Consider the following 51,339-nt stretch of genomic DNA (forward strand, 5'->3'; position numbering starts at 1 on the left):
GGGGCGGCGTCCCGGCCGCCCTCTCCTTTGGCCTCGATTCTGCCCGCTCGTGTCACCGAGGGGTTCCTGCCGCTCTGGGACATGGAATCTGGTTGAAATCAGGTTTTCTCTGAGCCATTGCTTTTGGCTTCTCCCACCTCCTTTTTTTTTTTTTTTTTTTTTACCCTCACTTTCCGAGCCTTTTATTTTAGAGGAGCAGTGGCTCCTTTTGATGCTCTTGCAAACTGCTCACTTGTCACCCCTTGGCTGCCTCTAATTGTGTAGAAAAACAGCACCTTGCTTTGTATGTAAAATATCACTTTCCCTCATAACATGGACGTGTTGACCTTATTTCAATTGGTGTACAAAATAAGCAAGTTAGTGGTTGTTTAGTCAATTAATCTAAAATCTGATGCCTCTAGCCGGTGAAATAAGCCCTTGAGCTCTTGGTGATGAAAATACCGGCACCTTGTCCCTCTGTAATAACTTGGCATTGTTGGGAGGCTTGTGGTCTTTACGGGACACTTCAGTCCTCTGGATCGCATCACCAGGGTTAAATTCCAATATCAAGCAATTTGATCCGTTTCATCTTGATTTTTGGTGAAAGAATATCCTGGCACTTCTGCCTTTTGAGTCTCTGATAAAGGATTTTCATTCCTTTGGTGGGAACAGCCTCCAGGACAGGGCTAGTATTAGTGGAAATGTCCAGTATAGGAAGGAAAGAGGAGGCTTGAGCTCAGTCCTCCAGTGGAAACAGCTGGGTTGTTGAGAAGACCTTCCAGGGGAGATCATGACAACAAGGAGGGGGATGCTCACCTCTTGAATATTGGCTTTCAAAAAGCTGACAGCGCATCTCTGCTTACACCACCCTGTTAGTTGGAGGAAAATCTGAAATTTGTTAATTTTGTGCAAAGAAGGCAGATCTGTTCTGGTTTTGCCTGTAAAAAATTCAAGTGTTTAATGGCATGACTTTTATTAAAGTGATTTCTGAGGGCTGAATTGAAAAGTTACATGTTTGTAGTGACACTGTCTACCTTATGTTTACAAAGATGGTTCTTCTGGTTTAAAAAAGTCAGGTTTTATTTGTTACGTTTTTGTGCGGTTTTTTTGCTTCTGGAGAAATAGCCTGCCAATTTATTTTTAGTTTATTATGAGAATTTCTAAACTTCAGGAGGAAAAAACTGTGGACTCAACATGCATTTGTGCCGTAAATGTATTGATGAAGAAGTGCTTAAGTGACCTGCAACACTGAAGTCTGCACTATGTTCTTTGAAAAGTTTTAAATATCTTGCTGTTTTTAATGGGAAGAACAAGCTGCAGTGTACTGATCTTTCTGTTCTTTGCCATTGCTTCTTGTACTAACGTTGTAAATGGCTTTTGGAAAATATTTGTTTTGGTAAAACATTGTTCTTGTTAGGATGTGATATTACATCATGGAAATCCTTTTTGTTTTGTGAAGGAGGAGCTCAGAGAACTACGTGAAGAACCAACTGATCCTCAAGCTCAGCAAGAAATAATTAACAGCATTGAAGAAGTTTATTTTTCCAATGATTCCTTTGATATTGTGAAGTATGAGTTAGAGGTAAGTTGTCTTTGTAAAAGAAAAGACAGTAATATAACAAAAAATGAGGGTCAAAATTATGCTAGTTTCAAAGAGCTATTTTTCGTTTTGTTTCTTATATCTTGCATTAATGCCAAATGGTACCCTCCCGCCTCGTCTTGCGGTTGTGTGGAGCTTCTAGCATATAGTATTGGTATGGAGTCTCTTTTTTCAATGTAGTAGAGTTAATATCAGTTGTGCTAACAGGCACTTCATAACTTAAACTGTTGTGAAAAAGCCAAAATAGTTGGAGGGGGGAAAAAAAAAACCCATTCTATATTTTGGGTATTTTTTTAGCAAACTGGCTGAGGCATAATAATTTCAATGATTAGGGCGGTTGTGTGTATACGGTTGTGTGTATATGGCTTAAAATAAGGCAACTTAGAGGTAATTATATGATGTAATTATGATAATACATTGCTTATCTTAGCACTGATTTATTTCAGTGTCCATCATTTGGAATAATGGATTAATTCTGCAAATTAGATTGCAGAAACAATGAGAATGTTTCTTTAATGGAATTGATTGGTTAGTTAATACTACATGTGTATTTAACGTCCTTTAATTTCTCACTGAATTTAATTTATTGTTTACATGCAGAGGCTTCCTCCAGTACTTAGTCTTCAAGAACTGGAAGAGTACAGAGACAAGTTAAAACAACAGCAAGCTGCTGTAAGTAAAGTTGTTTCCTCTGTACCCTCAGGATAGCCAGAAGTGTAACTGAAAAAGTTTTGATTTCTTAAACACATTAGATATTAAGCATTTTTTCTTTTAATATTATCTTTGTGCTTTTATAGTGGACGATCATATCAGTAAATCATATAATTATATGAAATCATGGAAGTAAATCTTGGTCATATATTGTAACAAGGAGCAAATATGCTAACTACTTCTTTAGAAACTTGATTTTCTGAATGTTCAGCTTTTCCTACGTGTTGCAAGAAAACTCATGTTCAACACAGTGCTAAATAGTGCGGTAGTATCTCTTTTTTTGAGGGATTTCTGGCAACATAAACCGTAAAATGTTTTAAAGCAACTCTTTCCTTAGAGTTGCTATTTTCTCTTATTTTTCATTTGTTAATCATCCACAAGGATTTCTAGTGAATACTGGTACGGAATTATTATGTAATAAAACAAATGAAATGTAACAATGAGTAATAACTATAATTTATGGGGGGAAATTAGACTTGCAGCTTGTGAAAGGTACTTGTTACATTTCAGGCTTTTTTCATTTTCTATTCGTACGTTAATTATTGATTCATTGCTCTTTTAAAGATGAATAATATGGTACAGGAAATTAATGTATTCACTGTGGCATTTGGAGAGTATCTGCAAGTAAAATAACAGTAATAATCCTAATTCATGTCTTTAAATGAATGAAATGTACAGAAGGAGAATATTGGATTGTTAACAATACATAGAGAACAAGTTCCTTCTGCCTAAGATTGCTTTTGGCAGAATAAACCTATGAAATTTTGTAAAATATTAGTGAGAAGTTGAGCAAATGAATATGCCATGTTTCTCACCAAGAGGTATAAGGAAAGAAGTTGAAAGTGGGTGGTAGTTTTTGGTTTTGTGTTGTTTTTTTGTTGTTTTGTTTTTTAATGTTTAAGAGGGCATCTGGTGGTGACCTGGGTTTGCAAGGAAATACACTCAAGGCTGAGAGACAACTTCATTGAGATATGCTGTATAATCCTAATGCCTGTTATCAATGTCTTGGCCATTCTGCCTGCACGGTGGGAACCGGCTGCAGCTAGGGGAGTAGTTTCAGTACATAGCTGCTGCTGAAACGTGTGAACTGGAAACTGCATGCAGCTAATGAATAATAGGGATGGGAACTGAGCACGAGGTTTCCAGGAAATATGGCCCGGATGTGTCTTTCTTTTAGAAAAAAAACCCAAACAAAAACTATCAAAGCCAAAACTTTTGATGAGAAACGTGTGCCCAATTTGTCCCCGACCATCCCCCCGAGTCAGGATTGGGCCTTTCTTGTGTCTTCCTTAATATAGTCTAAATATGATTCCGCTATCGGAAGGAATTGTTGCTTGGGTTTGCTTTCATCCTTTGGCATGTCCCAAGTTGTTAAAATTTCTCTTATGCTGAATATTATGTCCTTGCGTCATATTTCCAGGTGGATCGTGAGAGACTGTTGCATGTTTTCTTCTCCTGTCTCAATTATTGTCCATTTATCTTGTGATATGTCATTTAGATTACTGTCTGTCTTAAAGGACTTCAGTGTCCTTCATGGAAGACAGTACTGCAGAATGTTGTATGTTGTTAGTTCAGTCCTAAAAATATTTTAATGCTGATTGTGAATAGATTATTAGATAGAGAACTCACGAAGTCTGTTGACAGATTACACAATACCTCTGCTTTTGAAGAAGAATAAATACTGCCTTTTTCACTTCAGTGCCTGTGTCTATACCTGACATAGGAATTTACAATAGTGGTTTAGAGATAATTCCAACTTCTAAATTTCCGTAACACAAAGCACTCAAATGAGTGTGAATTACAGGTAATAGAGCTCTGATCTTCCACTTCTGTAACCACCTACTTTTGCATAGATGATCTTGGTCATGCCTTTGTTTTCTGGGTCACTATAGACTCTGTATTTTCTACAGTTTTCCCATTACAGTTTTCCATTCCACTGGATAGATTCCAACTCATTCAAGACTTCCTTAATATGTCTATCATGACAGCTTTAATTTGTCTAATCATCTTGGTACAGACAACTTGAATTAGGAGGCTTTTTAGTTGTACGTCTGTTTGGCTTCATTTTAATTAATAGACTGATATCCTCAGCTTTTTTTCTTCAGGAGATGAAATATTTTTTCCTGATGTGATTAGGAAAGAGAAAATTGTTCTGGAGAAAATTATTTGGTCCCCTCAAAGAACATTGTTGTTTGCATGCATTGATAACTGTAGCCACATTCATTGCTTGCAATTGCAATTCTGGATTCTAAAAGTTAAGAATTAAAAAATAAACCAACACAATTTTGTGGAGGATGCCAAAAGGGGTGGGACAATTTGGAAATGAATGGAAGTAACCTGGGATAATATCGCTTATCCAAAAGAAAGGAAAGAGAATAGCTTGGAAGCTTAGAAAAGTAGTATCACTAAATTCAGGGAAAGAAGAAAAAAATGGCTGTGGCAGATGCTTGACAGTGTTGAGGTTGTTATTGGTCAAGAGTAACTGAGAACTTGCAAAACAAAAAAAAGCAGTGTAAAAGCTGAAAATGAAACATCTTTTATTCGTGTGTACTGCTTGATGAATCCCTTTAACAGTGAAGAATAAAACTGTTTGATTTGTAGTAGGGGAATGCTAAAGTTTTTACAGGTACAGGGCTAGTGGGAAAAACAGGGAGGTGAAAATTTCACAGCATGTAGACTGTGCAGTGAACAAAATTTCTTTAGAGCCCCAAGGTCACGTAGGCTTGTGTAGCTTTTGGCTGATAACATCCTTTCCTGCCCCCACCCTGCTCTGGACTGGTTCTTTTGCTGTCCTGCAGAAGAAAGATTTATTATTAATAGAACAACTAAGAGGTTTTAAAATAATTTTGTGATTCTGGCCATTTTTTGATATGGAAGGAGGAAAGCATAGCTAGATATATGCCCCTTGTTCAGATTGCCAGCTGATGATATCCGAGTACTTTGAAGTACATTTGTGTGCAGATACTCTTCCAGAGGATGGGAACTGGCCTGGTGGAGCCACTCTAAGTTTGTTACAGGAATGCTGATTGAAGATCCCAACTTCGTGCTATGTTTGACTAAGTCAAATATATAAAAACCTCCTCATCTCTCTTTCCCAGTAGTGCATTCTGGGCTGGCTGACTGTCATAGCCAGTTTTATTTTATTTTCATTTCTGGGAGTGTTGTTCCCCAAGGAGAATATAGAGCAATACCAATAATTTCTTTGTCATGTTTGAAACTGTTTCTTCTTAAATATTTGTAGTCCCTGCTGAAAAACAAAACAAAACATAATATTCTCAAGCTTGCATTTATATAACTGTGAGTATTGGATTTTTTTTTTAAGCATGTATGTTTGCTCACAAAAGGCTGGTCAAGATAGCAATGCCCATTTTTAAATTCAGTACAGACAGCAGCTCTCAGTAGCATTCCACTTACTGTTAGTTCAGAACAATGGAGAAAATTTTAAAATATGCATGTTCTCTGTGCTAAAGAAAGGGTACAATGTGCACAGGGTGAATATTTGTTTTGACACAGATTTTATTTAATACAGTATCAGTATGAAAGGTAGGTGTCCTTATGGCTTTCTTAGATCTCCATGGTAGATAGTTAACTTAAATTTGTACTCTAGCAGTAGCATAAGCAGAATGTAAACACTTGCAGTGTCCCACGTTACTTCTATTTTCTATTCTAGCGTGTTCCTTAACAAGCAGAGAGGTAAGGGATGAATTTAAAAATGCCCACTAATTCCTAGATGGAACTGTAAACACTTTTTTTATCTTGCTCCTAAGGAAAGCTGATTGTCTTTTTTAGGATTTTTTACTTGTTGTGGCGTATTTATTAATAGATTTGAAAACTACGGAACTAAATGATACAGAATCACAAGCTTGTTGTAGAACTTCAGTATAGGGATGGCCTACTTAACTGAAATTGCTATGTAGCACATGTAATATTCTTCTTTTTAAGGTATCTAAGAAAGTGGCAGACTTGATTCTTGAAAAACAGCCTGCATATGTTCAGGTAAGACACTAACGGTCACTTTTTAAGAGTAAACCGCTCCATTTTGTGCTATTATAATGCTGCACTTGTTTCATTGGGGATTAAATCTAGTAATTTGTTAGTAGAGATGCTAGTGCCTGGTTGGAACTAGCTGTCTATGTATGCTAAACCTGTGTGTGTAGAGGGAAAAGAAGCAAGGGTGTATTGAGCCAGAGGCCCTTAGCATGATAAAGGCTTTGGCATATGACCATTTTAAGAAAGCTTTCTGAAAACATGAATTCACAGGCTTGGCTAATACCTGTAATGGAATTAACAGGAGCTTCTTTAGTGCCTGTGTTTAGGAATGGTTTCACATCTTTTTCCGTAAAAGAAAACAGCAATGACCTTTCTTAAGAGCACTTAACCGGAAACCTGCCACTAGTTTCAGGCAGTCATGAGAAGAAAGCATCTAAGAAAAGACTGAGCTGGAAATAGAGCCTCAACATGTCAAAGATCTCTGAGAGCAAAACAAAGCAAAACTGCTTTAGCTGCTGGCAGTAGCATATTGGCATGACTTCTCTCCCTGCTCCCAAAACATAATCCCAAAACATAATCCCAAAACATAATCCCAAAACATAATTGGAATAGCTGTCATAATGATTCTCTAAAGAGAAGGTGCTTTTTTCCTACCCATTTATTTTTAATAACGCCCCTATATATTTAGTCAACTCTGCCTGATTTTATCTGGTCTTTCCAGGAAATGACAGTGAAAATTCTGCAAAGTGAAAATTTGGGATTGTTATCAAAGTAGTCTGAGAATTATTCTGTGGTTGATAATTCTGTGTATGAAGGACCTTGCGTAAGCATTGTCATACCAGTGATTATGGCAATTCTCATTTTGGTCAAGAAGCTGGAGAGCGTGTGGGAGGGCAATGATGGCTGCATTTGGTGGGGGAGGTCTCTTTTTTTTTTTTTTTTTTTTTTTTTTTCTTCTCTCCTCCCCTTTCTCCTCTCCTCTCTTTCCTCCTTAACCTTCTTCCTGTTACATCCCTCCCTTCCTAGCCTCCTGCTTCTCAGCTGATACGCTGTTGCTGCAGGCTAGGGCTTGTACCGCCTGAGTGTTAACCCACGGTAGATGTCATGGAGCTGGCATTATCCTCCTCTTTCATCCAGAGGGCATCCTGTTCTGCTGGCTTGCGCAGATGGCCCACACATCAGCCTTAGTGACCTTGCGAGTGTCCCGTCTGTGCTCTGGCATTTTGCTGGGTAGAAGGAGGAGTGCTGCTGTTTAAAGAAAAATGTGGGGGTGAGCATTGCTTGCGTCATTGCCTGCAATAGCTGGTGGAAAAAAAAAGCTGTAAGGGTAATATTATTTCAGTTTTAGTTAAAGGAGGGAGACTATTGCAGAAGGAGGCTGGGTAAGTGCCACAGTGGTCGATTCTTCATAAAATAGTGTAGAGGGGGGCAGAAAGGGTAATTGTTCAGTATCAAATCCTTCTGGTATAGTTTCGCTGTTGTGCATGTTCGGAATTGATGTTGTTGAGAGAGTGCTGCTTTTTCTGAATCCAGCAACTTCACTTTGAAAACCCCCTCTCGATGCATAATACTACTGTGGAGAATGTACTCCTTGCGTTTTGCTGTGTAATGTTAATATTCTTATCCCGGCATATTCTTTATACCAAGAATTTCTTTCAGATATTCTAAAAGGACAGTTAAAAGTCCATTGTGCCAGTAAGAATCTTTTAAAAACATTTCTCAAATGCATATTTGCCTGATTAAGTAAATAATCCTTCAGTGTTACTTATGGACACAGGCTTGCACAGAGTTATTCTTGTCAGTAGACTTACTTATCAAAGATTTCTGGTGGGCATCACAGGACTCATTTGCCCACTGATTCATGAAATGAACCTCCTGATGTGCTGTGAGTACTTTGTAATGGCAGCTCCAGTTCAGTGTCCAATTACAGTAACAGGTCATTAGAAGAAGCGAAAATGCAGTTGACTCTTTGTTTCCTGGACACATTGTTTCCACTGTGCAAAGGAAAATGTGGGGAAGTCATGGTTCGCACCCCATTCCTAGTATGAAGTACTGGTCTAACAGGCACTACTATGGGCTGAGAGAGGCATGGCATAGACACAAGGCCAAGGGATTTATAGTTTTCCCTTCTCCTTAGAAGGAAAGTCATGCTTTCGGAACAACCAATGGGTGGAAGATTGTCTTTGAGAAGAGAAAAAATGTATTCAGCCCTAAATGCTGGATGGAAGACTCCCCCTCTGGGGACCATTAGGTCGCACTTTCTCCCTGTGCCTCTCAATCCAGTCGCATTCAAAGGAGAGATTTTACAGAATCTTTGCAAGAGGCAAGGCTGGAATGGAGTCGCTCCTTATTGTATGCGTTTCCTCATGAAAAAGGAAGCAGTGGCCTTTTGAATAGCTCTGACATTTGCAAAGTATGTTTTTAGTGAGAAGTAGGTACGGAGGAAAATAATCTTTGAATTTGGTTTCTTAAGATATTATGTGTATCAGCAGCTAAGCTGTCATTTTTCCAAAAGCAATGTTGTTAACATAAAGGAAGAACTGTTTTCGGTGAAAGATGCAGCTCAGTGATTTGTCAGAATTACTTGTATCTTTAGAGGCTGACCAGAAGCTGATCTTAAATTGAACTAAACTTTAAACTTGTTTTTGCTTGTCATGTCTTTAGAATTAGTTTTCAAATTGAAAGTCTCCTTTCTCCCCATCGAAAGCACTTGATATGTTTTGAAATGATGAGCAGTATTTTAAAAAAAAAAAAAAAAAGTGGTTTTTCCTTTAGCGCGGGGAGAGCCTTCACTTTTCTGCAGTGCTGTTCCTTACAAAAGAAATCCTAACTGGTATATTTTTTTTAAAGGAGTTGAGATTATACTAGGTGCTTCACAAAGTCAATCAAGCTAAATTCAGGTCATCTGTGCTGAAGGGTTTTCAGCTGAAATTCAACAGGATACAATTAACGTTCATTATGAAGTGACATCTATTAAATTGGTAGAATACAAGTGCTTCTAAACAAGAAAATGCTGTGTGAAACATGGTTTTTTTTTTGTTTTGCCGCTCTCTGGCATATTAATGCAAATTAAACCCTGTGCTTCTGTCCCTGAAGCTTTGATCATTTTGCTGTGGGGCATTAATGGTATAGAGATCCTTAGGCTAAATGCACACTATATAAATGTAGAGGGTCCCACTGCAATGAAAATGGATTTCAAGTATTTTTCTTCAAAAGAGAATTGTATTTTCGAAGGTAGTTTGTATTAATGTTACATTCCAGTGCTTAGCATATATAAAATACATATACAAATAATATATAAAGTTACTCTACAAAGTCATTATAATATTTCAAGAGAAACCTACTAATCACTAGTCTTCGCTGGTGTGTAGCATGACTTTAACTTGTGTATTTATTTAACCTGTTGTCTCTCTGCAGGAACTTGAACGTGTTACATCATTGCAGACTGGCCTTCAGTTAGCAGCTGTTATTTGCACAAATGGAAGAAGGTATCTTGCTTAAATAATGGCAGAGATTGAAAGGGGGAAAGAAGTATTTAAGAAGAAATCTGTAAACAGCTTGCTTGCTGATGATATTTCCTATTTATGTGCTGAATGGAATTAGCAATAGTAGTTAAAGATACTGAAACAAATACCAGCTGCTTTCTCTCTTGCAGCTCTCACTTTTTCAATTGGGAGTTCTCTTTAAAACAGGAACCTTTTGAGATACACCATTGACCCACAGACAAGTTCTGCAGAAGGGAGAATGTATCTTCTTAGTAGTCTGTTGGTATCATCTCAATTTCTAGGTTTCCCTAACAATGCTGACAATCTTATTTTCTAGCATGTATTTTGATGGACATGTTAGAATTTGTTAGAAATAAGTTTTATTTTACATATCGTCAAAGATTATGTTCATTTTTAACTTTTGCAGACACCTGAATATAGCAAAGGAAGGCTTCACACAAACTAGTTTGGGGCTTCTTGCAAATCAAAGGAAACGACAGTTGCTTATTGGACTGCTAAAGTCTCTGAGAACAATAAAAACACTGGTATGTACAGTTGGTTTTTTTCAATGGCAAATTATTCTTCTTCCTTTCTGTGTAGTTATCACTGTTTTTTTTTTTATTTTTTAGCAAAGAACTGATGTGCGTTTGAGTGAGATGTTGGAGGTAAGTCCCTGCCAGACTATTATAATTTGAAGCTATTCTAAGTCTACTTTTGTCAGTCATCTTAATTTTGTCCCTTCTTCTCTTCCTCTTGCAAACAGGCTATGGGTGTGTGCATGTGGTGAAGTGATATTTTTATTCTTTTTTTAAATGTGAGAAATACATCATATCAAATTAGATAGCCCCGTGCCGCGGGAGAGTATTTTCTGTTAAAGACTCAATCCTGCCTTTAGGTCTGCACACTGAGGCTTGAGTTAGTTCAGTGAGAGCACTGTGGAATCTTACTCCCCTCCCTACCCCCAACTTATACTTCTTTTCAGGCCTTAGCTTGATATGTGAAAGAAAAAAGAAGGTGAGATTTAGCTGATTGTTAATATGCTGGGTCTGGATAAAGTACTTCTACTGGTATATTACTGTACAAATTTATATATGGGCTCCCTACTTAGTATTTTAAAGTGTAGTAGCTTCTCTCCTTATTCATTGGGTTGGCTTTTTAATAGTCAGTTGTAGAAAACATTGCAGCATGCAGGCCATGACTGAAAATTCTACTCATACAGTATATCTACTGCCTAAAAATGCAGTAGATACTGCACAGAGCAAAAATAAGATCTTGTCTTAAGGTGATGAAATTACATGAAAGACAGCTTCAGGATTTTATTGACAACTGTATTTTAATCATGTAATGTAAAAATTTTGACTTGCTAGTTTGCCAAATATTTACAGCTAATACTGGATGGAATGTCATTATGATAATCCCTAGTTACTAAATTTGGAAATTGAGTCTTAATAATTGTAACTCTTAAGATTCTTTGAGTTTAATTCCATCTTGGGTAATACACCTTGTCTCAGCACACTTTCTTATTCTTTACCAAGCAAGAATGTATTGATTTACAGGCTGCATAAACATTGCCTTCTCCTCAGTAAGCCCTGTACAATGATTAGCTTTTCATTTCTGTGCTGTATTTTGTTGCACAGGAAATCAGCTCTTTACTGTCTACTGGTAGTTGTCTTGAGATAGAGGTGTGGGTGTTGCATCCACAGACAGACCCTAATGTCCGATTATTGTGATTTGCCAGTGATTTTTAAACGTTAAGGGCTGGAACTACCCTTTCTGGCTAAGTGAGGTTTTAGAGCTGTGCCCAGTGTCTGCTCCCAAAAAGGTATCCCAGATATTGGCCAATTTACTGTCTTTACGCCCAGAAGAAGTTAGTAGCTTGGCATATGCATGAGAGCTATTAGTAGCCATTCACAGAGGAACATTTAGATAGGGTTCCCAATTAAAAAAAGACGAGACACAAAGCTATAATAACTTACAGGGGTGAGCTGCATCTGGAATATGTTAGTAATATATGTTATGCAAGCAGGCTTTCTGATTTGAGCTCTGTTAGAATTAATGGAGCAAGTACCAGGTTTCCAATGGAGAAAGATGCAAAGAGCTGTAAATGCAGCAATCTTTTTAGACCAATATAGGGTTCTGTTTTCATCTAATGGATAACGTGTGTGGGGGGGTTTGTGTTTTTAGCTAAACTTGATCTGCATTAGAATGCTGCTGTTTAAAACCAATTTCATTTCAGAAACTCCTTTATGATAATAGCCGAATATAAATTGCCCTTGCATTTTTACTCTTCAATCAATGACTTTGGTATTCCAGTAACAGCTTTGTATTTGAGCTCTCTGAAGCATGTAATATAACGGATGTAATTAGGACAAAAAAGGGAACCTCTTAGATACTAAAGAGGGTTTTCCTTCCTCCAAGAGCCTTTCTGGCCTCATATCTAATAGGATACAAAAATAGTAGTTATACCCACAGTAGTGCCCATGTTCTGGGCAAGATCCTGGGGTTTAATTTTTTGTGTGTACGTTTTTGTTTTGATTTTGTCCTGGCATCTTCATGTACTTCCTGATTGATCCATCTACCTACTGGATATTCTTCTTATAAATTAGGACAGTATTTCTATTTTTTTCTTCTAAAGTATGTTCTTTTTGTTCTGGGGCCTGGTGTGAGCCAGTTGTCTTTAAATTCATTTCTTATTAGCTATAGAATGTGTCAAATTAAATAGTGTTTATTTGGGCATAATGTTGGAGTGTCTCCCTTGTCTCTTTTTAGGTTTTGTAAACTATGGCAACAGCCTGCCAGTTCCTGAACTTACTTCTTTCCTTGCTCATGAATAGATTATATTGTATTAACAAAGGTTTGAAAGTTAACTGGGAAAATGTTAGTTGGTTTGTAATAAAAACTTTCTGATATGTTTTGTATGAATGCATAAGTAAACAAAACAGCAAGTAACTTGCATAAGGTAATGTAATACATAGTGTTTTCAGATGTTGCTACCATGTTGTCTGTTTTTAATTCTAAACTGCTTGCACATTAAGTTCTGCAGTCGACCATCCATCATTTCCTTTAACTTTACTGTATAGACGTAAGAGGCAAAATATTTTGTTCTTAATGTTTATACATAAGCATGCAAGCAAAAATGGGTGTTGCAGTGTTTGGTTCAAAAGCCAAATTAGCCTTCCATTGTATTTTATCCTAAGGAAGAGGACTATCCAGGAGCTATTCAGTTATGCTTGGAATGCCAGAAAGCTGCCAGCACTTTCAAACACTACAGTTGTATAAGGTAAGGTGACATTGTGCAGATTTCAGCTTCTGTATGATTTATTTGTAAATGGTATAAAACAGTGATCATTAATTCTCATTCTCTAAAACAGCTTTAATTGAAATTTAATTTTCTTTAAAATTGAGGCATTTATAAAAGGATAAGCATCCTCAGTATCTTCCCCCCTCCCTGTACCACTACTAACCAGTCTTCACAATCACAATGCCATATAATTTATGTTTGGATTATGTCATTGTTTTCTAACTGTTGTAGTATGTTGGCAGGTGAAGTTTCAACTAAGACTGAATTATAACTGTGCTACTACCTGCAGCGTAGAGATACCTGAGCTAATTTTTTAATAAGCAAGTTTATATTCTGGAATTAATTTACCTACAGCAAGATGGCTTGTGGAGGGTAACTTACCCTGATTCTTGGCAATGACATTAGCAAGTGCAGAGCTTCATGCTGTCATGGAGAAATTGCTTTCAGAACCAGAATTAATTTGAATATCTGCAGTTCCTAGCTTAGAAAGAGTTGATGTTTCCATTGCTTTTTAGAAAGAAAAAAAAAAAAAGAATTGGGTTAACATTAAGTTCAAAATCATAATAGATATGACAATAAAGGAGTAAAATGAAGTAAATTTTCATGTTTCATCCACTAAGAAGATCATTAGATTAATTAGATTTTCTTTTTTGTGTTATTTTTAATTAGAATTTTAAATTTGTGAGTTGATTGATCTGCTCTCAGAATGCTCTCTGACTTAGAAGGACCAAAATCTATGAAAACACATGCTTTGCCTCCCTCTGTCCTTTAAATGTATGCTTTGTTGCAACTTCAGAGTAATTACCCATAATCCTCGATTTCAGTTTAGGATCTGCTTTTGAGGTATAGTTCTTTCAGGATCTGAAGATGCACCAAAAAAGTGTATGAAGTTAGAAATTGTACCTGGAAATAAGCCCCTCTCTATTCTGAAGTCAGATTTCAAAGCTGCTTTTTGCTTTCTTTTTAGTTCCATAAAACTTGTGTGTGGGTATAAATTGTCTGGACAGCCAACATTTGCCTACATATATTAAAATTTTGAATCCCTTCCTTATATAGTAGCGAATGAAAACTATTCTTTATTTATTTGAATGAGGAAAAATGGCTGTGATTTCCCGCAGTCCTTGACAATTCAGTTGTTGAGAAGCAAGATGACTCCTGAACAACTTTTGCTCTGCTTGACTCTACCTTCTGTAGAGAGATAGGTCTTGCAGTCTTCCATGCCTGTGTCTCGTCTATACTGTTCAGTAAACTCTGCTTAGTATTTATTGCTCTTTCAGATGCTGTGTGGCTCCAAACATTAATCTGATTTATTCTGCATACCTCCTGCATCTTTTTCTTTTGGAGAAATTAGCAACATTTATTCAGCTTGAAAAGGCAGCTGGATTTCTTAGAATCTTAACAGTGCTTATCTGGAAAACCTTGCTCTTTTGAGATTTAGGTTAAATTACACAGTTTCTTTGACTTAAATTCTGTTTAGTGTAAATGATATGAAAGTTTCTGTTTAATATTGAATCGCTTCAAGCTTTTATTGCAGCTTCAAAGTTTATCTCCACTATGTCCAGTGTAGCAAAATTTGGAACTTAAACTAACAGTTCAAGTTTTTGCCATTTGGAATATTTAACTGCAAAAGTCGTACTATTTTAAATCTGACGGCATACTGACAAGATATGTGACAAATACCTGTGAGGATTTACTTTGTTGTTGCACTCAAAAGGATATCCTTGCATCCAAGAAGAGTTTCTTGAAAGAAAGGATGATGACAGAAAAAATCAGCACTGCTACTTTATTCTGAGAGAGTTTTTTGAGCTTGTTTTTGTTTGCATTGTGAGAGCAGAAGGACATTTTAGCTGTGAATCCCAGCCACAGTGCATACATTTCAGTCTCTGTGCACTGATCAATACTTGATCAAAGTTACTTTTATTATGAAATTTTGTGATCGCACCTTCTTTTCCTAAATTAATCAGCATAAATGTAGGCTGTATTCTTGCAAACATCTCCATATATCAGATCTTGGTTGAATAAATAACTTATGAATGTGTCTATTTAAAATTGGTGCTTGAGCCCTCGCTTGAATGGGAAATGTTGTGGTTTAACCCCAGCCAGAAACTAAGCCCCACACAGCCACTCGCTCACTCCCCCATGGTGGGATGGGAGAGAGAATCAGAAGGGTAAAAGTGAGAAAACTTGTGGGTTGAGATAAAGACAGTTAAATAGGGAAAGCAAAAGCCGCACACGCAAGCGAAGCAAAACAAGGAATTCATTCACTATTTCCCATCGGCAGGCAGGTGTTCAGCCATCTCCAGGAAAGCAGGGCTCCATCATGCCTAATGGTTACTTGGGAAGACAAACACCATCACTCCGAATGTCCTCCTCTTCCTCCTTTTTCCCCCAGCTTTGTATGCCAAGCATGACATCATATGGTATGGGATATCCCTTTGGTCAGTTGGGGTCAGCTGTCCCGGCTGTGTCCCCTCCCAACTTCTTGTGCACCCCCAGCCTGCTCACTGGTGGGGGGGGATGAGAAGCAGAAGAGGCCTTGACTCTGTGTAAGCCCTGCTCAGCAGTAACGAAAACATCCCTGAATTATCAACACTGTTTTCAGCACAAATCCAAAACATAGGCCCATACTAGCTACTGTGAAGAAAATTAACTGTCCCAGCCAAAACCAGCACAGGGAGACAGCACTGTCGTGGGAGTTGAATGGGTAAGAAACATGTGGCAGTTTTACCTTGGTTGTATTTCATTTCAAAGAAGATCTTTTGAATTCCTCCCAATCCTCCTCTCCTGAAAGGAAAGAAACGTACACCATTCCGGAATGGCTCTGATCTTGGGGCGTTTGCTGGGGATTGTGACATGAGGGCTCAGGTCCCTGCACTGCCCAAGCCTCCCATGTCACCAGGTGATTGCAAGCTGAGGCTTACCTGGCATTAAGAATAGTGGAAACAAGGAACTAGTTTTCATGAGGATCTATGCTGGTATACAGATGAAATTAGTCAAATGTGATCACCTGCAATAATCAGGAAATGGTTTCTGGAGCCCAGGACGTTTTTCAGCCCTGCATTCCAGTAGTTGAGCAAGTTTTTCATGTGTGTGAGCATGTGAATTGCCTGGCTGAGGTGAAAAATCCATGTGTATTTTTAATTTAATTAGAAAAGGTAAAGAAATGCTAGATTAGCAGCAGCATGTTCATGACATTTGTTTGAAAGGAATCATAGTCCTGTGTTTATATGGTACCTGCTACCATAGGGCCTTTGTGAATTTTCATAGGACTTACAGCAGTACAATTGCTCAATTTGTTCAGAGACTACCTGTGCGTTGCATCATTTTTTGCTAATGTCAGCAGTTTCTATATTTTAGACCAGTTAATTTTCACATGTAGACCAACCATATGTTTATAGACAGGGGGTGATGGTCTATGCTATATCTATTTCTAAAGATTGAAAGAAGGAGTGATTCTGTGCACAGAACAAGGTTCTTACTGTTCTAATGTCTTCTTGCTAGCTAAAAGAACTGAGCAACAGGAAGTGCTCATAAACTCCAGCAGGAGATGTAGTAACATGAAATTGTTGTGGAGGCTTTTCTGTTTGCAGGTTTGTCGTATGTGGAGAAACAACACAGAAATATTGGCTGCTTGATTTCGTGTTTAATGCCAGCTCTTTCTGATACAGTTTTTTCTATTTAAAGCTTTCTTTGGAGGGTGTTGTATCCAGGTTATCTAACAGAACTGAAAAAGGAGGGGTGATGGGCATATCATTTAAGTGGAGAGAACGAGGTAGGGAAGCTAGAATCTATCTTTTGATAGTTAACGTAGGCCCCTTAGGAGAAGATTCAAAGCACAGAATGGTACGGTGATTCTAAAATCAGGTACGGTGATTATCCCATGAAAACTCTGTGCTTTCCATGCTGAAGAGAATATCCTGCCTATTTCTTGGTTGCTTTGACCCTTCCAAACAAAAACATAGTAGTCATATTTTGTGTCTTATTTTTCTGGCTGGTGTTCTGAAATTTTTAAAGTTAATTGTTGGAAAGAAGCAGTTGTGCCTTTCTTTGTCCTAAATACTTTCTCTTATGGTAGCTATTTTTGTTAATCTTTCTATACCAAATATAGCTCAGAGAAGTGAAATTATGGTTTTAAAAAGATTTTCTGAGAGTTGTGTAAGCTTAAATTCTTTTTTTCCTATAGTGTTTCTGTAAGGGGTTCCTGAGTTACTATACCATAGTTTGCAAAGACTTGATAGCCCTGATCTTTCTGGTTATGTTCTGCTGTAGGCCAGAGTGCCAAATCAAAACATTTAGAGCATGAGTTTCTTGGGGGTTGGGAATGCCTTTGAGTGCTTGGCTAAATCCTAGCAGGATGGGGTCTTGTCTGGGCCCTCTTAACACTGTTGCATTTTAAACCTAGGATAATGTCCTGCTGCAACAGATATTTTAATTTGAAGTGTTAGGAATACTGCAAATGCCTGCAGTAAGTGCCTTTCAGTAGTAACAGTAGTGTGGTGATGCTAGTCTGACACAGAAACAGCAGGTTAATGATTTATGATAAATTGCTGTATTGTGGCTCGGTAGCAGGCAAATATGTTTTTTGGAAACAAGAAACTTGGTGTGAAATGTTAATACGATCAGTAGTTTGATTTCAAACTTTTTTTTCTTTCATTAATAGCGAGTTGAATTCAAAACTGCAAGACACCTTGGAACAAATAGAGGTAAGAATTAATATATTGATGTTCAGTGTAAGTTAACCTCTGGGTACTAGAGCTTTCTAATGCAGTGTTATTAGCAATTACAGAACATGCGCATTTCTTTTCAATACCGTCTTTGGAATGCTATAGTCATTGCTATTCATGTAGCCTTTTGTGCTGCAGCCAACTTAAATGCTCTATAATATTTATCAAAATTATGAGCCCAGCTCACTAATTGTGCCCACTGTAAGTGCTAAAGCAGTCACATAAAATAGGCACATAACATTTGAAGTACTGGAGCAAAGATATGCTCCCTGTATGGTGAAGATGCACGGTGGTTTTCAGTCCATGAACTGCTGTGAATTCTTTAGACTACTCCTGAATAGCTGTGGAAAGAAAATTAGCAGCATGCAAATAGGGTTGTATAAGCTACACAAGAGATCACAGTTTCACTGGAAATTTTAGAGGTCAGCAAACTGGAAACTGCTGGATAGAGCCAGTGCTAAACCATAGAAAGTAAGACTTGAATAGCTGGGAAAGATGAGACTAAGACAGAAGATTAGTTTAAGTTGGTAGATAGTATTGCAAAAGCAAATGAATATAAAATGGTAAGTGTCGTGCTGGCAAAAAAAAAATCATGAATGATAGGAATTCTTTTAACTCCGTTACCAGGTAATTTTGAGCTAGAACTTGGCAAGCTTTTTGTAAGAAGTCTAGTAAAGTAGATATGTATAATGTATATGTAGTGCATGTAATGCCTACACATGTAATGCATAGCAGGAAACTGAATTAGCTATCCCAGCAGCTCTCTATGCCTCCGGTCATGTGCTTTCTGGAAAGTCAGATTAGTGCATGTATTATTGTACCTTGTTATTTAATTCCCTGTACAATTAGAACTTTGTTAAATTTCCTTCATTTATGCTTTTGTACTTTCGCTTTCTTGCAAAGCTTTTCTTTGTTCTTTTACTCTTTTACTGATATATGCTTTATTCAGAGCATGGCTGGTTCAAAAGAGCTAATGACTGTTTTCTTCTCACTCTCACATAGGCCAGTCATTAAACTTTTTTTTTTTTTTAAGGCCACTCAGCTTTCATTCCTATTGCTTTCATTTATGTGCCATTTATTCTTTGTGAGCAAACACTGAAGTTACTTAAAAGGAGACATGCATCTTTACTTCCTTCCAGTAACATCTCTGCAGAGCAAATTCTGCTCGTACTAAAATCTGGTAAAATGTGCCATGTTGGTTGGTGATAGCAATTCACAGCCAGCCAAATAATCATACTCAAGATTTTTATTTATTATTTGTGAATTTATAGAAATATCTTGTTTCCCTCCCGTGAAAGTATCTTATTTTCTACTGGAATTCTGTCTATACATATGGGAGAGTGTAAGTCATCCTGGGGTTCATAGAGTGTTCCTGTGAAATACATGCACTAATTAATATAGAATAATATTCTGCTAATTAATATTTTAATAATGAGTCTTCTCAATAGTTGGGTGCCTCTGCTTATGTTCATTCCTTTTTTCTTTTTTTTTTTTTTTCTTCCTGTAATTTAGGTTTTAACATTGATCTTACTTTTATACTATGTTACAAATAAAATGCAAGGTGGCTGTAGTAGAAGGAACCACTGAAAAATGTAGCTGAAAAGATTAATGTGCTCTGTATTTAAGAGCTCTGTTCATAGGCAGATATCCCTGTTTCTCTCTTTGTACAGCTGTTCTGCGTGAAATAAGAGAAAGAAAAAATTTTTTTAAAATCAGTATATGGCTGAGACTCAAATTGCTGAGTAACCTTTAAAGAAGTTCTGAATCTTTAGGTTGCTTGTCCTTTTACCATTTTGCTTAGGAAAAAATGCAGTATTTGGTTGTATTCTGCTCTCCTTTTTTGTGCTTAAAGAAATATTGATCTGCTTTTAAAAACCCAACAAAATAAAACATTCCCGCCCCAAAACAAACAGTGACAACCCCCAAACCGCCCCACCCCCATCTCTAGGATTAAAATCCATAAATATTTTGTGGTTAATTAAGTAATTAATGAAAATTTTCCAGTGGAGTAAGTAAAAGTACATAGGGACTAAACAAACATCTCCTGTGGTTTTTATTTGCAAGAGCAAGACTACGTTGCAAGATCCTTAAATAATAAGAATTGAAATGGCTTTAATGACCAGGAAGGAGAGAAAATACCTGCTAGCTGCGTATGTTATCATATGTTATTGATTCCGGTTTTCTTTTCTTGCGTTGTCGATTGAAAATAACTAGAGTTACGCTGTGTATCTCTGAATATATTACAGCGTCTAAGTAAGAATTATTTTATTAAGCTACATGATCAAATTCTTGGAAGCCTTATTAGTTAGTCATTAAGTATATGATCCTATTTTAGTTTTTTTTCATTCAGCACACATAAGAGATGAACCTCATTTATTGCAAAGCTGTTCAATATGCTCAGACACAGCTCTGATGGCAGAGCTAGTAAGTGTGTGTGTGTGTGTCTGTGCTTTCTTTTCTTCTATGGTACTGATCATTGTGCTGGTATAGTACTCTGTAAATGACTTACTTCACAATGAACTTTTAAGTTAGGTAGTGTTAATTCCATTTAATAGATGGCGGTCAGAAGGGTAAGAAGTCTATAATTGAATTGCTTGAGCTGAAACACCTGTGGAGCATTTTCTTTTTTTTCCCCAGATCTAGATTTTTCTTAGGAGTGGGAGTAGACCAAGTTAGACATCCCAGCTCTCCCATATGGCGGTGCTTCTAAAAGTAAACATCACTTTGAATTTGACTTCAACTAAGTAGTGTGCTTTTTATTGTGCTTGTTCTTGGAAATGCTGGAACTGTTTGGCGGACAGAAATTTCAGACTGAAGTGCTGCAGCCTGCAACAAGTAACATTTAAGCACCTCAAAATAATCCAGTAACGTACAGTCTTGGCTATTGTACAAGCATAATTATTAGATTGCTTAAATAAGCATCTTTTTCGCACTTGCTATTGTTTGAGTAATGTATTACTTGGCCTGTTTTTATTAAGCGTTTAACACGTTTTTTCCTTCATTTATATAGGAACAATTGGACGTAGCGCTCTCCAAAATATGCAAGAACTTTGATATCAGTCATTATACAAAGGTTCAGCAACTTACAGGCTGCTTGGAAAAACACAGGTTAGTACTCATCTTCTGTATGTCGCAAAGAACAGTGGTGTAATAGCGTGAAGTGTTGAGTACTGTGATGCAGATTTATTTTCCTAATGCTGATGAATCTTGCTGAGTATACAAAGACTTTTATAATGCTCAGATAATTTAACAGTAATTGCTAAAGGTAAACTGTGTATTACTGTAAGATGTAGCTTTTTGGACATACTATAACTGTAACAGTTCCATATTTCAGCTCTATTTATAATGCTATTTGCATTATTAATTGTATTTGGGCATGTGAGTACTATTTTTCATAGCTGTTTTCATAGCTAACAGGTCCCTGTTACTGAGTTTGCACAACCTGTACCTTGTATTGTACTCAAATGCAACAGGAATGGAGATGTGAGATTTTTTTTTGGCCACAAAATATGACACAAGGCATGTCAAACCTATACTGTGGACACGTCCTAAAAGTTGTATCTCTGTATGCCTAGAGCCTTTTCTATGTAAATAGGAGTAGGTCTAAACTCTCCAATAGGATGTAGTTCTCTTCTGTTGGTGCACTGCCTTGAGGCTTAGGATGGTTTCTCTGGGAAGGCAGTGACCCTGTTTCCTTCTGAAGCATATAAAACGTGTGGGAACTAGTACCAAGCTCCTGTGAAGTAAAGGGGGGTAAGGAGAGGAGAAAGTCCTGGAGGCATCTTTCGTCAATGGTCAGTGTTCATAACATAGTGAGGCTAAACATGGTGGTGCCAGTGCAGCAATGATGTTTTGCTTAGAGAAGAGATTCCTCCAGAAAGCTTTAGCTGCTAAAGATCACGTCAAAGTGCCTGTCCCCTGATGAAGACAGGACAAGAACCCCATTTGTTCTTTATTATGCTTGCTTTTTTTTTTAATGTTGTTTCCCAGTATTCAGAAGCGTGGCTGACATCAGAATGCCTTTTTTGGGTTTGTTTTTAAATTTTTGTTTGATTTTTGTTTCTTTCTAATTAGAGCCTTCCTAGCAAAGTAGAGTTCTTTTTCCGTGGCTTGACTGTGGTAACAGTGTAGCTCTGCAATAGGATAGAAATGGATTTTTCTTCCCATACTTTGACAATGTGCGGAATTATTGGAGTGCCTAAAGACTGCAACGTAAAATCAGGGAAGAAGATAAATTAGACTTTTCCTTTATTAGTGCATTGTATGCAATTTCTTTATTTACTGAACAAAAGTAGATATAATGCATTCACTGCTCCGAAGTCTAGCGCATGATACGTTGAGAAAGGCAGAGTTTTTATTGGAGAGGAATGAAGTTTCTGAACAAAAGAAAAGTGTTATTTGTTACTGCATGGTTTTGCCTGCTCTGTTCTCATGATAGAGTGATTTGGTTTTGACGTTCTTTTTATTACTATTAAAGTATGTATTTTGAACTTGTCCTGAAAAGTTGCATCATTATTGAAATATCTCCCATTTTGACCCCTCCTCATTAAAAAAAATGTCAAGAACCTTCAGTGTCTTCAGTACTTTTCATGGTTTCATTTGTCATTCTGTTTTCTTTGACTAATTCAAGTTAGAACTAGCTGTAGAAGATTGGTTATTTGCGATAGGATTGAAGCAGCATTGCTTGTTCATTCCTTATGGGGGTAATTGAGTTCTCAGCTCTTCTCAGCAGCTAAGAATGTCCAATAGCAAGAAGCGAAACTGACCATTTTCAAATCTGCAGGATCTGATAACTTCATTCTGGCATATCAAATAATTTTTTTTATGAATTCTTATATACCATATATGCCGATTATTAGCATGTCTTGAAACAGTGAGAAAATTCAGTGTGTGAAATGGACTAATGTTATGTACAGTTTATTAACAAAGGATCAGGGAAACAGCCTAACCTGAAACTTGGGCATGATTATGACAAAACTTACATGTTATATAGATATCAGTGTTTAGTACATGTACTGATGTATTTTTTTTCTGAAAGAAGTAAGTTTTGTTAAACAAATGTCATATTTTGTTTTTATTGCAAAGAGGGTTTTTGTAAGAAATTTATTGGTGTGATGTGTGCATGCCTTTCTGTAACACTTAATCCTACTTTATATTCTTCAAGAAAGAACTTAGTTTGGCAAGTGGATGGATTGAAGACTTTGTAATTGTGGTTTGAGTTCTATAAATTGCAAGGGAAATATTTTTATTTTAGTTGGAAGTGTTTCCAGTAGGAAGAATAGCACTGATCTCAACCCATTTGTTTTTGACACGTTCATCAATGATTAGGAGGGTAAATGAATGAATGAGTAAATTCTGTAATTAAATATGTTATATACACATAAAATGAATATTTATGAGTGATAATGTCAAAAAACTGGTGACTTATAGAGGAAGGATGGCAGGGGAAACTGATTTTACTGTAATACCTGAACTCTTTTACGTTACCATATTGTAATATTGCAAAGTCCTATGTTACGTATTTTTGAAACAAAGATTGGAGGCCATGCTTACAATCTCCTGTGTTCAGTACTGAAAAAAACTTACATTAAAAGACTACGGTATATTACAAATTGAATTTTACTATTTGATTTTATGTTATTCCTTTTCTTTCAGACAGCAATGGACCAGTTACATATGCACTTCACTCAAGCCATTCACAACACTGTGTTTCAAGTAGTCCTTGGATATGTGGAGCTGTGTGCTGGAAACACAGACACCAAGTTTCAGAAGTTACAGTACAAAGACCTCTGTACAGTATGTAATTCTTGCATATATTTGTATTTTTTAATCTGAATTTTTCCACTATTGTAAGTGTACCTTATGTAAGTAGGGACTTAGTTATTAAAATAACCCTGCAGCTACTATAGTTTCTTAATACAACTCATAGGCTAATTGAGAGATTGGTTATTCATAACTTAATGCTGATTTTCATTGCACTGCATCTTAGCACTTTGGAGTTAGTGTACACACCCTTTAAATAAATTTAAACAAGTAAATCATAGGATACAAACAGGAGATTAAGATTTCAAAATTCCCATGTCTTTAGTGTAATATGCTAGTTACTGGACTCAGTATTAGCTTTGAGCTTTATTTCAGTGCGTTTCGGCTGTATTCACAATTTCTGTAATGTTGTATATCGGTAAGGATTCTTGTAAAGATATTAACTTAATTGGAGTCTTCCCATTACTCCTAATATTGTATCAGATTCATTGCACTTTTGGTGTCAAGATAAGGAACAGCTGTAATATTGAGATGCAAAAGCCTGATGATAGGCAGATCATAGACTGGGCATAACCCAGTATTTTCCTGTAGTATAGATTTTAGATGCAGTTTCTTGCATGTGTATATTTTGTTTATTTTTTTAAAATGTTATTGGAATGAATTACTGTATTTTGAGTAGTATTTTTAGTTCACTCTTTAATTCTTTCACTTGCGATCTTACTGTTAGACCCTGAGAAATTTTCTGAAACCTTGGTAGTGGGGAGAGAGAGTGCAAGATATTTTAGGTGGTTGTAACATTGATTTAAAACTTGAAATTATGTTTCTATCTTGAATGTTCTTCATTCATTTCAGTCACAGACTAAGCCCTCATCATACTTCATCATCTCGAGGACCCATCCCATCAGTTGCAATTTATTAAATCAAAGTACAGTCACAAGGAGATTAAAGAGATATTCTGATCCACTTTCTGCTCTTTCACTTCTCAAATCTCCTGGGACTCTGTAGCTTCAACTAGTAGGCAACACATCTGCATTGAAAACCATTTCATTGTGAAGAGGTGCCCCTTTGACTTAAAAGATTTACATAATCTAAGAGCCTTCATATGAGCGAAAGTGGATAATGAAAAATTAATTTATTGGGAGTAATTGTCATAAGTATTAATGAACAGAATGAGTAAGGTTCCAGATAGGTTGTATTTGCACTTCACTGAGATGATTTCTAGTTGAAGAAAGCCAACAAACCCTGATCTCTATTCTCCAGACTGCCGCCCTTTCGTTCTTCTGCTTTAAGTCTTCAGAGGGTGTTTTTGTTTTAATTTCTTAGTTTCTAATGCACTTTTCTTCTGAGATTTTTTTGCTTTATACTTCTGTATGCCCTTCAGTATTATTTCTCGTTCTTTGCTAATATTTATGATACTAAGCCCATTTATTTACATTTACAAACAGTACTACTGAGCTCCTCCTGGCATCTTCTAAAATACAGATTGTGTGCTCCTGTTAATCCTTACCCTTTACAGTGCAGAAGGATCTTTCAGATCACTGGAAATACCATGTTTTGTAATACACAGAAAAAGAGTGGCTTTAACTGTGTGGTTACAAAATTATGACCTCATTATTTCTATTTGGTTTTCCTACTGCATGAGATGCTGCTTTAGTTATGTGAGCCTGCAATAGCTGGAATCTGGCAGGCTGTATAAAGGAAGGTGCCCAAACTTTAAGACTATAATGTACTGTGAATAGCGCAGTAATTTCCTTGACATTTATTGAATTTTTAATTTTTCATTACTGTCTTGGTAACAATTAGGTATTTAGGGACAGGCTGCATGGGAAATTTTGGTCTCTGTTACAGACTGTGCTGTTCAAGTGTTGGTTGTTACCTGTTGCAGTGCATTTGTGAAAATCAGAGCACTGAATAAGCTGGACTATCATAGCAATTCCATTTCTAACTTCCCATAGAAAAAATACCAACAGATTTTCATCTCTGGCATTCAGTTGTCAGGGAATAAATTGTTTAAGACTAAAATATCAGCTTTCTTTCACTGTGTTTAGTTCCAGTGAGAACCCTCTTCAACCTGTCTACACTGTTAAGCCGGGATGCTCTTAATGTATAAGTGGTTACGGAGTGCTTATGCTAATTAAACAATGGAAGTCATGCAAAATTAAAGTCTTCCTTTTTGGGCAGATCTCCTGTTGCGTGTTTCTAAAAATCTTTAAAATCTTTCTAAATGAACTTACTTAGCTCATTTCCATTTTACATGGGTAGTGGGGGACTATGGTGGGTTTTTTTTCTTTGTTTTAATTTTTGTTGTTGTTGTGTCTTTTCTGGAAGTCAGATACTGGATTTTATAATAATGTGGGTTTTTTTAAAAGAATAACGTTTTCAGTAATTCTTAGCCATTTATGTAAGTTATGTGCCTGTGCACTCTGAGTCACTATTTCCTTGTTGAGCATTTCTTTTCCTAGCAATATGCCATGCTCTAACTCTTACCTCCTTTCTCCTTTTGAATACTACTGGAGCAGGGGAAAGTTCGGCTGCTTCATCTTCAAGTTTTGATTTTCTTTATTCTAGCATAACTTGAAAGAAATTCAGTTGTTTATTTCCTTAGTCTAAATGGAATTATCTTGGTATTTAGTAAGTAATCCTTTCTTTCTGGCCACCTGGAAGCCAAGTATGTCTTCAAGTACAGTGATCTGCACAACCAAAGTTTAGATTTTATAGCTACTAAAAGCCCTGAAATACAGTAAGAGTAACGTTTTCTGATGAGTTGGCAGAGGAAATTGCTGAAACAGCTGTTGAAATGACAGGGCAACTTATTGTTTAAATGATAAACTTATTACCCTATTTTGTTCCATCGTTAGAAAAGGTCTATAATATCTGAGATTAAAGTGTCTCAATAATGCAGTCAGTAATGTACATCAACTGTACAATTAAAGCGTGTTTTAGAAAAAAAAGTAGTGTTCTCAATTGTTACTTTTTTTATGACCAAGAACTTGACTTTCTCTTTTTTGTGTTGATGTGTCCAGAATGCCTAATTTATATCCTTGAGGCAGCTCTGGTTTGATAGGGAACAGAACCAGAATAATAATTCATTTAAAAAAAACCCAAGCAAACTGAAAAGACATAATGATTAATATAAGGCCTCCAGATACTTTTGCTAGTGACATCTGTTAATGCTAATGAACAGTTTTTGTGAGTCCTTAATTATAAGCAGAGTGTCAGAGAATATGGCTTGAGTGGTATGTGCTACTGCCAGGAGCATTATTTAAGCTTAGAAAGCAAGAGAACATGATTAAATAGAAAGTAAAGACATTAGTTTATAATTTTTTTTATGTGAAAGTTGAAAAATAGGAGGGGTGTAAGTGATGCATCTACATTTGTGAAGAAATCTGTCCAGACTAATGTTTATTATCCAACAAATGCAATATTCAAGCTTATCAAGGCTTTGTTGCAATTCATTGTTCAGGAAGGACACTCAATGTTTAGAATGCCACAGTTACATCAGCGGATGAGGATGCAATTCAGAGGGAATTGATTGCTTTGATTAAGGGTTTGCTCCCTATAAAATCCATGGTTGATTATTTTGGTGGTTATGTTGACATCACTGTTACAGAAGGTGTTATTATTTTCGAAGAGTTTTGTTGTAACTGTGATGCCAAAGCTTTTATATCATCTTGGATATACATTTTTGGGTTAGCATGCAGTACCCACATGGTAAAAGCTAACTAGCCTTGCGGAAGTCAACTGTGGACACTGAAGTTGCAATGGGAAAGTATGAACTGTTTCTACAACAGTGTTAGTTTGAAGTGCTAATTTCCAGATTTCTCTGAAAACCTTTAAATAATAATGTAATTGAAATCACATTTGTGCAGCTGGACTTTGCCCTTGTTTGTAAGCTGTGAGACTGTGCTTCTCACAGCAAGTGATACGAGGGTGACTTACTATTGCCACTCAATATATTTTACAGTATTTTCTTTACCCAGCGAGACTCCTTCTCAAATTCATCCCTTTACCTGACAATCTCATCTTAGATATTTCTACTGCGTATCTGTCTCTCTGATAAAATTGATACTCTTCACCTAATGCATATCTTAATTCACAATTGGCTCTTTGGAACAGGGTGGATCGGGGAGGTAGGACAGCTGCCATCTAAGTTTGTTTGTTTGTTTTTGAACTACTTCTTTATAAAGCATTCAATCCAATGGGGCATCAGCCAGGATTGCTTGTACGTACTACTGAAGTACAAGTATCTACATCATTGAAGTGACTCAGTGTCTGCATGTCACAGGGGTGGCTGCATCCCTCTTTGACGGTGAGATGTGCTGACCATTAGACTGGGTGGCTTTACTTCTGTGTCTACCTTGCTGTTCCATAAATATAAGAGACGCTTAATATATGGCCCAATTGAAAAACAAATAAGGCACAAACAAATAAACTTAGCACTTTTAGACAGCATTTGATTAGTTGGCTAAAATCAGGCATTCGTCAGTTCTCAAATACTTTTGAAAAGGAAACTGATATACGTCAAGCAGCTCAGCTGTATGAATATGCTGGGTTTTGTAGGTTTGTTTTGCCTCTGCAAAAACTGAACACAACTGTTAAGTTTCACAATATTATTTTGTTTTTCTGTAGCATATTACATCAGACAGCTACATTCCATGCCTTGCTGATCTCTGTAAAGCCCTCTGGGAAGTCATGCTCAGTTACTACCGAACGATGCAGTGGCATGAGAATCATGACCAAGATGAGGCAGCAGCTGTGTCTTCTGGTAAGAAACTGTTCTGGAAGCAAAACTTCTGATATTTGGAAATAACTGTTCTTATGCTCAAGTTATTAATCTATGTCTCCGTACCTTTGTGGTCTTGACTCAGTGCCTTCAGCATTATTGCTTATAGTATGCAGTAAGGACTTAAATGCTCACTGGATTTTTGTAGCCTTCAGTATAAGGTTCATTTTTTAATGATACGTGTATGTGCCACTATTACAGATATAAACAGTTTTGTTTTAAACAGTGCTTATTGTTGAATTGGAAGTCAGCTATGGTAGATGACTACAAAATCTGAGGATTTTTCCCTTTAATGTAGGACCAATGTGAAATTTCAGATTTTTTGATCAATGTTGAAATTTTTACTGCATATTAAGCTTAGTAGATTGGGATACTGGATTGTGTACTAGGAAAGGTGACTGAAACAATAGGGAATGAATCTGTTGTAAAGCTGTCGTTGTGATTTTCAGGAAATCCAGTTTCCTGAATGTTGTATGTCATCTATACTAGTGGATCCATCATAAGATACGGTCACAATTTCCTTGATACCCTTACAGGAAAAGGCAAACTTTTCATCTTAAAGTATAATTTTGCTTTTCTTTTCTTGTTGTTCCAGTTTGTGCTTTTAGGACAGAAGCACAAAACCTTTGTCTATTGTCTGTCTAAGTCCTCCTAAGTACATTTTGGTACTGTCCTCCTAAATCCTCCTAAGTACATTGGACGTATTCTAAATTAATATAAAATGTCTGAAGACAGACTTTATTTCCCCAGTAACCTAAGATGCTTGTGTTTTGCAGAGGGCAGAGTTCAAAATTTACAGTATTAAGATTTACGCAAAACTCCTATTTATTTGAATCAGATAGGTTTGCCCTTTTCTTACTGAAAAGGAGGCTTCTCTCAAAGAACAAGGACTGTAGGATTGCTGCTAAAGTTATTCCTCTGTGCCTGATTTGCATAAAAGTTGTATCCTTTACATTAGACGATAAGAAGAAAGGGGAAAAAAATTGGAAATAGAAGTAAAGAACAGATCTTGGAACACTGTGCTTCCTACATTGTACTTGAAATCCAACGTTTCTTTCAAAAGTCAGATTTATTACAGATTTTAAATCTCAAAAAGAATGAAACATGCTAATTAACATGGTCTTCCTGCTTTAAATTTGAAAAATTAATGAAAGTACTTTCTTCGGCTTGTCCTTCCCGTATTGTGTGGAATCTTAAAAAATTTTAAAAAATTGTAAAAAATGTGGATTTGTTGAAACTGTTATTTCAGATGAAAGTTTTTATAAGTATATCAGAATTAAAATTCAGAGTAGAAATATTTAATTTTGAGATGCGCCATGTGAAGAAAGATTCTGAAGTTTTGCGTGAATTGCCCATTCTCAATAATATTTACTTTTAAATTTAAAATAACTTCAGATAATTACATTTCCTTCTCTTGTTTTAATTTTCTTGTGATCTTTGAATGTGTAAAATAAAGCAGGTATCATAAAGAGTTTATTGCATGGAAACATTATCACAGTAGACTAGTTGCTTCAGCTCCAGATGTAATTTTAAAAATAGTTCCCCTTAGTGTGGTTACTTGTGATATCCTGAAGAAAGAAACTCATTTGCACTGCCAAACCTTTTAAAGGAACCATTAAGCCTAATAAGGTAGTATATTCAGTCACATGAGTAATTTTAAATACATTGCTTTTTAAATGCGTGCCAGAGTGTTTTGGTATGTTTACTACTAATCCACTAAATCTTCTGCCACTCAGTTTTTAAGTTTCTGGAGACGTTGTGGCTTAGCTATAATGTACAACTAGAATATATTTGAGCTACTGAATCACTTTTTCAAATACGTCAGCAATGATGAAGCACACAAAAGGGAATTTCACAAGTATAATTTAATTTCAGAGGGACTTATAAATATCTACCAAATGTCTGGTTTTTTTCTAAAAGTAACTGCTCATGCTGTAGAAATTATTAAACCTGTACATGGAAGTCTCATTCCATACTAACTGGTTTGATAGCTGTGCGATGTGCTAAAGCCAAAGAGTAAAATTCCTGTAGAAAGGACAGGTATGTCAGAAGGAACCATGGAGGCAGTTCAGGAGATTATGCTAAAATTGTTCCCTCAATTAAATCCCATAGATTGGAGCAGTAGAAGGAGCAGTCTTAACTGTTGTATGTGTATCTGGCTTTTATCATTTTGAGAACCCAAAGAACCCCGTATTTTTCTCTCATTGTGACAATTAATGTCAGCAGTCTTATAAAGTACCTTAAATGGGTCGAGGGACTCTTGATCTTAGGGAACAAACTGAGCTATAGAAGTGAGAAGCTGGACTTAGAAGGCATGAAGTACGTAGCTCTTTCTGTTTTAATAGTGAAGCTTATCCAAAAGTAGTTCTGCATGGATTATGGAAAGGAGGTTGCACTTCATCTAGATCGTGTGTCACGTATTTGTGATTATTATTGATGCCTGTTACAGATGTTAAAATGTACTTTGCATAACTTGTAAATAATTACCCTTCTGAAGAAAGAGGTGTGTCTGCTTTACATCGTTAAATATTCTGCTTATTTGTGTTCTGAAAATTAGTCTAGTTTGAGACTGAAGAGCAAAATGGAATAGAAAATACGTTCACAACAGGATTTTTTTTGTTTGGAATGTTTATAGGACAGACTTTGAGATTGAGGCTTTTTTCCCCCTAGAATTGAGTTCAGAATTTGCAGTTGTTCTATAAGTTGCAGTGTGGACTGGTCTTTGGGGATTACTTTATTTAAGATCGATTAAAAAAACCTTACTTGGAGTAAACTAAATGGAAACTAAAATGTAGAGATAATTATCTCTACATATAAATGCAATCCTAAAAATTTTTACAACATGAGACATATTTTAGTACCTTTCCTGAAAAAGAAAACACTAATGAGATTTAGTTTGCTGAAGTGTTACAACAGAGTAACAGTGTGTTATAACAGTAAATCATAGCAAAAGGTATGGGATTGATAGTTCTATGAATCATCAATAATAACACTTAACTAATTGCTCTAACATACTGTTGGAAAGATAGAACTAAGTGTTCATATGTAGGACTTGTTTAATCATACTGAAGATACAATTAGTCAACTAAAAATATCAACTCCTTAGCATGAAATGAGTTCTATGTCACATTTTATGAACTGCTACTTATTCTGTGATTTTGTTGTTTGTATAGTAAACAGCAAATTGCTGTGATATGGGTTTTCATCCCTGAAAATAAACTGCTTACTGGAAAATTTTCCATTGCACTGTTGGTCATGGTCAAAGCATTGTTTGTGTTTGTAGTATAGAAACAAAGAAAAAATGAGTTTTAAAGGGGTCTGTGCAGGTCATTTGGCTTCCCCTGCTCAAAGCAGAGTGAACTTCAAAGTCTCATTGGTTCGTGTGGGGCCCTGTCTGGTTCAGCTGGGTTTTCACATTTCATAAAATTTACTGTGACATTGATACAATTCCCATGTATTCCTGAGACACTGATTTAAAAGAACTGAAACTGAGCAGCAAAATCATCACTATAGCAATTAAACTCCTGATTTTGCAAGTATAATCCTAGTGGTAAAAGTTGGTAACAACTGTAATAGATTCACTGAAAAGCAAGAAGAAAATGATGTAAGATGTAAATTTAATTTCAGCCATTTTAAGTTTTAAAACATTCAGTTTATAATACTGCATAAATTCTGTGCAAGACCTGCTTGGTATTCGAAGAATGAAGCTAGAGGACAGTGATTTGATTGATTATTTTTTCTCTTCTTTTTTTTTTTTTAAATTTTTTGGTTTTTTACCATCTGCCTAGCAAGGATTAAACAAAAACCTTTTATTGTGACTCTGGGCTGCCTTTATGAACATTAAAGAAATACTGAGAAACCTGAAAAATTACTGTATTTAAATCAGGCATCTAGAAGAATAACTCCTGGATGCTTCTGATTCATATTTTTGTGTGAAATTATGAATATTAATGTATTTTGCTACCTGTTCCAAATTCTTCAAAGCAAAAACTGCAAATGCTTGTGGATCTTTGTCCAGTCCTTGATTTTCAAGGAAATTATCCTAAATTCGTATGTTTGCGTGTGTGAAATTAGCTGCAGTACAGTTCATTAAAAGCCTGGAAACAAGACCTCTTAGCATGACTGGCCGTAAACCAGGAGCACCAGGAGATTGCCGGAGAGAATATTGCATGGATTTTTATTGAACAATAGCATGCATATGACTTTGTCTGTACAACCATTCCTTCATAAATGGCAGTTTGTAAAGACAAGGGCTATGGTCTTAGTCTTGAGAACAGGTCAAAGATACTGACTCGTTTAAGCTTGGCTTCACTCTGCAGAAGTGTAGATGAGAGGAGGTTGCAAAAACTTCTAAAGAGCGTGCTGTGACTAAAATAGCTGTTTTTGTTTACTTATATAGTCAGAGAAAGGATAAATCCATTTAGTGTTTCTCTAGTTGGATTATTCTTTCTCTTTATATTTCGTTTAATCTTCCATGATAAACCACTTTTGAAAATGCATTTGTCAGAATTATTGCTTTCAGGAGAAGAGAAGCATATTTAGGTACAGTTACTAAACTATAATTTACGTATACAGTGACTAATATTTGTTTTATGATTTTTCTTTCATAAGGAAAATTTTCTTTGAGTGCCCTGCAACAGTAGATACAGTATGGAATTATGTTTGAATCTTGTTTTCACATCAAGCAGCCTTTTATCTTCTCATTTTGAGTAATTAGGGTAAATTCTCAGTCAACCTGCAAAAGCAGTCTCAATGACTTTAAACAGGAGACAGTTGAACACAGCTTTCCAGCCTTGGAAGAAATGAATATAAGTCCAAATTCCAGAATATGTTTTATTATGTTTTTGATTGTAAGGAGGAGTTATTCAATTGGAAGTACCAGAGCTTTTACATCCTGGCTGCATATAGTATTGTACTGGTTCTGTATTCTTGAGGTCTAGCCTCATGGGCAGACTAATTTTCACTTAACTGGCTTGAAGATTCTTCTTGGTAGTGTTCATATGTTTGCCATCATAACCCTAGCTCACAGATGAAGCTCCCTCAGTGTTTGATAAGGATCATAATTTAATAACATGTCCAGACACACCAAGTAGCTCCACTTGAAAGAAATGAAGCAAGGCCAGCATCCTTCTCAGTAACCACATTCCCCACATTTGCTTAATTTATATGGAGGTACAGATGTTGAGGGTTTCGTATTTTTGTTGTTGCTATTATGCTTATCCATTATATAAGCATTCATATAATAGAATATATTCATTCATTCATATATTTAGAATAATTTTTTTTTTTTTTTAATTTACATGGGCAATGCAATAGTTCTTGTTCTGAGAAACATACTCTGAAAAAGTTCAAAGCAGAAAACAGGTGGTTGATGGGGAGAAGGAAGATGCATATCATGCTCTTCTACTTAGAGAGAGTCTGGCCTAGGACTGGGAGTATGAGACACTGGTAAATGCTAATTAGGATTAGTGATTGTTACAGAAGGAAACTCTGCTCACTTGACAGCGAGCACCAGATGATCTGAACAAAATATGGTCAGAACATGGTCAGACTCTGCAGTGCTCTTTTGTATTTTGGTTTACTTGAATTGTCAGTATCTGATACTAGTCATAACCATTCTTGTTCAGTGGATGACTCTTTCCTTCCTCCTCTTAAATATGCAGTAGTCCAGACAATGCTGCGGAGGTCTGTTCTGCACACATCTGAAAAGGTTGATTGAAGTCTTGTATCTGGCCTCCCATTCCTTGCTGGGCTCATTAGTAAGGTGCTCACGGTATTTACACGATATTCATCACCACTGGATTCAGGGCAAGGGTTGACATGGAAAGAGCACTTTTGTTGTTGACAAAAGATTTCTTAGCACTGGCAAATGGAGGGCAGAGGTAGGTCCTTTATGGTTTTGGACTCTTTCAGTAGGCAGCAAAATTAGACAAGAAAGATTACTAATCTTTCTGAGGAAAGTGAAATTAAGCCAGGAGGCTTTCTGGAAAAAACTGTGAAGCCTAGTAATGAAGAACTGCAAAGGTCAGTCAGGATTAGCTCTCACTGTGGTCCTGGTAGCCATCTAAGGAATACTGTTGTGACATGGATTCAGTATGCAGGTGGCGTTTCTGTCCTTGATAGTTTTGAATGACTGCGTAAAATCCTGTCCCTGCATTGGTGAGATCAGCTTATGAATGAAAAGCTGCTGGAGCTGCACCTGAGCCGACTGGCAGCATCACACAGTTTAACAGCTGAACGTGCTTCACAGCCATAGTGCTGTCTCCCTGGGTGGAAGCTGTGTGTAATCCCACTGAGGCAGTTTGGTCCGTGGCCTTGGATCGCTTCCGAATTCCTTGCTGAGGCTAGAAATAATTTTTTTTTCTTTTTTTTTTTCCCCACCAAATAACATGTTCCACAAGTTAGGGCTGGCCAAGACACTACTGCCAGTTGTTGCGGAGCTGTTAAATATTCTACTCTTTCCTTTACTTTCCTGTTTGCATTGTAGCAGTGATGTATCTACCTGGTCATGAAGTCCAACATGTTAAAAAAGAATCCATCTTTCAAGAATGTAATCTAAGTCAAGGATGTTAGACATGCCCTAGTCTGTTAGACATGTCCTATTGCTTTCCAAGTAGGCCCAAATTATAGATAGGGACTGTCTTTCCCATGGTATCATAAGGAACTTTCTTTTTTTCTTTTTTTTCCAGTTTTCTCTCTGGATTCCTATAGGATCTGGGCTTCGTGCTGCCTGTTCCTGTGAAGCCTAGGCAGCAGGGATGAGACTGCCTGATGCGCGTGGAAAATGATAGCTTGTGGCTGGGTGGAGCTTTTTGAGAGGAAATGCTGGAATTGGGGAAAGAAACGGGTTTGAGTTGGGAGCTTGTGTGTGGAGGTAGAGAGATGAGACCAACTGGGCCAGAAACAAGGGAGTGAATAGTCTTCTCAAGTACTGAAAAGTAGCTGGAGGTTGCAGAAAAGATGGAAAGACAGGTCTGAGCTGCACGGCAATGCTGGGGTGCTACAGGCAATCTTAATTCTTCTGTGTTTGCAACCTCTTGAATGATGGGGTAGAAGGAGGGCTGTACGCTTCGTAATATTCCAGTCTAATATGTTATGTGAATTTTTATCTTTCATGTCAAGCCACTAAATGGTTTAAGCTTTAAAGGACATGCATAATTTTTCTCCTTGTCAGGAACAGCAGATTTTTCTTATCATGGGGAAAGTTTGTATGTATAGTCTGGGTAAGATAGAGCTTTCCTGTTGTTAGTCATAGGCTGTGAAGCAAACTGCATGACACTGTGCCATCACAGACTGCAAGCATAAGCACAACTGTGTGATCACAAACTACATATAAAATACTACCTTCTCTATTTTAAAATGGAAATAAAATACATTTCCCCTATGGGGAGAGAGAGAACCACATACAGGAGAAGTTTACCATGCATTACAGTGCTTTTTTGGAAAGTGATCCAGTGCTGTGGGATTAAGGTTTTAGAATTAAATAATTTGGAAGAATGAAAGACACCTGATTCTGTGATTGACATTATATCATGCATAAGCATGGATTAGTATGAGAGGAGAAAAAAAAAGAAAAGACCATGCTATATTATTTGCATCGTTCATGGAAAAAGTTTCAGTATTTTTCCTCAGAGTTGCAGACAGAATTTACTGGGGCAGAAAGTTAAAAATCTTGCTTCTGAAATCTTTAAGTTCATGATTCTTGTCTACAAAGGTACAATATCTCAGAGAATCTTGTTGTAGAGGATAAGCAGTGCTCATTTCAGCATTCAACTTTATCTTTTGTATTTGAAATATCAGTATCTGTTACTCTCATCTTTTTTGATTTTTATTGAATGGGGTATCTTGCTTACATAAAAGCGATTAGAAGCTCTCCTGGTCTGCATTAGCATGTAATATATATATGTGCTTTATTCATTTCCTTTCAAAAGTTTAGAGCAATGGACCTCTCCTGGACTTTGCATAATGGATAATATGATAATGACTAAGGCAGAAGTTTCATTGTGGGTAGAAAACTAGGATACATTTCCAGGCTTTTGGAAATATCTACAATTCCTTTCACCTTCAGTTTCAGATGGCAGCAATGTGATTGGAACTGAAGAGAACAGTTTTGACCGCAGCTATGTAAAAAAGAAATTGGAACATGGGCTTTCACGAATATGGCAGGTATGTTTTTTGATTTTTTTCCTAAATGCTTATCTCCCCCCTGGTATTAGTTACAGTTATATTTATACTGATCTTCTTAAAGAAATCTCTCCAGAGTTGTTTTTTTTAACAGTGATTTGTTTAGAGCTAAATATATCAAAACCATGGAAATACAATTTCCGTGACTCAGTTACTACTTGGTCACTACGCTTACAAACTCAGTCAAGATACCAAAACATAGTAACATGACTTTCAGCCTGATTCCACTTCTCCCAACCTGTGTGCTGCCCCACAATCTATTTTCTTCTCATGTGCTTTTCTCTGTTAGCACAGTCATACTGCTTTGTGTTTCTGGTATAACGATAGCTATGGAGAACCTGAAGTCTTGTGAACCTGCCTGGTTTCACAGTATTCCTGGTCTGACTGCTGGATCAGTTTGATGTGCAGAGTGAGACCCCAAATGTATGACGAAAAAGCTGTAAAACCTTTTACATGGCTGAATTGTAATCCAGAGCTCTGTTTTTGCAGTGACAATAAAGCATCTAGGACTGACTTTATGTTATAGAGTGTTAAAGAAACTGATGATAATATTATTTTAGAAAGTCAATGAGAAATCATTCATGTTACAGAAAATGGAGTCCTACCCTCAATCTCAAAAAGAAGTTTTAAGTGCAAACAAACCAAAAAGTGCTAATGAACCAGGCATCTGAGCCTTCACCTTTTTGTCTTTAGTGTATTAAGTATACAAAAACTTGTTTGTGCTTTGTAGGATGTTCAACTGAAAGTGAAAACATATCTTCTGGGAACGGATCTGTCTAACTTCAAATATGACGACTTCATATTTGTACTTGATGTTATCAGCAGGTATACTGATGTGGTCATAAGACCACTTAATACATGTACACAAACTTGAACTCTGATAAGACAGCATAGTTAATTAAGGCTGATATTTACATTTTGATGCCAACTTTGTTCATACGTACTGATAGTTCGAAGAGCACTTCTTTATGTAGGAGTTTATGTGGATGTGCTTGGGAGAGGTAGCATAAACTGCTTTGCTGCTCAAGTAGTGCTTAAGTGTGATATGATTTCAGAATTGTCCACCTTTAAGATTTCAGACATGCAGATCTGACAATTTTGATGTTTCTAAAAGCTTTTAAAGGGACTCTTAGTCAAGAGCAGTAAAATACTGTGGTACCACTAACCTGTACAGTATTATGTCCTTCTGTTTTGGTAATAAAATGATGGATTCAGACTGTGAGCTGTACAGCTTGCCCTGTGTAATGGGATCTCAAAATGACATTTATTTTGCTTGTGGCTCTTTGTCTCTATGTGTATGGGACGTTTATGATAGGATTTGGAAGGAAATGAGACATGGACTTTGTGGAATGAGTGAAGTGTTTGCAACTTAACATTGGTGCTCTGCTTTTATGGAGATACATGTACGCTCATGGTAATGATTGAGGCTTGTAATTCAGGTTGGAATAGCAGTATTAATAAATCAGTAAGTATTTCTAAACTTCATTTTATTGTTATAGGCTGATGCAAGTTGGAGAGGAATTTTGTGGCAGTAAGTCTGAAGTTTTGCAAGAATCTATCAGAAAACAAAGTGTTAACTACTTCAAAACATACCACAGGTGAGACTACTATATGTGCAGTGGATGAATCTAATGGCATTTATTTTTGTTGGATTTAACTTTAAATGTTTTCCAAAGGAATTCCACTGCATAATGTTCCTGCATTGAGGTTGACACATAGTGGAATATGTTTCGTGATGAGAATAGGGCTCTGAACCCTGGAGAAGGGGAGAGGATGGAGAAGCCTTTGCTTCCGCTATGGTTGTGGAAAACTCTAGTTCTGCCACAGACAAGCCAGATAAAGATGAAAAACTTTTTATGTAGAATTTTCAGTAGTTTTTCAGGCTGCGTCTTAGCCTGTCTTCTGGGATCCTGAGGAGGAATGCCTCTGAAGTCCCTACTTCCTAGCAAAATTGTTACTTCTTTTTCTATGCCATTACATAAAAAGAGCTGATTGTGTGTGGCTATGAAATGGTTTTTTCAGTATGCAATTTTGTTTTATATCAGATGAGATACTTAGAACTGAGTCCATCCTTTTGAGTCATGTTTTCATAGTTTTTTCATTGGCAGTATCTAATTATGTTTCATTCAACTCTACTGTCATATATGAGGCCAGTCATGTGTGCTGTCACGTGCAGGCGGTCTCTGGCCTCAGATATGATATATGGCTATGATAGTTTCAGGACTTGTCTGTCTGTTTGTTTTAATTGTCTTGATTTCCCAAATGTTTTGGTTTGGATGATTGACAACTCTTTCATTCTAGTTATCTAGCATTTATCTTCTTTCTGGGTGTAAAAAGCTAGGAAGATATGAGAAGAAATACAGCGTTCCCTGCTCTAAGAAACTCTTACTTTCCCAGTCTTGATCTGTTGTCTTCTGTTGTATGAGAGCTGTCATACAACTAATAGATCCAAACCCATTTGGTCTGAGACTTTCTGCCTCAAATCCATAAAGTATGAAAATTATGACAAGAAAACATGAGACACTGTCTAAATTCAGAAGCTGAGAACATGGTTTAGAATTTCTTCCAGCTTTCATAGTTTGTAGCTAGGATTTTTTCCATACATTTGATGAAGACCTCAGTTCCAGTTGTCTGAAAACCTTAAGCCTTAATCAGATGCATATTATGTCTGTCAGGAAATGAGTTGATTAAGATGCCATGCCACCTATCTTTATTTCTTGAAAGCATTTCTGAACCGTGGACTGATTTGGAAACTGAGCTTGCAGCTCTCGGTTCAGAAGAGCTGTTTTGGTCTACCTAACCGTCTTTTACTACACTGACTTACCACATAATACCTTGTTTGGTTAAGTAAATATCGTTTTGACCATTATGGTTTTGCTTATGTTTAAAGGACCTATTTAACAGCTTAGGGAATCAGAGACTAATTTTCTGAACTATCTTTGAATAAAATAAAGGTTAAGGAACATTGATGGAATATGTATAGAAATAATAATTTTCTCGAAATAACTTGTGTTTTTTATTAAGGTAATATGTCTTGTAATTCTTGTGAAAATAAAAGGAGATACTTATTGATATGACTCAAATTATGTGAACCTTTTAATACTTTTTACATGTTTTATGCCGTGTAGGTATTGTGAAGATTAATTGGCTGATGTTTTCATCCTCAGAAGGAAAAATACAAAAAAACCTCTATCCCAGCTATATACCTCAGGTTCATTTATATAAAAGCTTTAAGCATCTTGCCTTTTCAGATCAAGCTAATGTGGCTTTCACTCCCCTTGTGTATTTAATTGGAGGAGGGGAGAAAAAAAAAAAGCTAGTGCTTTTAGGATTCATTAGTACATAAAAGCTACATAGAGCTGAAATGCTCAGAGTCCAGGAGTAATCAGTTCTTTGATTGTGTAGTTTGACATATGTGGCCTCCTGGGCGGTGTGGTGTTTTAGAGGACTGCCAACGTAGAGAAAGCATTCAAAGGAACTGTTCGTGTCATTCAAAAAGCGTAGAAGAGCAGTGTAATACTGGAGCATACATAAGCCTTTTTTGGGTAAAAGTTGATTATTTTGAAAAATTAGAATGGGCTTTTGGCAGAGAACATCAGTAAGGCGATTTTTGGAATGCAATTTACTTTTTGTTCTGGTACGTTTGTAAAAAGGTGTGTCTGATCACTAAAGCTTTTCAGAGAACGAATGCATCAAACTTTCCATGTGTGCCACTTTCTAGACTTGTATGCTGGTGAAAATAAAGAGCATTTGTTCAAGTACTTTGTCAGTGCCTGGATTTCAGCTTTGAAATGATACAAAAACTGGTGCTGTGCGGATTTTAAATGTTTGCTTTTCTATGACTCTTTCTCCTCAGTCTTCCTCTCAAAGAATTTTAATCTGTAACGCTGATTTTCACAGCATCTCTATCTGTTGTTTCTGTTGGCTTTACTTCGAGATCTGCAAGCTACGGGTACTCAGTGCCTCGAAAATAGCACTTGAAGTCTATTTGCATTTAACTGGTGAATTTAAATAGACACAGCAAACTGTAGTCATAATTCAACAGGTTGCTCATCTTGTTGAGGCAAGAAAATTTTAATTTTAGTGGTGATTATAGTTTGTTATTGAAATAGTGGTATTTCTAGAATATTTTACTGCCTAATTAGAAACCCAGTGCATAATTTACCAATTGCTACTTGTTAAGCACATATATTAAGAAGAAAAGATACAGCAATGTGACCTCAATAAGCACTCATTGCTGTCTTTTCCTATATCAGTTCCTGCTTATGTGACAAAAAGATTTTCTTTATTAAAGGTATTTCTGTTTATGGCAGAATGGAGGCTTTTCTAATGATTGAAAACATAACAGAAACAATGCAGAGATGTAATGGCTTGATTATGTTTCTCTAATACGTTTTCTATATTAGTACCAAGGTAAAGTTAAGCTATGAAGAACAATTTAGCTTAGGAGATTAATAGCCATTTAACTTTTTTCTTCTCTGAAAAGTTGAGATGTCTGTAGAACATTAGTTCTTTCCACTTCCCTTTGCTACCTGTTGGCTTTAGTGTGTTTGAAAGAAGCATCTATCTTGTATGGGCTCACGGAAGCTGTTGTACTGCTAATAGAGTGTTTGTATATATTATATTGTTTTCTACAGTTTACAGAGAGGAAAAAAGGTCCAGTATTACTGCATAATCATAGATGTTCCTCTATACTTTCTAATGGTTTTGACAAAAAAAATTGTTTCCAAATTTTGGAGATTGTCATTCTTTGAGAATTTCTCCAGAGGTGTCATAAAACATACACTGTGTTAGTAGCCACAGCTTTTAGGGGGTCTGTCAGTTGAAAGAAAGAGTTAAATATCTGTTTTCAAGTGTTACTTTTTATACAGTTTTTGAAGGTGTTTTTCAATGCATAAGTTAAATAATTGTCTACTTCCTGATTTACTCTTGCTGCCAATTAAGAGAATTCATTTGTTGTATTTCAGAACCCGTCTTGAAGAATTAAGAATGTTTTTGGAGAATGAGACCTGGGAACTTTGTCCTGTTAAATCAAGCTTTAATATTCTGCAGCTTCATGTACGTTCTATGAATAACACATACGTATGTATTAATACTTTAATAGCTAAGAGTCCAGGTGTTCTGAAAAGTAGTAAGCGCAAATGTTTTTAATGGCTGCTAAAAACCCTTAGATTTCACTTCACGATATTGGAAACTTAAGATTCAAATGCTTTTAAAATAGTAGTGTTCCTGTTTCAGGCAGGTAGAGGTTTACAGAAGATGCTAGAGTTGTAAGCATAATGTTAGTCTTTATTTTTCATGTTTTAATGTGCTGTTAATAAGTCAGTTTTCCATTTCTAAATTATTTATCTAATAAATAAGTAAGTAAGATGCAGAGTAAGAGAGTAAGATGCAGAAAGATGAGTGCCTGAAAGTAGTCACATGAGCACTCACTAGCTTGTACCAATTTTTGTCATCTATTTCTGGAAACATAGGTCATACTAGCTCATTTGGAAAGGAAAAAAAAGTTAATTCTTCTGCAGTGAAGTCCAACTGAAAGCTCACCTGCTGTCCTAAAGTGAGTTTTGTGAAGTTTAGCACGTGGTGGGTGAATTTCACCTGTTTTGCCAAATGAAATGTGGGTGCCTATGATTAAAGCTATCATTAAAGTGCAAAAATGGAGCAATCTCAAGCAAAAGATAATTTTGCACTTCTGTAGAGTTAACTGTAAAAGTAAGCAAGAGGCTACTGCAGCAGTAATAGCACGGATGGAAAAGGAATGAGGACCCTCAGTAGCATCCAGTAGCAAAAGAAATAATATTTTTAGTAGAGAAATGGGATTATAAATCCATACATACTGCTCAAGGGACTGGAGCAGCAGAAAATGGCAGAAAGTAACTGATTCATTTAAACAAACAGAAATCTAACATTGCAGTCCTCTTAGCTGCATACATTTTGATCTTTAAACCTTTAGATAAATGATAATGTGTATTTTGCCATTTATGAAGATCAATAGCTAGAGTTTAATAGATAAAAATGATACGTCAACTGAGATAAGTTAAGGTTTTTAGAAAAAAATGTCGAAAATCATACTTTATGTGCCCTACTTAGTCCATGTATTTGCAAAAGTCTGTGTACTCACCCAATCATCAGAAACTTCATGTGCAGTGGGTTTGAAAAGTAACAGATTTTGAAAAGAACTTTTTAAAAATAAAATATTAAGAAAAAAATTTCAGCTTTAGTAAATTACTAGGTAACTTGTGTAAAGAAAAGTACATTTTAAGATAGAATTTAGGTCTTGTTTTATCTCCTAATTTCTGTGAAATAAAAAACCCACTTAGTTTTCATCTATTTTTAGACAGCAAATACTTTCAGAATGCAGGAGATGTATTGCATGTCTTAGTCAAAAACTGCTAAAATTAGAAAGACTAGCAGTGTAAGATTGGTAATTTCAAGGTTAACTTGAGCCAGCATGAAAAGCATGTTTAAATAAGCAGCAGGCTTTGGCTGAAATGTTCATATCAGGTTAATTCTCCACCAGTTTGTTGTTATGCTCTGTTTTTATGGAAATGGAGTCATAATAATACTGAAACTGTCTTTTTGGTGATTAAAATTGTACTTTATTTCTATTAATAGGAATTTAAGTTCATGGAGCAGTCACGTTCCCCATCTGTGTCACCTAGTAAGCAGCCTGCTTCAGCAATTTCAACAACACTAACGTTATTTGAGCAGTACTGTAACGGAGGAAACCCATTTGAAATTCAGGCCGACAGCAAAGATGATGAGACAGAAGACGTGTTAGCTTCCAATGGGGTATGGAGTGTTTCAGGAAAAAAAAAAAGAGAAAAGCAAATCTTGCTCTCAGTAAATGATGATTTATTTTGTGTATCAGTGATGACAAAATGTCTTAGTACAAGGATCAATTAACTGCAGTACTGTGTAAAATCTCAAGCCACTTTATTCCTTTAATTAGGTAGGTTGCTTTGCTTTTAATAGTGCCAGAAAGCCATGCATCCTGTTTAAAATTCAGTTTGTTTTGTAGCGGATCAATATTTTTTTTCCACTGAAGTCAAGTGTTGCTGAAGGCTAGCAAGAGGCATGTTCAAACTAAATTACTGTTTTTCCGGGGGTTTAAGTTAGCTCTTTGTGGAAGTAATTTTATCGTTCTAGGACTGGCTTTCTGGCTTCTTAGGAAAGAATCATTGTGGGTTGCTCCTTCTGTTGTATTTGTTCACACCCATGATTTGCCATGGGTTATCTGATGTTTGTTAGGCAGTTTTTAATTGTAATTTAGATGCTCAGAACACTCGCTTTATGGTGGGATTTACTGTAAAGCTGAACAATAACTTTGTGTATTTTTTTCAGAATTCTGTCAAAATCTAGCAGTGGTCAAATATGTTTTAATGTAAAACTTTGTACTATTCTCTTAAATGCTACATTAGCGTATTTTTGTTAAAGCTTTTACTCTTGTTTATCCCTTTGATGAATAATGTTTTCTTGGGCTTTTTTTTGTGATAAGGTTGGGTTTAGGTTTTTTGTTTAAGGTTAGTTAATCCAGCCATCACACTAATGGCTTTCTGGTTTTCAGCTTTGTCTTTCTTGCTTTCCCTGTGGAACTTCAGTTGCAAAGCAGCTTGATCTGTATCTCACACATCTGAGTGTGATGCTGCAGTGTCTTTCCTTCTGTGGGTGATGCTGCAGTCTCTTTCCTACTGTGTCACTTGGAGAGAAAATACATTTGATTGGCATAAAATGTTGTTGCATTGTGCTTAAAGGAAGCTGCTGGAGGGCCAGTTTCCTGGTGGTAGTTCTTCCCCTGTCAAGTAATACAGCAGAACATATGTCCTGCCTTTTCATATCAGTAAACTGAGAAGAGTTGCCTATTAGACTTATACATAGATACCAAATGAGCATGTTAAGCAAAGATGAATGTGCTGCAGGGCATGCTGAAAACTGCAGAATTCCATGGTACTTTGTAGAAACCCATTCTGAAATAAAGCTTTTGGGGCATTTGGGCAGCCATTTGGTAAATATTTGCTAAAATGATCCTTAGTGACGTAAGGATTAATGGTGATACCAATAGTATTTCGAGGTTTTAAAAGTGAAAGCTCCCTCTACTGAAGAGTTAATTTCAGACTTCTGTATATGTTTGTGAGTAGTTTTGCTTTTTAAAAGATTTTTCTGAAGAAAAAGGACTAGAAAATTAACTTAACTTCGGGTTTTTTGGTTTGGGTTTTTTTTTTTCCCTCCAAGACAGCTTTCTTCTGAAGGTTTGACTCTGTAACAAATGTATAAAGCCATCATGACCTGCACTGTGGCTGCAGAAATACATCTTAAATCTTGCAGGATATTTTTTGCCACCATTTGCACATAGAATAATTAGGAAGGTGCAAAGTTATTTTCCAAAGATGATATTAACTGGCACTACTGAGACTGGATAATATCTCAGGAACAAAAAAGAATAATTGTTGGAATATGATTTCAATCTCCTCTGATTGCTTGCAGGTTGCTGCTAGCAAAGGAGTGCATACACTGTCCCCGTAATTTTGTGCAGTGACTTGTAAGCAGAATACTTACACTTGTAGAAGGCTAGAATTGTCTTCATTTCTTGACTGTGGATATATTGAGGAATTTTTCTGTCAACCTGCACACTTGTATGAGATATGAAAACTTTGCACACAGGTTAGAACAGAGTTGCTTCGGTCTTTCCAGTTGGAACATTTTACCCTTCAGAATCTGTTTCTCCTAGCTCAAGTAAAATTTAAATGACATTGACTTCCTTTGCATTAAACTTTTGCTTCTATAGTCATGAAATCATTTGATGAAAAAATTAGGTAGCAAATACTGATTAACATGTTGGAGATACAGTTTTGTTGGCTTTTGCCAGCCTGAAGCATCATCCTGCTATCACTAATACCCTCTTCTATCTTCAGTTGTATATTACCTTCTTTTCCCATTTTCTCCAATGATGAACCTATTCGGAGAAGTAATAGAGCTTAAAAGAAAAAAAAAAAAAAGCTTTAGCTTTCTGTACAAATATAGTGTTTCAAGTACAAACTCTGCATGCAGTGATAGTTGCACAGGCATTGTCATATTATGTGATTCTCTTACAGCATCGCACTTCTGGTCGTGGTTAGCACAGATATTGCGCGCTCATGAGAGGTAATCGGTCCTGCAAGTCTTACTGGGATACTTTGTAACCTGCATGAGTTACAAAACGTAAATGTGTGGGATGGTTTCCCTCTATGTGTTCCAGAATTCTCTTGAGAAAAAGGCAAAGAAGCCACCCCACCCAGAACCACATTCTTTATTGTAACCGAGTAATAGCTAACCAGGAAGTTATCTGTTATCTTTGTTGCCTTATTACCACAGGGAGTCCATGAATTCGACCATCTAACCATGCTGAGTAAAAATGTCTTTTTATTCTGAATTTGTCTCTAGACATTGGAAGAAGTATCTGTATGTAGCAGTTACTGTTTTCATACTGGTTGTTCACTGCTGTCTAGTTTTTGAAGGTATGTGAGGCTCAGTCCTAGCCAGAGCTGAAGCTACTTAAGACAGTAAGCATTAGTTCATTAGTAAAGGATTGCCTCGTGCTTTGCACGTAGGTGCTGCTGTCGCTGCAAGCACCGTGGTGGAGGTCAGGTTCTAGTAAATCACTATCAGCACGCCAAATGCCTTCTCTGGTGCGGCTGAGAGCGGCTGCCTTGGCGGTTCTGCAGTGGCAGGCTGTGGTCTTGGTGAAACAGGCTAGAGGGAGTCGTGATCCCATGAATTACCAGTCGGCTGATGTGTTATCCGTGTAGCAAAGTCCATGTTGTGGTTTCCCTGTCCTTAATTTTGAACAGTGTCCCATTTGGTAGGTTTGCACATTGTCAGGGACTTTCGAGGCTGGCTGCACTGTTCTCTTTTTCAAAGCTGTGTGCCAGTTTAGTGTTCTTTATTAGTGAATCCTTAATATATTTTAAATTGATAAAATCTGATTTTGTGCCCGGTGAAGAACTATAATTGACCCCAGAGGGACGGAATGTTCTGTGTGTGTGAAAAAGTGAAATACCAATGATATGATTTATTATGCATTTTTCTTGTGAAGTATGGGTTAGATTTACAGTCATTCATATTATAAAATTGAGGTTTTTTAACTTTAAATGTAGTGGTATTTGGAGAACCTAGGAATAGTGTATAGAACTAACTTTTTTTTTTTTTTAAAAACTAAAATGTGAAGTTACGTTTCAGTTTGCTCAGTGTAATTTGAAATTGATTATGGAGGATGATGCTTCTGATTTTTCTTCCCTCCTTGTTGTGGGAAATCAGTTGTGGTGAATATTTCCTTTGTTTGACAGGTTTCTAGCAATGCTCTATATAAACAGGTTTATTCCATATGATAACTTGAGTTCAATGCATTGGAAAATGGGAACTAACTGCTTTTAATATTGAAAGGTGTTAAGTAAATCTGAAAAATCTTACTGAGGGTGCGGACAAGGGTGTTCAAAAATACTAAGAAGGCGTCTCCAGGTGACCATCCCAACTTCCCTTTTCACATTTTTCATCTCCTCTCTCCATTACTGGCTGTTCCAAAGTGCTGACACATAGAAAGTACTCTTATTTAAAAAAAAAAAGTTACATCTATTTGGTTATCCTTTACATAGAAACAGAAATAACTTGCTTAGGTAATGTGGGATAAGATTTCTACAAAGGTTTTATGTTTCCGTTTTCTTGACTGACCAGTTAAGGTGGAGGCACGTTTTAGCACTCAAAATTGAAATTATTTCAGATGGAGGTTGCAAAATTTTGTTTCCAGGGAATGCAGACATGTTTCCAGATATTTCAAGAAATGGCATGAGAAGGACATAAGCAATTGATTTACTTGTCAAATGATATGTAGGATGGTAAGAACTGTCAGGATTTCTTTTGAGAATTTTAGTCTTTTTAACTGCTTAGTTATTGCAGTTCTGGACAACCGAAAACAGGCCTCTGGATCCAGTCACCTCAGCTCTATATCTTGAGCTTCAGTGAGATGCTTTATGTCCCTTTTCTGTAGCTCCCTAAAATATCTTTGTTGAGATATAGTTAACTTACAGTTTTGTAACACTCTTCAACTTTGATGAATCTTACCACTGTCCTGTGTGTTTGTTTGGGCCAATTGCCTAACCACTTGTGAACTGATCATTGCTACACGATGCCTGAATTCCTCTTAGCACTTTAAAATTTTACTGCAGACTGTGCATATTCAAAATGGATTTATAAGGTCTCTTCATGTTGAGGTCACTAATAGTTGTGGGTTACTTACTGCATACTTTAAAATGCAGATACTTTTATCTTATGAAATAACTTTTCCAGCTCATTAATAACATTAGGTTGAGACTTAATAAAGTATTTTTCCATGTAAAAAAAAATTTCTCAGAATTCTCTTAATCTATGAAGTTAAGACAGTTAATATGTCAACTGTCAGATTCATATATCAATATGAATTGTAGTTAACAATTTGTAGTCAAGTTATCATTTTACTATCACTGGATTTTAATTGAATGTGGACATGTCATTTATTATATATTAATGCATAATAAGTGGTGGTAATTCTCCATGCTAATGTTCCAGCCCAGTTAGTTAACTATGACTCTTTGTCCTTAATCAAGCCTGAATTCAGCTCATTTTTTAAATAAGCTGAGCTGCTTTCATTACAGCTTTCCTTTGTCTGAAATGTTCATGAGACAGAAATTTTGCCTGTGAATACTAATGATCAGAACATTTCTTTTTAGTCTGTGTCTCATACTAGATTGTTTTTTCTGAGCTGTTTTTGCTTGAGTTTGTTCATACTCTGGGCTTCCAGCTTTTATAATATACTGCTTTCATAGTGCTAGGCTTTAAAAACCTCCATAGCTTGGGGCTGGGGCCAGGAATTGCCATGCATGACTGAAAAAATGTATTTCTTAGTGCATTTTGGAGATTGAGAGACTGGCATTACCTTAGTGTATCTTTCTTGGTTTTCCCCTCTGGAGAGCGGTCGTATCCTTTAAAAGCCTACCATTTCTTAAGGATTCTGGAACCAGACTGTCTTTGTCATATGTGTCATTATTGACTCCTTGGATAAAATGGCTTCAGAGCAGAGTACACATTAAGGAAAAGTTGAAAGGAAAAGTATTGTGGTCTGTCTTCAAGTGCAAGTGCATTCTGGAGCCTGCTGGATATGCTTAATGCTGTGATAGTTGTGTAGGTATTCAGGAAAAAGGGTTAGATCACAGAGCATCAAGTATTTGTTTTCCCCTAATCTTTCACCTTGTGAAAAAATTTATTTCATTATTTATGAAGTGTCTAAAGCACCTATACTACAGAGCAATCTGAAAAAGAAATTGACATTAAATACTTTTAATTGGAGTGAAAAAAGATAGCAAATTTCAGGTGTTTTTTTAAAAAAAAATCCCAATTGTACACTTTTAGTATGTATGTGTGGCTTCATAATTATAAAAAACATTTATTATCTGTGTTTGTGAATAGTATTTCTCCACATAACTCATACTCTAGCAATAATAATACGTCTACCATGGGAATCCTATATGGTATTCTATGCTGTAGATGTGTAGCTCATTTTTTCCAGACATCACTTGTTAGGCGCAAACCTTCTATCCTTGAATTGAAAATAATTCTTCTGTGATCTTTGAAATGCAGTTCAACAATTGAACAGAGTGAAACAGTTTCAAAAAATTGAAAATGCAGCTGAGTGTTTGGAGGCAGTAGTTGTCTGTAAGTACTTAAGCTTCTTATTTTTCAAAAGATGCAGTTAACGTCAAATGTTGTTCTTCAGTATAAGAAGGCGTGTCTCAAGGCAGGTATACATGGTTAATTTATCTACACATTCACATTTTTAGTAGGGTTGTTCTGGAATAATTTGTGGCATTTGTGACAAATGAAGCAAATAGTGCTTAAGGCTTTCTTCCATCAAAGAGGAATTGTTTCACTGATAATTAGATAAATATTTCAAATATCAGGATTTTGTGCCTTTGACTAGATATAGGATGCTGTATGTTTCAAAGCAAAACCAAGAGCCAGCACACGCGTATAAATCCAAGCATGCCCCAAACACCTAATGAAGTTTTCTGAGAAAGGAAGGGGAAAAAAAAAAGAAAATACTCTTAATCTGGCTCCCACTGATTTATTCCACTGATATAGTTGAGTTATATCATCAGAGTGTTTCTTAGAATAATATAGTGCGCTGTGTTTTGGGATTTTGTTGTAGCTTTTACTTTCCTCTATGAGGAAAGGTATATCAATTTGGGTTGCAGAATCCTGTTCCTTGCTTGCTGTGCAGTTTTTTTTGTGTGCCATGTACAGTGCAAAGTTTATATGTATAGAACATACAGATATATACAAAGTTACTCTTCTTGCTGTTGATGTAGATAGAACAGCATACAGCTGAAGACAATAAGTGCAGAAAAATTAGTGAGAAAAAAAAATTATATGGTTGTAGCCGTGAGAAATACTTACATTTTTGTAGTAGCATTTGACTGCTATTGTTTTCTTGAAATGTTTGTCCTTAGTCAAAATCACATTGGTCTCTAACAGGTTAAGTGGTTGAAAGACTCTCTGGTAGAAATGTCTTTTGGAGTGTACCAAAATCAATTTTACAAACAACTGCAAGTTGGTTTTTTGGTGTTTTTTAAAATAAATGTGTAGAATATAAATAAGTATTTTTGTGAAGCAATAGTTTAGTTCTTCTTGCATTAATAATTAAGGATTGTGTGGTGCCAGGTTTTGTTTGTTTATTGCCACCGTATGGATACATTTTGAGGTTTTATTACTGTTTTTCCAGATTGTAAAGCAAATAGTGAAAGCTCAGATACGTGGGTACTTGATACAGCAACAAGAAAGCAAAAATATCAGTAGCTGGGAGAAATAGGATGATGCAAATATTTACTCTTAATCAACATCTGAGAATAGAAGTTTGTTTAGAAATGCACTTACAAATGGCTTTGTATAATTTGCCTGCTGCATTTTTAATGAACGTTGTCAGCAGCCTTTCAACTGGCAAAGTAATTTGTATCCTGATCGAGGCAAAAGCCAAGACGTGACCAAAATGCTACATTAAATGAGTAACAATATTATAAGGAAAATAATGGCAGTCAATTTATTCTTTTTTTTTTTTTTTTTTTTTTTTTTAAACAATTAAATCAGATGAACAAGAAAAAAGTGCATATCAAGAGTATGATAGTGACAGTGATGTTCCTGAAGAGTTGAAAAGAGATTATGTGGATGAGCAGACAGGAGATGCCCCTGTGAAAAGGTAAGTAGATTGTGTGAGTCCTTGGTCTCATTTACATGCTTTTCATCTCAGTACTCTAATTAGTTCATTTTCTGTTTAATCTATACTCTACGACAATGGAATGATAATCAAATAATCTTTATGCTACCTGCACAGTTAGAAAGGCTCAGCACTTAGATCTCCAGAAGGGGGAGGAACGTTAAACTGCTCATCATTACTGCAGAAAGAAACTTTGGAAAGCAAGGTTTTGAAGGATGATAAAGGCTCTCTGAAGCAGGTAGTGGAAAACTTATTAGCAAGCAGTAGATGTTAACCAACTTTTCTTCTACAACTGCTGTTGTGCATACGTATAATTTCTGTTGTGTCAAAAGCAGTTGTTTGCAGACAGATGGCTTGAGGCTTGGGCTTCTGCTTTTGCAGAACAAAAGTAAACCTTTACAGGTAAAAAAAAAAAATTAAATTATTCCGTAGCTTGAAGGCAGTAATTTGGAATTTTAAATTCTCTTTTTCTTTAAGAATATCTATACACACACACAAACGTGTATATATGTACATGAATATACATATTATATTTTAATGAATA

At 36.3% G+C, this 51,339-nt stretch overlaps 1 protein-coding gene across 1 annotated transcript; it reads left to right on the plus strand.

Annotated features, from left to right (window-relative positions):
• Positions 1–1,396: 1,396 nt before the first annotated feature.
• Positions 1,397–46,305, plus strand: LOC104083289 (coiled-coil domain-containing protein 132-like; the record flags this gene model as incomplete). Its single annotated transcript, XM_009586715.1, is given in 18 exon segments — positions 1,397–1,561; positions 2,180–2,251; positions 6,233–6,286; positions 9,698–9,768; positions 10,193–10,310; positions 10,395–10,430; positions 12,963–13,045; positions 17,727–17,769; positions 20,801–20,870; positions 20,873–20,898; positions 23,446–23,586; positions 28,183–28,318; positions 36,405–36,502; positions 37,251–37,345; positions 38,020–38,118; positions 41,488–41,578; positions 43,136–43,312; positions 46,108–46,305. Coding segments are annotated over 18 exon segments (1,773 nt in total), but the record flags the coding sequence as incomplete, so codon positions are not given.
• Positions 46,306–51,339: the final 5,034 nt, after the last annotated feature.

This window comes from Fulmarus glacialis, unplaced genomic scaffold, assembly GCF_000690835.1.
Source record: "Fulmarus glacialis isolate BGI_N327 unplaced genomic scaffold, ASM69083v1 scaffold32321, whole genome shotgun sequence".
In the NCBI taxonomy this organism is placed as follows: domain Eukaryota; kingdom Metazoa; phylum Chordata; class Aves; order Procellariiformes; family Procellariidae; genus Fulmarus; species Fulmarus glacialis.